Genomic DNA, 72,089 nt, shown 5'->3' on the forward strand with positions numbered 1-72,089 from the left:
AAAAGATACATTTGGTAAAAGCACAGTTGATAAGACTACCTGATAATCCAGCAGTCCATACTCCAAATCAAATAGTGTCTCTCTTTTGTCATGGTGTTTATCCAAGTTTTTCATCAGTTCATTAAATGCAAAAAATATAATTTATTTTTCTGATGGTCTTCGCAGTAGGCGTTTGGTGTTTCTGGAGCACAAATTCACAGCGGTTCCACAGAGAACACTAGAGAAGCAGCTGACAACTATATCAATGGCGATTAAAGCTATTCAACAACAAGCAATGAAATCCATACTCTTATGAGGGTACACATGCATAGCTGCACGTTTGCTGATAAGAGTTTTGTGCTTAATTAGCTTTGCAGTAGCCATGCGGAAAATTAGGTTCACTGACTCCTCTGTCACAACAATGACTCAACAAAATCGAATTTACTGAAACCAACATGGGACATTGGGCTAGAGTTCACATCACTCTCGCCATACAGGCAGGCAATCTTCTCTGTCTATCAGCAAGTAAATGCAACACCTTAGGTGAGAGTAAGAGAGAGAGCATCAACTTTAGAAAAAGGTCTGATTGAGAATTGGAAACGAAATGTGTTTTGCAAGGTGGATGAATGAAATCTTGTGAGACACAATTCAGTCAGCATTTTATGAACATGCAAAATGAAAACAGGCTACTTCCTTTGTTCATGCCTCAAGACATTTACACAGTGGAGAGGGTAAGGGCTGTGAAGAGAGTAAGAGAGTGCTGGAACTGATTCCAACCACTGCATCACATGTCGGTGAATGCTTTAGCGCAGACTGCATTTTGAGTGGATTCAGCTAATCACAGGAGTCCCGCCATTTCAAAGCTTTCCTGGCAGTGGTGTGGGGCTTTGTGTGAAGGGGACACAGTGTTTCTTTTCTCACGTGTTATTGCTGCTTCCCCCCTTTTTCCCCTCAGTAAGACAGAGCCATAATGAAAGAACAAGCGCTGTCTTTCATGGTCACAAAAGTGCGCTAAGATGCGTTACATCACTGGATTCGCCCGGACAAACAGGAAGAGTTCAGCACTGTGTGTGCCCATGTCCTGTGAAAGCTACCCATGCAGCCCCCGACCATTTACACAAATCTCCAAACTGGGATAGATATTTTGTCTGCAGTGCCACAGTTTTGCAAGATTGGGATCTTCATGCTGGGTCTGACCTTACAATAGAAGACAGAACAAAAAGAAGGGCCTCTTTCATGTCTTTTGCTTTCTTGACCTCAGAAAATCCCAGTCTGATTATTTACAGAAATCATGAGTCAGTGCAGAAATGAGTCACAGTTAAAGAAAAAAAAAAAAAAAACTTCTATTCTATTTCAAGAATGTTGACGTCTCAAACATTAGGACTGTTTTCCTTTAAAGGTCTTCCATGTTGCATTTTTATTTTCTATCAGTAAAAGACCTGCCTAGAAGCGATACATTTCAGTTCAATTCCGTTAAATGCTAAAGTAGAAAAGTATCTGTAAATGGCAGATGGGCACTGTACCAAAATGGACTTGATGAATGTCAAAAGTGAAGAACAAACATAAATATAAATGTCATATATATGACATCTTGCTGAAATACCAGTTTAATATTGCTATGACATGGGCCTATATCACGGTATGCCTAAAACTGGAAAAACATGATTTTAAAATATCACGAATACCCAAGGAGTGAGTTATATGCGCCAATGTGCATAGTCCAATAACTTCTGACATTTGACTAATTTAAGGCATCCATATTTCATTCACACAGAAATAAATTCATGAATTTTAAGATGAGGATTTCCAAATAGAGGCAAACCAATCTGAGGAAGTCAAATGTGGGCTCAGGGACATGTGGTTCCAAAGTTGCCAAAAAAAGTTTCATCACATAAATACGGCATGAATTATTCCCTATCGTGTTTCTACTCGTCTATCTAACTGGCAAACCCCTCAATTTCACATCTTTACAACTGTGTTCCCTTCACTAATAGTCAACACACCAAGTGGATATGGATATGCGTTTACAGTGCCCCAACAGGCCCAGTGGGACTGAAACAAAGGGTGTGGCGGTGACCAGTCAGGATACAGACCCGGGTGAGTCAGCCTCAGCCTCGACTCCAACTGCTAGCCTTGGCACCAGGAGTGCCCCGAGATCGCTAAGACTACTCGCAGAAACATCCAAACAAACAGGCTGCCCAGAGTGCAGGGCACACACAGACACGGAGATCTACATGTGACTGCCAACCAACACTTTCCATGACTACAGCAACGCTCTGGCATCCTGTCTCCCCACCACCACCCCAACCCCCCCCCCCCCCACCCAAACTGAAGGAACCCAGCAGCATCACAGCGACCATAATGAAAACCAGCACATCCTCAGTCTGCAGTGTGTCTGTGTGTATGTGTTGGTGTGTGTGTGCGTGTGTGTCTGTGTGTGCATGCGTGCGTGCACACACATGGGTTGGGAAAATGGGTGGATAATTACGCCGTAGGCACGTAAACTGCGGCAAAGGAGGTTGGGGTAAATATGAGGCTGCCTTGTAATCAGAGGAGGATGTCTCGTTTCATGTTTCCTCTTTGTCATCTGAAAATAGACAAGAAGAAGAGCAGACTAATCGGGTGTCAAGGAGATATCGTCCTTAATCATTTCATACTTTTCCTCAGAGGCCTGGGCTTGTGATGAATGTGAATTTTGCCTGTTTCAAGCATGAAATGTAAGCAAACCTAAGGATTACAGGACAACAATGGTAGTGTCTTGTTTGCAGAATGAGCGATCTCAATCTCACAATGACTGCAATCTTATACCACCATGAAATATCAATGCAAATAAAGTCATTTGAGTCTCTCGCAAATGAACAGACAAGAATAAAGACAATGATGGCAACGTGGATTAGTGTCGATCCAAAGAGTGACAAAACCTCAGTGAGTTCTTTCCACGGAATAAGAAAGAGTAGACTGGACCTTCCTACTCTCAGCTATCTTTCTTTCATGTCAAACACACAACCTGAGGTAAATTAACCACAGGGCACTTTATGTATCACATCCAACTGTTCCATGACCATTAAACGAACAATGGGCATATAAGCACTTGTGTGATTTCCAAGTATCCCTAGGCAAGGAGAGCCATCAAGGTTCCTGGCAAAGTGCAGATCCGGCCCCACTCTACATCCACGGGGACTGTGTGGAGAAGGTCCACTCCTTCAAGTTCTTAGAAGCCCTCCTGACAGATGACCTCTCATGGTCTGCCAACACCTCAGTGACAGTAAAAAAAAAGCACAGCAGCGACTACACTTCCTGAGAGTACTCAGGAAAAACAACCTGGAGTGTAAATTGATGGTGGCCTTCTACCGCACCACTATCGAAAGTGTACTGACGTACTGCATCTCGGCGTGGTACTCTGGTTGCTCTGCAGCAGACAAAAGAGCCCTCCAAAGGGTCATCAACACAGCACAAAAGATCACTGGCTGCTCCCTGCCCTCCCTGGAATCCATTGCACGGTCCCGCTACCTTAGCAGGGCCAATAACATCCTAAAAGACTCCTCTCACCCAGGCCACCACCTGTTTACTCTCTTACCTTCAGGCAGACGGTACAGATCCTTTAGAGCAAGGACCACACGTCTTAGGAACAGTTTTTTCCCTACGGCCATCAGAACACTAAATACAGTCATGCACTAAACCTCACTTTATTGGTTGACTGCAAGTCACACATACCATCTTTGTATTTCTGTATTTCTTATTCTGTATACTGGTGTTGTATATATTGTATGAGTATATATATTATTCTGTTATGCTGTGTGCTGTTGCTGCATATATTGTTATCATTATACAGTATATACATAGATACTTTAATATATTCCACGGCGCTTTGTTGCACTTAATATTTATATATATTTTATGCTATTCCTACCGTTTTTAGATATGCAATATTGTTGTGTTATATGTTGTTGTTGTGTTATATGTTGTCTCTCGTCACACCAACAGGAGAAGCACTCCAAATTTCGTTGTATGTAAATACAATGACAATAAAGGCTTTTCTTTCTTTCTAAAGTAGGACGTTCTGTACAGGTTAGAAGTCTTCCTAATTGGATGGTCCTAGCCTACGATAGAGCTTGTGTGTCTCACATGAGAGAGGCTTGTTATAGTGAGCATCATGGGAAGGGAGTGGTTTATGAAGATTTCCTGCGCTGATTAGGGAGATCCATCAGCCTCATTCTGCTGTTCCTTCATGCCTTTATTTGTTTTGATCTAACTCATGAGCCAATGTTCCCTCTCATCATCAGTGTGGCTCTGCACCCTGCTGTGGCCGTCTACCCATAATTCAATTCTCCTATGTTAATGTAATACGAGCTGCATATGGCTCCACAGGGTAAAGATTCTGACAGGACCTGTTGTGGTTAAAGGCAATAAAGCAATCGTGTTAATAAGTTGGGAGCTTGCATGCGATGCCTTTTTTTTTTGCCTGATTTATGTAATGTATTCCTTGCCACCTGCGCTACATGCTATCATTACAGAACAAAAGGACAACGGATTTGGATAGATCTCTTTTTTCAGTTTTCATCTTTGTAGAGATGGAAAGGAAAAGCTTCTCTCATCTGTTCCCCATCTTGACTGCCAGATGTCGCTTGCTTGTTTTCATTCTGCCTTGTGATATGCCTAATGCTGATTTGTAGTCCCACACTTCCTAATTTGTTTTGCTGTAGACTTTCATGGCTGTGTAATATACCATGTCGTTTTTGCCAGGAAGTGCCAGTGCTTTATTAGTTGATTATAACAAAGAGAGCGGGTCAAAAGGGGACTTTGGAGATCTGTCAGAGAAAAATGTAATTGTTCAAGGCATGTTTTACACACATGCTTTAGAGTCAGTCTATGCTATTTCTTTTGGTACTTTGAAAATGAAATGAATACATTATATAGAAATAAATCTACAGATTATAACTCTGCAATCCGCAATTCAGTTTTGGGAAAGTTGTTGATGTTTGTGCTCAACAACCAATCAAGTTACACCCCTCTCTTCCGTGCTCCTCAAGTACCGTGTGGCCGGGATTGTTTATGGCTCGGCCCAAGATGCTATGTTTGTTCCCCATTACAGAGCCAGGACTGTGTGCAAAGTTTTTCTGAATACAAACACTGAGCTAACAGCTAGAGAACCGTGAGAAAACATTTGATGAATTTGACCAAAAAAGAGTATAGGATTCGAATCTCAGCCTTCACTTTGAAATTCCCACAAAACAAGCAACTTTAATACTTTTTAGACAGTGACATTTTGGGTGAATTTGGATATCAGCCTACAGTTGAGGAGCTGAACAGATCATTTTAAATTTGCACAAATGTAATTAGGATGCATAAAACAGAGTATTACAGTTTAACTGTACAATTTACAAGTTGTTCAATCACATAAAGCCTTTTGCAAAATGAGGCATACCCCAGACAAAACGTTCACAAAAGTCACAGCTATATTACATTGCCACCTAGTGGATAGTTTATTTAATGCAACTAACTAGAAATTGGGCTCTAAATCAGAAATCAGACCTGATAAACATAATCATACATCTGGTGTTGAACATGTAGGAAGGTCCTACAGGTTTTGCATTGATCATTTATTTCACTACAGAGTATATATGTATCAATAAAGGGGGGAAATACAATAAATTAAAAAAAACAATAATACATATTTAAATATGCGTATTTGTATCTGAACATAGAATATTAATAATGTAATCAATGAGTCTGACATTCCAGAGTCACTTCAGATTAATAATACCATATTCAACCTTTTCTCATTCCACAGCTAACAAACAAAACCAAACATCTTAACAATATGTAGCAATAACATCATATTTTAGAAAAGATAGTACTATTATTAATACAGTTAGAGAGGGTTAACTAATACAACTTTGGGGATTACATTTTACTGAAAATAACTCAAGTCATGGTATGACACCTGTCAAGAGGATCATATGAGAGATCAAATTACTACTGATCCAGTCATTGCTACATTATACACGTCAGTGGCGGCTGGTGGTTTTTAAAGTGAGGGAGGAAGGACTGTGCGCCTGGTTGCCATTGGCCTGCTTATTCCGTTGGTGGCATAAGTATGTGAGATACAAGTTGTTTCAGGGTGTTTTTGTGGCCTACAGTACTACAAAATAGCAGGCAGGGATACAATTGATACAAAGCCACCAGTGTGGCACCATTGTACTTAAAAAGCTGGTGGGCAGCAGGAAAGGATGCAAAGCCAATTAGTCAAATCAGGCCAACTCTTGATTTAAAAAACTACATTCTAAATTTTGGGCCTACCATTACTAAAGCTATTGGTTATTATTTGACTATTTTTATTTTCAGCTGCAATTGTTTTGACACAAGACCAAAAGTGATGCCATTTAAAGTGCTCTGAATCATTCACTAACATCCTTTCCACAATATTAAACAACAAGTTACAAAGGCAACAAGTAAGAGAACATTATTTCAGAACTATTAACATGGGCTGTTTGCCTAACATTGTTTGTGGCAAAATTGGATGTTAATGGATGTTTCAGAATGTTGGTCAATGTGTAGGCTAATTAGAACAGATACGAAACACATCGCGTTCTGAAACATTCATTAACAATTTCCATTCAGAATGTCAGCTGAACGTGAACAGTCAGACTAACAATAGGCGTATGAACGATTTAAAAACAAAACAGTACAGCCGATTGTTTTTTTATGGTACCAGTGAGCTATAAGTATTTCGCATTCCAGTTAGCATTACGACAGCGGTTTTACCATTGGGTTTACTGACTTGGATTTTTGGAACAGGTGTCTCTTTTGTTATGATACTAACCTTCTCTCTGTAGCTCAAAGAATGAAACGGTTTGTTCAATAAAACATGAACAATATCTTCGTTCTCCATTGCACATCCTCTTTATTTGCAATCTTTCTACAACACTCTTTAAGGGTGAAGAGTTATCGATATCCTGCAGAATGGTTGAAGACGGCAACTTCTTTCGGTATTAATGTCTAATCCCCTCCCTCCACCGCCAAATCCATTGTTTATTGGTTAAGCGATGTTGGCGCAGACTCAGACGCTAGGGAGGTCTTTCCTCCCCTGGGCAATGTAAGTGAATGAGCCCCAAGAACCGCCAGTATCAGAGACAGATTACATTGATCTCAATGGGAGCCAAAGGGAGGACGTCCTCCGTGCAGTAATTTCTTGTTACGATAGGGGGTGCTAATGTTATTTTAACTCAGGGAAACAAATTATAATATGCATAGTATTAAATACTGATATCAAACTGCATTTTTAAAGGAATTTAGTCAGTTCAATTACAAAAATACATTTCTCAAAAAGTTTGGGGAGGTTCTTCCTCCGTTTCCTCAATGGAAGAACCTCCACTGATACACGTAGATGTTTTGCATGAAAACGCATCACATTGAACCCCTTAACAAGTGACAGCGAAACTTGCAGTCTTCTGCAAGTTTGTCCTCATAAACTGGTGGAAACGACAGCATGGTATTATAAATATGATAATGTGGTTTTGCTTACAGATACTCTGTACTTCGGTGATAGATGTTTTCACAAAGATGTCAGCTTAGTCTGGCTCTCCATGGTAACAAGGGAGAAAAAGAAAATGTCACAGCTGCGGGCTGCTCTCCCCTGACCCCAATCGACCCCAATTTAAAATGCATCAGTTAAATGACCTATTAGCCCACGAAACGCTGTAGTTGGATATTACCACAGGAGGAATTCATCTCTCCCTGACAATAGCCATAGCTAACAATTCCTGAAAACTACCAAGCCCCCCAAAGCACTGTCCACCTCTGCACAAGCTGATCATCAACAATAGCACAGCTGTAGGTGGTCACAATTGACTCGCTGTATAACAACCTTAAATATGTCATCTAGAGAGGCAAACAAACAGACTTGAAACTACAACAGAACATTATTTTTTTTTTTTACTTCCATAGGTAAATAAATCTGACTATGGAAGTTTGCGAAATTACACAATTTGAGCTACACATGCATGCAGATGGCATGGCTATAATACAACACTACTGTAGTCAGTTTTTATTTTTGGCTACTGCATAGGTTGGTGTAGAACTGCACACACTTGAATTCACTTCACCCCCCCCCCCCCCCCCCCCACCCTGGCTTGACTGCCACACACCCTCCTCCAGCCACTTAACATTTGCACTATACCTCACTTTCCTCCCCCCCCCCCTAAACCTGGCTTGACTGCCACACACCCTCCTCCAGCCACTGAACATTTGCACCATATGTCTTTTTAATACTGTATCACCTTTACTGCATTACCTGTATTGATTGTACTTTTCTACCTCATTCACTTGATTTCACTTTCACCAGTTTACTTTCACCTGCACTTTATATTCTTATCATAACTCACTCTTACCTCAATTGCTGCTATTCAATTCTGTTTATATTACAATTCTGTGTCATATTCTAACTCTTACATATCATATTTATTCACTTAGTCCACCCTACATTTGCACATACTCTGCACTTTTATTGCTATTTTGCACTTACTGGTTAGATGCTAAACTGCATTTCGTTGTCTCAGTACTTGTACTCTGTACAATGACAATAAAGTTGAATCTAATCTAATCTTCCACTGACACTGTGGGAAGAGCAACCATTGTCAACTGGTCATTCCAAAATCCATCCAAAACCCATCACACCAAACATTGGTGATATGACTTTCATTCAAATACTAAACAGTTTACACTTCAGATGTCTATTCAGCATGTCAGGAAATCATCATAATTCATAAGACAATGAAACACCTCCAGACAGGCAAGTTGAACCATTATATTGGGCAAACGACACAACTGACATATTTAGTCTATTTCTGAAGTCCAGCTCAAATGAGAGGACAGGAGAGATACATGATTTGTTACAGATGGTAGACATTCTACACGATAAAATGACTTATTGATCCTTGAAGTAAGCCACAACTTCAACAACTGAACATTTTGTCACCAGAAATGTGTTTAAATCTTGAGCAATAACAGCTGCAATTAGATCATTTTACAGATATTCATTCTCACATGTTTAGGTTAAACGTCTAGGATTCTAGGATCCAACCGATTACTAAAGATCAACAACCATTACCAGGGAGTCAATTTATCCTTGATTTGGCTTCTAAGTTAAAACTGGCTTACATTTCAAGTTCAGAAGAGGAACATTTTTAACTTCATCAATTCCCTACTCTGCCTATCCTCAGTACTGTACAAAAGTTGTAGTCACTTTAGTTGTTGTTTCACAAAACCTTTGTCGTTAATGTTAACGTTATTAGAATTAGTGTGTTAAAAAAAATCATATTTTATATTTTCAAACACTCTTTTTAAAAATAGTGAAGTATTCCAGTGAGACATTTATGTGCCGTTAAAAACAAGAAAGTAACAAAGTGACAGACCACATAGCATATTGAAAAACTGAAGGCCATCAGCTCAGAAATAGCAGAAGCGAATGCAATATAATGATAAAGAAAGAATCAAGACAGTCTAAATCCACTAAAGAAGTGGGGCAAGTTCTCCAAAATGCTTGAAACAACCTACCTGCCAAGAGCCTTACAGGGCTGTGTACCTCTAAGTGTACCTTTAGGCTGAATTGATGCTTTATTGAAGACAAGGGGATGTTGTACCAAATATTGATTTCATTTAGTTTTTTTGGTTTACTGCACTTTGTATGCTGTTATTTGGTAAAAAGTAAAAAAAAAAAAAAAAAAAAAAAATGTTTTTAAAGGCATCCAAAGTGTCTCAAACTTTTTCATGATACTGTAGGTTGCATCAACCTAAACTGTGCAACTGTGTATTCTTGTCAGTGCATAGGTGTCGATTTGGAATGTAGAAGACACATCCTCATGACAGCTGTCTAAATACTGTTTCACCAGCCATCAATCAGCCATCAATCAGCCATAGCAGCGACTCAAAATAGCAAATTCATATGGTTCTCCAGGGTCAGAAAATGCCATAATAAATGTGTTGTTGGTGTGAATGTACAAGTTGGCAACAGCATGTTATTGACACAAAGTGAAGCCACAGTGCCATGCTTTATTATAATTGACATGCTGCCATGGTATTCATTGACACTGAATTTTTTAGACTGTCTTCATTTCCAGCCAAATATTGGTGTTGGTCGTCACACTTGAGTTGCTGAAGAAAATTGAACACTTTATATGACAATATTTCCAGCCAGCCGTCTTGGCCTGAACCATCTCTGACGATGGCACAAGGAGTTTCACCCTACTTGTGGCTGGATGAGTAGAGAGGGGAATTATGCTAGGCTCTTCCTGCTCATTACTTTAAAAGGATCTACAATAGATTATTCTTCAGTTTTGATAAAGTTATGCTTAATAATTCTATCAACAACATAAAAGGATGTTGCAGTGCTATTCAGAATAACTCCAGTGAGAGAAACGTCCCTGGATGTAGGTGTGGCTGTCAAGCACTATTTAATTTCTCAGGTTGTGATCTGTCTCCAAAAGCTCAATATATTACATACTAATTATTATCGTTGTTAGTTTTTCTTTCAGTTAATTGTTGAATCAGGTGATCTAGTGATTGAGCATGGCTTTTAAGACACTACCACTGCCCCCTTGTGGTGAAAAATCTAAATCTAGTGCGGCTTTTGACACCCCTTCATTGTGAGTCAAAGGAACTGAATCTTTTTTCAGCACTCTGAGGATTTTTACTGTACGATATGTGATCAAGGTTAATATTTGGGTTATCAAGAGTAAAGAGAGACTGTAACTCCAACTCCAACACTCTCAGAGCTATACAATGGCAATAAAGGCTTTCGATTCACCCCCAAACCTTCTCTCTATTGCCTTTCTCTCACACACAAAACAAAAACAAAAAACACATACTTTAAAAAAAAATAGAGAAAAACATGTGCGTGTACTCCGGCCCACAAAATCACAGGCAGGCACACACTTGCACATGAGCTACATCTCACCAGCCTAGTTATCGCAAATACACAACTGTTCAGTATGACTGTGTCCCAGAGTTCCCACTAAATCATTCCAGCTGGTTTAAAAAAAAAAAAAAAAAAGACAACACTCATATTTCCATTGTTCCCTTCAAATGAGGTTCTGCTTAAAAATTCAGCCAACACCACTGATAAGATCTGTTCAGAAAGCATACAAGTTTTTATTGTCAGATTTGGTTAAAGCGTGCAGTATTGCGCAGACGATGCTAGGGTAGTTTGAGTGGAGTGCTTTGTGAGTCAAGCACTTTCATTTCAAAAGATACAGTATTTTATTTACATCATCTCCTGAAAATATTAGACTAAGTTACTTGAGGGAAAAGATGTCAGAGGCTTGGAGATACTAAAGTGTCTAAAATAATTCAAAATATTGCAACAGAGAATCGATCAACGTAGACAACTCCAGTACTTCAAAATCATTCCACGTGCCAAACTAACACCACTGTGCTAGTATTTCTGCTGATTCCCCCCTTTACTGGTGGCATCAAGAGAGAAGTTGATTAAATATCGCCACAAAATCTTTTATCACTGACTTGATTATTTGACTGTTTGCCCTTGCTGTGGGGATTATCTTAGCTTTTACTGCTGTGGATGGCAAGTAACTATCTTCTGAAATACTTTGAACCCATGCAAGCTGTTTGTTTATTATTAATGTTGTCTTTAGCTTGAATGTAAAAGTATAATGTGAGTACCATTTATCCTGCATTTGAAACATCTTGCATAGCCTGTTTTATTTCCACGTTTGCTAACTGAGTGTGGTCTAGTTCATGTTGGCGTTGCACTGATTCTTACGCCACTGCTCATTAGCAGCATTCTGACCTCACAACAACAAACCTCCCTCTTTCAACTCTCTGCACCCCCACCGCCTCGTCGTCAACCTCTTCAGCACACAAGCTCCGGCCGCCACACACGCTCGCCAGGCCACCAAAAGCTGACACATGACAAATCAAAGGCCTAATAAACAGTTCACACTGAACAATTTTCCCCAAAGGATAAAAATAAACAAATCTGCCGGCAACTGGGTGGCCCACCAGCTCTGTGTGAGGCCTCGCAGCACAACTGTTTCCTCTGAGAAAGCTTCCCCACCCCCACTCCCCCTGTCTCAGTGGGTGGCATTTGCTCCTTTCCAACACCACCCCCACAGCCCCACCACCGAAACTCCACTGCCACTGGGTCTGTTTCTCAGAGGCAACGCATCATGAGAGCACCCTACGGCGACCTTATTTCCTCAACTCCTCCTTTATCTCACTTTCTTTTTACCAAGTCTGGTTCCAAAAAGCACCAGAACGCCTCCGAAAAGCATTGAGACTTCCTTTTTTTTGTGAGCCAAAAGAGCCAGCGCTTTCAGACACATCAACTCACTGGCGGACTCCCGTCTTCCCTTACAGAAGAGGGGGCAAAAGTAGGCCTAATCCCTGAAAGCTGGGCCTCCCTGCAATAATGTCATAAGTACTGTAATGACACAATGAAGCAACATCCTGTCTCCGCTTGTTTGAATAATCGGCAAACTATTAAACACCAAAAGGCATATTTTAATCGGTGTACTAAGAAAATTCCACCAATTAAAAATATGCTACTTTCAGTCAGCTAGCAAGTGATTCATGTTTTCAAGTTATGACCACTGTCTTCAGAAGTATGAGAAGAACCCCATGAGCATAACTCTTGGCTTGTGGCAACAAAAAAAGATTATGTAAAGCAAGACAATGCAAAGGCCATCATTCTACTATTAGGCCATTTGTACAGGGAAGGGGAAGCCACTTTTCCAAACATGTCAACTTAAACACAAACTGATTAATGACATAACACATGGTGAAAATGATAATAAAAAGATAAAGTAACAAGAAAAGGTTCTATTTCCACTCCTGATCAAATTTTACCGGTTCTGTTTAATGAGAATATTTACACTAAACAATTCCAACACTGAATTACAACAAATAAGTAATGTTAAAGTGTTAAATCCCTGCATACTGTAAGTTAAATGCAGACCACAGTGGTCAGATATAGGAAGTGTGTGTGGGCATAAAAATGCTCATCAACTGATGCAGAAATTGGCATTCTTAAAATGGTAATTTAATGTGAGAAAGTGTTTTCTTCAAAATATTCTCACACGGAAACTCATACCATGTACATTAAATTGGTACCGCAGGAGTTTGCAATTTAGCAACAGCATTTAAAGGAAATATTCAAGAGAATCTCAATGGTTGTCATGCATTCCAAAGACGCAAGCATTCCTCACAACGAACATGAAATTAGTGGACAGTATTACACAGACACTTACCTATGTGGCTAGAGTGTAGTGTAGTGACTTGCAGCGGTGTCACACTTCAAAAGAGTTGTTGAGATTTGATATTGGGTGGGAAATAATATCCACATACAGTATATCCAAACAGTATATCCACAAACATCACATTTACCTCAAATATAGCCTTTCCTACTACTTTCCCCAAGTCTTTCTAAAGGCCTAAAGGAAATATGCAATGTTTCAACACTAAAGAATACAGCATTTATGAACTAAGGGACTGGAGAAAGTACATGACACTGAAGTCATCCATATGGTTTGTATGTGGGGCTCCGATAACATGGCTTATACAGCCCCCTTCAGCGAGGACCATTTTCCTATCGGTCCACTTCATGTGTTTGCTCGTAAATAGATGTCTCACCTGACTTTCCGATGTCACATCTTCTGCCGCACGTAGATCTATGGTTATGAAGTGCTCCTCCAACATCTGGGAGTGAAAAAAGCTAAGTTTATATATCAGTTGGTATATCAAAACATTACTCACACACCACCCAAGTCTAATCAGAAAAAGTTCCCACTATTTCATGCACAGGCAGCAAGAGGCTGCCCTTTGTTCCCTGAAAGGCAATCAGCCTGCACAAGACAAGTGAGCGTCAGTTGCCAAACAGTTTGTGGTATGTCTAGCAATATTGCCATTTCTTGTACCTCCGTGGAAGTATTTAAGCCATGATGAACGGGCATCAGTCTTGTATCTTTACATGCTCTCATCCAATACACAAACCAAGGCCGACTGGATCTCAATGGCGTCATCAGTGTAGTTAGTAGGCTATGTTGTAAGTTTGGTATGTTAGGTTCTCCCTCCGCATGGAGGTACAATGTGGAAGCTAAAAGGTGGCATATCTGAATATTGACATATAAAAATGCATTAGCCTACTTAATCACATCTAGTGACCAACACTTTTAAAGTACACGTCCAGTTTTACACCAACATATCAGACTTCCGGCGAGCACAGGCTAGGTAAGACGTATCCAAGGCCCTCTTTTGACAAATGTAATTTCTACCACACCCAAGGCTATACCACAGATAAAGGACGTTTCCACACTTTGGCTTAACCAAGGATGTTAGCAATATAGGGTATATACGGGCTTTGATATTAGCCTGCACTATAATGTTAGCTGTAACAGTTACAAATCCGACATTGGTCCCGCTTTTTAACTCGTAAATGTGCAGCTATTTTAAGAACAACGAAAATAAATATCAGAGGAGCCATAGCAAAGCTTAAACCTACAAAATCTTAGATTCCAAAACGTGACCAGAAGCAAGTTAGGCTACATTCGGATACAGCCAGAACGCAATTGCTACTATGCAGTTGGCATGATTAGCAACTGCAAACTTTAGCTTTGGTTACCTGTTGCTCTAAGGACAGAAGGTTTGCTTACATTTGCATGTAGGGCTGGGCGATATGACGATATATATCGTGAGGACGATAGAAACGTGTCTATCGTGACCTTTCTCCTCTATCGTTTCTATCGTGATAAACTTTTTTTCATAATACAGTCAGCTGGCAGCTTCAGTGGCTGCTAGCAACGTTTAGCTATCGCTGCTAGTTGAGATTCAACGGTGTGTCGCTGGTTTCCCTGGTAACGGACAGACGGTTAGCAGCTAGCCCTGGGTCTACTCTACCTTCTGATTGACGCTCTTTGCCCTGCCATCCACGGACAACTCAGTTTGACCCATCTCTCTGGACCATCGAGGTACTGGGTTCCAGTTTTATGGAGTTATTATCCTGACATTACACACACATACATAACAAGGAGCTCCTTCCCGAACGGAACGGCATTATACAAACATTCGTATCGCTCACACACACCGCCAGCACAGCCGCTTGCCGGAGCGGCACAGCACTCTGTGGATTGACAAATACGTCATCGTACGTATTCTGAGCTGTGACCATCGACTTTTGAACTCTGAACTCATACATCTATTCGGAACACAAAGAACTGTAAAATACATCGGGATTGTATTGCCATATTGTTATTGCATTAGTTAAGTTGTTTATTGATTGTATATTTATAGCAAGCGTGAACGAGAGAGTGATTGGGCATTAGGCCACTGATATTGAATGGGTATGAAAATAGTTATTAAAGCAAATATTTAGAGTAGGTTCATTGAATGTATCTATTTATAATAATTAATATTAGTACATGTCTTATTTAATACTGAATGGCTTTTATCTCTTCATTATATTTAATATTAGTCAATATTACAGGGGAGTGAGATCTTAGTTACACTCACTCTATACACATCATTTTAGTAGCGGATTAATGCTCCCGCTACATTTTTTCCATTATTATATCATTATCGTGATATATATCGCTATCGTGATATAAAATAATCCATATCGTAATATATGTTTTTTTCCATATCGCCCAGGCCTATTTGCATGTTATAACATTTTCTCGCCATAAAATTCAATTTTGTACACTGCATTTAAACAAGCTCACCTCTGAAATTACAATAAACGACTCCACCCTTAATGTAAACGACTTACAAATTAGAAACGTGAGTAGCTTAAAGGCCCATTGGTGGGAAGCAACTGACAGTGAAGTACATTTCCTCAAGTAGCCTACTGTAGGACTAGTATCTACAATAGTAGCTGCTTACACCTTCTTGTTCACTACTGAAAACATCAATGAACAGACACATTTATTAGAAGCCACTGCATTACCACTAGGTTTAAAGGCACCCAGTGCAACTTTATATAAACATTCAATGAAAAATAAACATTCAATTTCTAGTCTTTTTTACACGTAGTAAGTTTCAATAACTCCATACCATTACATATCGACATTCAAGGAGCAAAGATGAGACGTCGTTGTGTGGTGAGAACTGATAGAAAATCGTAAACAACAAAAATCGCCGGTGTGGAGAGGCCATTTTTCCATTGACTGGAATCCTGCTTTATTTATTGTAGGTTTCAAAAAATAAAGAAAATGGCGTTGATTGTTGTTGTTATCGATTTTCTATCAGTTCTCACACCACAAGGACGTCTCATCTTTGCTCCTTGAATGTCGATATGTAATGGTATGGAGGTATTGAAACTTACTGCGTGTAAAAAAGACTAGAAATTGAATGTTTACTGGGTAAACTGGGTGCCTTTTGTAGGGGTGCCAAAGTAGTCACTCTGGATGTGTATTTATCTATCCTTGTTTCTCGGCCATTAAACACATAGGGGAGAGTGAGGCAAGATGATCCATTTTTATAAAAACTTAAGTTGACCTATAGCCAAGGGAATATGAGACAGAGATAAAACTAATGTATACAACACAAGTTCCGGATGTGTGCCATCAGTGTCGTGTGCTGACAAAATATGGGCCGGTAAGTTGATTCAGCTGACAGGGTAAGTTAAGCCATGTGAAAATCTCTCTCTCTCTCTCTCTCTCACACACATATTTAAGGAAGATGCTATTCAAAATGGCAAAACGAGTGATGCTTCTACGTCCTCCACAAGGAGGTTCACACAATCTTGGGCTACTTGCACAAGACTGTGGAGCCCCTATCTGTTTTTCTTCTGTAATTACCTTGCATGACCACTAATATGCTACATCAAAAATATGAAATATAATGTCAGATTAATTAGGATAAACAGTCATTTAAACACCAAATATTTGACTTAACTTCATGTAAACCAGGGGTTCATCTAACCCCCAAGGCTCTGGCTCGATTTGCTCCACATCTACCATTTTGAGAAAAGTGCTTACTCTAGCAACCCAGAGCTTCACTTCTGCTAATGTACTCACATGTTTTTACACACTGCCAATTCATCAACATATCTGATATAACTTTTTAAACTGAAAAAATACTTTTGACATGAGACTGATTATACCTGATATGCCAATACATAAATAAATGTGTACAAAAATATGCTTATCACTTGATTTTTTTCTTCCTCAGCAAGATGAAAATCGAGAATACAAACTAAATTTAAGGGTCACATGACAAAAAAATTGTATAGATGCCCAGATACAGTTGGTGGTTTAACTTACCCACAGATTCATCTTAACCCAATCTCCACAAGAAAAGATGCAGTTACTCCCTGGAAGAACCCCCCTTTAATGATTCATTCTTTGCAGTTCAGTTGTTCAATTTATCAGTTAAATTCACCAATACAATGTTATCACAGTTGTCATAATTTACTGTATGGTTGCATAGACTCCCACTAGTCACCCTTTTTTGTGCTGGTTTTTTTTTCATGAGGTCAAAATTTACTGTTGGCTGAAATACAAGGTCTTTCTTCCATGTTACATAACAATTGACCCTCTGAGACGGTAGTTTTTGATATTTTAACCTGCTATTATATGGCAATAACCTCCACCCCACTTCACTTTGGCAAGCTGCAAACATCAAATCTGGAGAACAATCCACTAGAACTGCCAATAATTGAATCCACACGATGTTTGCCGCAGAACACCGTTGGCCACTGTAATCTAGTCTGTCATTCCTACAAAAAACACACACACACACCTCCTGTGACCTGTTATGTCACTGACGATTGGGAATCTTTCATCTGAGCCGAAGATGGGCAGCCCATGCCTGCTGCATTTTATGATGCACAATATTGTGTCTTCTTCTCCCCAGGTGAATCTTCAGGAATTTTTCAAAAGGAGAGGGGGTCAGCAGGCTAGGGGACACATGCGAGGTATTCAATCTGGAAATGTGTTTCATGTGAGCAGAGGTTTGTGTCTGTTGGCCCCGAGTCTGTTTCACTCTGCTCCCTGGATTCCAGCTGTCCACATGAGTATTTTCTCAGTGTGCAGAAAATTGGCAGTGGCCACTGCTTGGTTCCCATCACCTCCACAGACTAAATAAACAGCTGAACCACCCAGCGAGGCCTGAATTGGTGGGGAGCGCAGCACAACTCTTGGTGTTCTTTTTCACTTGACCTAATTTGTTTTTTTTTATTTGTTTATTTGTTTGTTTATATAATTCCCTGGTCTTGTCTTTTACTTCTTGGCTGTTATCTGTGGCTGGGGCAAGATTAATTAGAATCCTTCCACACTAGATATTTACCCCCCCCCCCAAAGCATGCCTTACTGTGTATGGTTATTATATAGGTAGTCACAACCAAAGTGTATAAGCAAAGTTTGATATTTTTTCCCCATAATTCTATTTACTCATATTTCCCAAAATGGAACTTTTACTATGCTGCTGAGGGATGCTGGAAGTTTCTGTTTGTACACAGGCAACTGTCCTGTTCTTTATGAACTCAGGGAATGTGATAAAATGTGTATATTGATTTGGCGTCATTCAAGATTTGCCATAAAGTACCCTTAAGGGTCAGCAATGGCAATTTACACTTTTTGTGACAGCATTTAGTAAGTCTCCCATGTTGTGTTGGATGTAATCCATACAGTATACTCTGAAGAAATACTCTGGACTTTGAAACTGCTCCAGGCTCTGTAGTAGTTGGAGAAAAGCTCAAAGCTGTGAGCTAAGTTTCACATAGTCAGGACAAAAAAACACCCAAGAAACCTAGAATGATCTGCTTTTTCACCATGTAATTGTGGTGATAGCTTAACATTGTTGTTCATGACAAGTACCTTAGAAACCTCCAGCAGTATGTCTCATAGTCAAAGCAATACCTGTTGGCTTTAAAAAAAAATTAAAAGTTTCCTTACATTCCCCTTGCCTTCAGGCATCTTTTTGACAGCTTCAAAAGTGTGGTTTGCTGCTGCCCTAGATTCGTTCTCAGATTTGACTGAACAACCTGAATTGCTCCCCCCGTGTGATGTGCCATGGCCACCAGGGTGCACTCACATATCACAGGCAGACATCTCCCTTGCTCTTTCCCCTCTGCTTGTCCTTGAGGTCTCAAGGTACGTTCAACACGTTGACTCAACAGTGCTCTCTCATTGGGTGGCTGAAGTTTTGATGTGTTGCTTAGACCTATCTGTCCATTTAACGGGTCAGATGTTTGTTGGATTTGACTGAATACACTTTATTACAGTCTGTGTCGAATAACACAATGTGTTATTTTATACAGTGTAGAGTTTAATTGTGGCTCATACAATGCTCCGTCTTCATCAAAGTGTTAAAATTTGAAATGGAAAAAAGTATGTATATTTTTTTTGAATAATGGAAAGTAGAGACACACCACTCCACACCACGCCTGCAGATGGGGGGACTGTGGTTTTATGGGTAACACAAGAGTGGCACGGATAATGAAAACAAACACAGAGCGCATTATCTTTGACCAGAAATCCAGACGTACTAGGACGGACAAAAACATAACAATACTACTGAAGAAAGGCAGACTAGCAGTACTGGTACTGAATCAAAAGTTATGTGTGTTCTGCTAACTTGGTCATTTATCATCATACACAGGATTATTTATCACACAATGTTGGTCTGATTTTCAAAAGCCTCTGTGAGTGGTGTGCAGATTTGAGTGATTTATTGGAAAGCGTGGCAACACCCGTGCAGATTTCCCCTTCTGCACGCTATTTAAGAGTCTGGGTTTCCCCATCTGGGCACGTTTCTTTATCCTTTTACTTCAGAAGTCTTGTAGAAGCCTTCAGCACTGGTGAGACTGAGGTATAATAGTTAGAATAATCATAATGTTGCTTCCAAAGAATACTATGTTCAGTAACTTTCTCAATATGTATTAAAAAAAACGAATTCTAGATATAGTTGCAGGGGGAGAGTGTTTGCTTCATATAAGATTCAGCACTGTTGTCATCTTTCACGCTTAAGAGAGAGACAAAAATGTACCTTGCCCTATTGGAAAGGGCAGTGGCTCAATGAATCTTAAATATGGTTAATAAGAAATCCATGTGTGTCTCGGAAGACAGGGCTTGGCCCAGAGTCTACATGTTGAGCATGAGGCCGGTGTGGTCCACTGGGCCCTCAGTGAGTCAGTGCAGGGGCAGACACACACACACACACACACACACACACACACACACACACACACACACACACACACACACACACACACACACACACACACACACACTCACACACACACACACACACATTCACACACGTGCATACATGCATGCACGAACACTCACAGAAACACACACTGACACACCCGCACACACACACACACACACACACAAAGAGTGTGAGGGAATAAGAGACTGCCTCATTCCACTGCAGTGCAGCAGTGATGGATGTAGGTGTTGAGAGCCATGTTGTTTTGGATATTGGGCCTCCTCCTGCCACAGGCGAACCCCTTTGGGCCTAACATGCCAGATTAAATACATCTCTCCGTGTGACTTCAAGAACTCCACTCTGCCCATTCACTTGGGGTGGGCACAGATGCATTAGCATTTTTGCAATTGCTCAATGAAGGACTAATGCAGTTACATTTACAGATCTAAGCTTTGCTTGAAATGTATTTTTAGCGTGAAGTGGCTGTAAGAACAGACGGATCACATTTTTTCCCCCACACAAGATTATTTTACTCTGGCTGTTTAAAACAACTACCCTCAATGAGCTAATCATTGTGTCTCACCAACTCACCAAGTTCTCCTGAATAGATCCCCCTGGTGGTCATAACTGTTATTGCATACTGCACTATTGTGTGTATTTTGTCATAATGGAGTAAATTAATTTAAAACAGAATTAACCGTCTGGTCCACCCACCTATTTGGCGCTCTATTGTGCACTATTGTAACTTTCACACTCACCTATTTGAACAATTTTAAAATAAAGACAAAATAAATAGGGGGGCTTTTGTAATGTGCGTATATATGGAGTAAAAAAACCTCTACTGGGTGTTCATGAAGAGAAAAAGAAAGCCCAGAACACACAAGGACACATATGGCACAGCTCTCCCCAGTGCAACACAACATGTTTTGCTGGCCACATAAAATGGCTGTGCCAGTCTCTCCTCTGCCTTCATTAGGTTTTATTACCTCTCGCATGTGTTTAATTATAATCCAAGGCGTGCTTTTAACCCAAGCTGCCATACAGTGTGCACCACCTTATGATTATTCCCCCTCCAATTTAGAACTCTGTCTATTTTGTACCCTGGAGTGTGGTGTGCAATTTGTAGAGAGCAGCCTAGTGAGATTAGCTTCCCGAATGGAGCCCCTTTGCAGGCACACAAAATGCAACCCCAAATGTGGCTGGCATTCAGATTGTTATTGTTTCAACCAAACAAACCACTTCTAAACACTGGGTTTGCATTACGAGCTCATATTTAGGCCCTTCTGTAAACATCGCAGCCCAGAATGAATCAATTAAAAAGGCATTATGTTGGTTCCTGTTTATTTAAAACATGTTTACACTGCAGGGGCCTGTCTGAAAATTCATATTGTTCCTTCAGTCAGACGGCAGCAATACATTCCAAACACATTTGTTGGTCTGAAGAGAGTTTTGTAAATATTGATCCATTCTCTGTATGATAAAGTGAAGTCAAAGGGTTGACTTGGACAGTTGGCCGTCTCAAATATCCATATAGATGTAAGATGACACATGCAAGGAACTGTAGGCACGCTGTGCGTCACACTTTAAAGAACACCACAGAAAGAGTTGCAGCCCCGTGCTGGAGAAGTTTTAAAATACCGTTATTCTCGCTTTCACCAGAAACCACCATGCATGCAGGCATGGGCCCTCACGTCTGGCAAACGCAGGTCATTCTGGATGTAGCAAGGAACGACAAAAATGCAAAGACCAAAAAAGTCACTGTAATGTAATAATGGAAGACTCACTGTAGAGATGGATTTGGGATTTTTTTTTTTTCATCTCTCAGCTTTTGACAGTTTTTTCCCCCCAAGGCTTTGTGAGTGTGAACTAAAAATCAGAGCCAGACAAAATAGTAAACCACACACAGTCCTGACTAACACACACAGAGACACACACACATACACACGTCAGACTAATCAGCCCTATTGAATTCAAACAACAATGGGCGCTCATCCTCTGGCCACCCAAGTAGCCCAGCAGATCATGTGTTTGCTCTTTTGTTCTCTCTCTCCAGCCTCCTCCTCCTCCTCCTCCTCCTCCTCCTCCTCCTCCTCCTCCTCCTCCTCCTGCTCCCTGGGCCAGTCCTTTAAAGGGGCCTGTGTAGCCCTAAGCTTATGCCACCTAGATGCAGCTATCTGTTGTTAAAGATGTCAGCTGTTATCTCACTAACCCATATTGCAGGCTATATACGGGGAATGGGGGGGATGAGTCCTTTCAGCTAGTACCAGCTGTTGGCTCATGCCCTGACCTCCCCCCACCGAAACCACACACATACTTATACACACACACACACACACACACACATGCATACACACTTTCTCTGTCTCTCCGGGGTCCATGTTGCTCTCTCATCTCTTTGTCAGTTTCCGCACTAATCTGCGCTGATAAAGTTTGCAGAAATGAGTGGGGAGAAGAGACACAGAGGTTCCTCCCTCTACAGCCCTCCCCCAACACACACACACACACACACACACACAAATTGCTTGTGTCCTGCCCCCCATGATGCCACTCACGATGCTTGGCTCCTGTGCCTCGACCAGCAGGACATGAATGAAGTGGCTTTATCACGGCTCCCATCAGCACACTCTGCATGCCAACACGCCACGGCACATCAATGAGGTCCACAGGAAGGGCCCGTTAGCCTACGTCAGACCCCAACATCTAAATACTTCCAGTGGAAATTGTTAATCATCCTCTGGACCTCCAGTGAAGCCTAACACACACACACACACGTACACGCACACACGCACACACACTCGCTCACCCACACACACACCAACCTCCCCCTGCCAGATGCCAATGGCATGTAATTAGTGACAGGGAACTCTGTGTCTAAAATACTTTTATCCAAAAGCAATGCAACATTTTTTCATGAAGTTTAATAATAAGTGTGGTTTCAGGGCTAGACTGCATTGACTGCAAACACTGACGGGGTGACCTCTAAAGTCGTAACTCTCAAAACAACAGGGTCGCAAAATAAACCATTAGACCTTAAATTCTTAGATACTGGAATCACTCCACAGCATGAGGTTTGGTATTCTCCATACGAGCTGTGGTGCGTGGCTACACAGGAATGTGATCAAAGCTGTAGCCACTGTCATTATTCTTGAAGCTAGAACTCACAGCTAGTCCTACACACGTAACTTGATCCTCTAAACAGGGATCAGTCAAGCTGCGTACGGCACCATCCAGGAGGCCACACTTGCACCCACCCTCTCTCTCTCTCTCTCTCTCTCTCTCTCTCTCTCTCTCTACCTCTCTCTGTCTACCAATCGCTCTGGGGGCCATGACAGTAACTTCAAAAGCCAGGGAGAGGTATCAGATTCAGACAGGTCCAGGGTAGCTGACAGATGAGCTGCTGTTGTGGGAAGCGAAGGAATTTACAGCACACAGCACACGCCTTTCATCTCCATAGGTGGCCATGTTGTGCTGGGGGTGGGGGGGAGGGGCAGCCGCCCGCTCCTGTGAGTCATAACAATCAAACAGGAAGTGAGAAGGCTCGGCCCCTCAGGTAAATCTGAAGAGCCTCGTCTCCAAGACTTCAGTCCTCTGCAATAGCTCACTCCTCCTAGCCTCTAAGGGGTTGTTAAGTCATCCATGCAGAGCAACGAGACCAGATAGGTAGATTCACTCGCCACATTCTTTCCACACACACACACACACACACACACACACACACACCCCACCCACCCCCCGGACATGTTTCAAGTATCTCACCTACGACACCACAGCTATTCTATCTCATGAATCTCAAGCAACTGCAGCTCAGGATGTCTCGGGTTCAGGAACACAAGATTTCACCGAGATGAACATTCCTCTGCTGTTTACTGGGAAATGCGTTCCAAGCAACACCTAGCAGAGCATAATGCAACCCAAAAAAAAGACAAAAGACAGGATTTTTTTTTTCTGTTTTTTTCTTTAATGTATTTTGTTAGTTAAATTCCTATAAAGGGTGAAGGACAATTATGGTCACACAAGAGTTCTGTTGTTGTTTGTTGAACATAGTTTTTTTCTGAAGTCACAGTGTTTTAGACATCAACAAAAAAAAGAGAAACAAATCATCGACTTTTCATGAAGAAGGAAAGGCCAGGAAACTACACGAAGGTGGACAGCGTCAGTCACACCTCTCCTTCATATTCCAAGTGTGCTGTTCTCTCCGAACCAAATACAACATGGGCGGAGCACCCCACTTCCACCCACTGTGGACTCCTTCCTCTGGCCTCAAAACAAAATCAAAACAAAAACAAAAACAAAAACAAAACCTCAGCAACAAATAGATATAATTATATATATATATTTTTTATAGATAGATTTATATTTATAATATATTTACTCTTTAAAAATAGAACTTCAGTCTAAATGACTAACATCTGTACAAACTACAAAAATAAAAATTTAATTTAAATAATTTATATGGCATGACATACATTTCAAATAAAACTACAACCCTATGCAGGACCCCCCCCCCCCCCACCCCACCCTCTGCCCTTTTCACTCCTATAATTTACACACTCCTGTAGTTTAGCTGTGAATGTAGGATGATTTCTTGACTCTGTTTAGTTTCTTCTTGCGATTCAGTAGCTACTTAAAGTTTCTTGTCTTAGAAAAACATAAGCTGCCACTTAAATCTAATACATGTCCCTGCTTTTTTTTATGTAACTGGCAGTGATGTGACCAATACTGAAATGTGTGATCGTTGCCTCAACCCCCCCCACCCCCCCCCCCCCCCTGCTCAATAAACACTGCACTGAGTGAAGATGAACATGCGACAGTAAAGCCTTCACAGACGCACTGTCTTGAGCCACGTGATGTGGCCGCTGTTATGTGGAGCACCAGAGAGGCCCGAGGCCCTTTCCACGGCAACCCCTCTGCCTGCCTCTGCCTCCCTGCCCTCTGGCCTCGTGGAAACACGCTACCTAGTCAATGATGATTGCACGGGGCCTCGGCAGTGTACGCTGAACCCCACAGCAGCCAACCAGAGTAAACAACACAATAAAAAAAACCTCCCTTTGCATGTATATTCCCTTTCAGAAGGAAATTGGGTGGAAAAAGGAAAATCTGTCACATATTGCCCCCTCCCGAGTCTACGCATGGGATGGGTTATGGAATGACAGAATTCCAGCGCACCCAACCGCTTAACATAATCCAAAAAAAAAAATAAAAAACCCTAAAAGGTTTATCTCGCAACTCCTTCAAGTAGTAAAACACGTTAACTGCAAAGAAATGACACAGAGATGAGGTGACAGTGTAGCGATTGGAGAGGATGATGGAGGTGCTGTCAGTAGTGGACCTCCACAAGAGCATCCACCATGCTGCATGCCACCCATCAGAACCAGGCCCACAGCACATTTAAAGATGGAGAATGTGAGCCCAGGTAACAGACAAAACAAATGTGCTACATGTACGCGCACTCTTGGTGAACCATGTGTGCATCATCAGCTAAGGACCATGACGAAAGGTGATTCAGCTAGTGTTAACTGAGTCCCTTTCACTCGTTTGTTACCATCTAGACATAACTTGTGAACAACAACATAAAAACAATAACAAAACAAACAAAGAAAAACACCCTTAAATTATAAGGGGCCACAAGCAACCTCAGAGTGAAGGCATGGTTGGTTGACATGAGGGGAACATATGGCGCACCCAGATACTGACATTTAAAATGTAAAACATGAACATTTGAATGCACAGTTAAACAGAGAAGAACGTCACGAAGGCACAATGGTTGCTATTGTTAAAAAAAGTGTTTGCAGATACAAACTTGTGGGGAAAAAAAACATCAAAACAAAACAAAGGAATCCCACATGATTACTTGCTATGCAAAATATGGGGCAGTATGACAAAAGGACATGGAAATGAGAACAGAGTCCAGGTATTTCTGTTTGTTTGCATTTGTGCAGTGCAATCAAAGACAAGGCATCACCTTTGAAAAAAACAGAATAGCCTACTATTGGCTGCAGTGTAAGATCTTGTTTTTTTTTTCAATTTACAATTTGGGGGAAGAGGGTACTGCATATTTTCAAGGCAAACCATTTCAAATTTGAAGTGTAGCAGCAAAATAAGAACAGAAACACTGACCTTTCATTTTCAATAACCTAATATTTACCATTTCACTCTTTTTACACATTTTGTATCTATACACTGGAGGAGACAACCCCCCAAATCCTCTTATACATCTGTCTTTTATACAAGAGAATACACACGTTATACAGTACTCTTTTAAATAAGTTTTCCCTCTTTTTAGTATTAAAATATATATTTATAAATTTATATATATATATTTTTTTTTAAACAAGACCTTTTTAATATCTTTTTTTAAAATAAATCCTCTTGTCTGTGTGTGAGGTCTATTTACAGTTCAAAGTGGAAAGGCTGGAGATGGGGACTTCCCAGAGACAGCCAGAGACAGATTCCAGACAAAAAAATTAGGGGTGGGGGTTGGGTAGTGTCTAGCAATCTTTGGCTGCTTGGATCCGAGGACCACCTGGAACACAGAAGGGTGGAAGACAATGCCATAAGATTGGGGATGATTGTGTTTCAGGTTAATCTGAGAGTGAGTAACTTTCATGCAGAAAACGTTTTTTCCTCGGAAGAAGCTTAATTACCTCGAGCCTGGTTAGCTTCATTCTGGTTCTTTTCTACAGATTCCAGGTCTTGGAGTTCCAAAGACTCTGTCTTGTAAGATTGTGTGGCTTTCCCAAATGACTGAGAAGTCCTTTTTGTCTCCTCAAAAGAGTCCAACTCAGTGTCTTCAAAGCCCTCGTGCATGTAACCCTGGTACGACCCCGGCAAACTGGGGTGCACTGCCACCGTCACAGAGGCTGTGGCGGTAACCATGGTAACAGCATTGCTGGGCCGCTGCAGTATTCCCGTGCTGTGGGCCGGAACATTAGTCCTGTTTTGATGCGGCCCTCTGCACTGCTGGGACCCGAGGCCCGAGTGATTAGTCCTCCCAGGGCAGTGGGACCTGCTGCTGGGTAAATGTTGCCTCCTGGGTCCCTGGTACTCGTGCTTGCTGTCCCATCTGCTGATCTGAGAGCTGACCGAGTTCACTGCGTTCTGGGCGGACTCGCTCATCTGATCCTTCAGAGTGCCTGGATTTTCACCGTAAGGCTTCACTACCTACAAAAGAGGAAATTAGCAAAATTCATATGGTTAGGGAACTGCCCAACTAACTGATGCACTGACGCAAGTAAGAGAAGTGAAGATCCAGCTTTGACAGAAAGAGAAACAGGGTGGCTTACTGTGAGTTTGGGGAAGCTGGGGTTCTTGCTTGCCTCAAGCAGGATGCGCGAGGTTGGCGCAACGGTCGGCGGGGTGATGTATGCGCTCCTGTCACAGTACTTGTACTCCTCCTCGCCGATCCCAGACGTGGTGGTCGTCTCCGAGTAGTACTCCGAGTCGGACGACTCCGAGAAAGCCTGCTGACGCGTGCCCCTGGGATTGTGCCCGGCGTAGTAGCTGTGGTGACTCATGGAAGGAGGGAGGGGCTCCGGGGAAGGGGTGGCCATGCGGCTGGCGTTGTTGGCAGGGGTGACTTCAGCGGGCGGTCCCATGAGAGAGAGCAGCACAGGCAGCAGCACGAGGCCGTTCAGGACGCCCAGCAGCGTCAGGATGGCCAACACAGCAAAGAAGTATCTGGAGAGAGAGAGAAAAATAAGGTTGAGGTTAATGGGAGACATTATTAAGGTGGAGTGATAGCTAAAACAAACACAGTCACACTTGGGCAGGGGCCGTGCAGGCAGGGTGAGGAATGTAGGGTAGATGTAAAAGTGGTTATGGTGATTCTTTCTCCCCCCTCTCTTTCAGTCACACTTTCTTCTTTTTCTTCATGTTACTCCTGACTACGTCCTCTCTCCTGGCGACCTGACAACACCGGAGTGAAATTCCTAGAGATTCCATCTTGGAACTGAATGCACTCTAGGTCTCTTTCTCCCTCTGTCTCTCCTGCTTTCTCTCCCTCTGGAAGCCCTCATCTATCACCACAGCTCTGCCACTTCCTGAAGAAATGCGTTTACATTAGCGAGCACATCCTACGCGTCAGAAACACTCTGGCCCTCCCCTGCTCTCTCCATCTCTCTCTCTCTCTCTCTCTCTCTCCTTCCTACCCCTCCCTGTGGCCCCAGGGTTGCTGCTGCTGCTGCTGTTGCTGCTGCTAATGTAATTTTCTCCTCAACAACTTCATATCCCATCTCAATCAGATCCCATTTCAGCATGGCCAGGGCACACCGTCTCTCTGTGTTTACGCTAGGCAGGACAGGGAAGGCTTTTTTTTTTTCAATACTTTTCAAGTTTTGTCTTCCTTACATTTGTTTTGTTTTTCTTTTGTAGGCATCAGTTCCGTTACACCCCAGTCTTGTACCACAGTAACTATGAAAGGCATGTCTACCCACTCGCAGCCACAGCCCATCACTACACTGTAGCTTTCAATTCAAGCCTGTCCTTAAGGGGCAAAAGATCAGTGTTGACTAGAGCAGCCCTCTCCGACACAAGTGGCTGACATCGCTAACGCGGAGGCCTTGGCCTTGTGTAATGAAAGGGGCCTGAAAAATGAGCTTCTTAGCGGGCCAGAAAACCAGCAGGAAACACCACCCTCCTCCGCCAAAGCCAAGAACATGGAGGTCTGGGTGGCTGGCTGGCACCGGGACATGGCGCATCTGGCGGCACAGTGGGCTGGGAGCGGCCCTGGAACAAGTCTGCTTGGATGTCAGCGAGCGAGCGGGTGAGCAAGCGAGGGAAGGAGGGATGGACTGATGGAGGGATGGAGGGATGGACTGATGGAGGGATGGAGGTGGGGTTGAGGCTGGCTGTTTGGAGCACCAGAGACGGAGCAGAGTGTGATGCTACTACCACCAGCTGCACTGCTTTGAGGGGGTGAAGTGAAAGAGAGAGCGAGAGAGAGAGAGAGAGTGAGCTCGTCTCCCTGGCTCCTCGGTTCCTGTGCAGGGAGTTGTGGGGGACGGGGAGGTTTTGCCCTGCGTGTCTTGTTAGCTGGGAGGTTTGGGTAATGGGCAACAGAGCCGCGAGGGCTGTCTGTGTCTCCGCGTCTCGGCTTGGAGCTCTGAGAGAGAGAGCTCAGTCTTACCACAAGAAAGAAAGTGCATCAGAAAATTAGAGAGTGCTAAAGTTAAACGCTAACACACACTCAGACACATACATGCACGCAAGAAAAAGGAGACAGCTCAGCTCTTTTCAAACAGAGAGAAAAGGAATGAAATATGGAGAAAAAACAACCGGAGGGATCCATCCACCCCTACTCCCCTCAAACTAACCCACTTCAATGAAGTCGCACCTCAGATGATTTATACGTTTTTTTTTAATAGCGATAGTTCAAGCCTGTCTGCTCACAGCTGTACAGAAAAGACTGCTGTCCATTGACCTGTCTTCATGCATGGGGCCATGTGTTTACTTTGGCTGTCGGGGCACTGTCAGGCGAAATGAATTGTAAAACACTGTTAAAAAGATTACAGGTCTGTGAGTAACAGTCCCCACCGAACGTCCATTTTGGAATCTATTTTGGTTTGCGTCTATCTCCCGTTTCCCCAGGGCCCTAGTGGTTTTACTGTGTCAAACGGTACAATCAGTTTAACTAGACTGTAATTACCTGACTCGGACCTTGTGCACATCTCAGGGTGAAGCCTGGGTTTTAACAGGGCCTCTGCTAACCTCTGTAGGTGGCCTGGGAGGGCCCCAGTCTCGACTGAGCCAGAGAGGAAGAGTTCCGGATTGTAGGAAGGAGTCAAGTTAAACTATAGAACCAGTCAAATTTGGAGCCCTAAGCCTGCTCTCACTAAGCCCCTTTCTCCTCCCCTACAGTTCGTTCCCTCCACTCCTCCTCCCCGTTTCCCTCCCTCCATCGCTCTTTCTCTCACTCTCTGCTCACTCTCATGACTGCCTCATTAACAAAGCCAAAGCAGACTGCTCGAGTGTGCACTATTTTCTTTTCCAGTTTGCTTTGAAAATCACACAAGAAACTGTGTATCTTTGCAAAAAAAAAAGAGAAAAAAAGAAAGAACGAAAGAAAGAAAGAAGAGAAAAGCCACAAGCTAAGCCCATGTGCCCCCTTGGCCAAAAAGAACCAAATGTAAAAACACTGTCTTTGTTATTTACGTGGTTTGTGTTCAATGTTTAAAGCTCGGAGGCCGTAAAGCAGGAGAGAAAAAGCAGATGAAGCCCAAGACCATCTCTGGCCGTCCTTCTCTCCACCTCTGGCTGGTTACAAACAAAACACTCTATCTAACCATCCTCTGTACATGAAAAAAAAAGATGGAGGAAAAAGTCACTTGTTTATTTTACTAAGTCAACATTCAGAAAGTGGAGTGTGATTTATTTAAGGAGGGTTGAAAAAAAAAAGAAAGAGAAAAAAGAAAGAAAGAAAGAAAGAGAAGGGGGGGGGGGGGGGAAAGCAAAACCATCCATGGGCCCCGGTCGGGTTAGACCTCCAGAGTAGACCTAGTGTTAGGAATTCTGTTGTTTATATAAACTGTAATCTTTTCCATTCGGAGTCAGGGGTTGGAAGGGGTGGCTCCTCCTGAGTGGGGCCGCCGAGCTTGTTCTGCTGTTTATTCAGCGCTCCACCGCCAGGAGATGTTTACAGCAATGTATTTATGCTTCTCCCCAGCTAGAGGGCCCACGTTCCCTTGGTCCCCCCCCCCCCCCCCCCCCCCCCTGCCCCCCACTCACCCCCTTCATCTAAACAAGACCTCCCAGTGTGAATGCCCTTGTGCTAGCCCGCTACCTCTACCAAATGTTTCTTTCCCCCAACCCTCTCTGCCATGACACTATCCTAAAAGCACTTAAAAGCACAAACACAAACACACAAAGCTACACACACTCTCTCTCTCTCTCTCTCTCTCTCTCTCTTTCTCTCTCTCTCGATCTTTCTCTCTTTCTTTGTCTCCATTTTTTTGTGGGAAAAGTATCCTTTCACCATCTGACTTGATTCAAACACTTGGAGAATGTTTGAATGGCCACAATGCCAAGAAGCCACCCTGAGCGTATTTATGCTCTCTGACGTGCTACTCTGCTCGGCTACGCTCTCTAAGTAAGCGATTTTTATGTCACGGGTCTGTTTGAGGCGGCTCTCAAGGTTGTGGTTGGGTTCCAGCTGAGCCCAGATTCAGCTGAAAAACACTGCTATTTGCCTTTTTGTGAGGGGAACCGTCGAGCGAGGCAACGCATGGCAGCCAAAGCCCTTGGTTGGGGGGGGGGGGTTAGCAATTTCTCGTTGGAGAGCGAGTGACCAGTTCAACCGAAAATCTGGGCAGGGCCTCAACGCCTTTATGTGGTTTAGAGTTAAGGAAAAAAGGCTGTCAACTGGATAATTGGACAGTTGACAAATTCCTCAAGAGACAGATTGTGTGTAAGCTGCACACGCAAACACACACACACACACACAGACACACACACACACACACACACACACACAAGAGTCACCACCCAGTGGGTAGAGTATTTACATGTTTATGAGCAGCTGCTGCACACCCTTGATGTTTTCTCCATTTGTTGTGTGCTGAGGGTGTTCAGTGGGTGGGGTGGGGACGGGCAGACAGAGTCAAGAGTGACAACACCAGGTGAGGACAGAGGTGGGAGGCAAACATTCCCACCTGTACCCCCATCTACTACTACCCCCTCTCTAAACACACACACACACACACACACACACACACACACACACAAACACACTTCCCTCCCCTAGCCCAAGGGCCAATCTGACAACTGTCTCAATAGCTCAGCACAGTGTAAACATAGTACTCTCCCACCCACCCACACCCACACACACCCACACACACACACACACACACACACACACACACACACACACACACACAAAGCACTAACACACGAGGGGGTCGGGGTTGTAGGGAAGTGGAGCCAGAAATGGAAACAGCCTCGGACGCCTCACCTCATGATGAAGTCAAACTCGGAGCCGGCCAGCATGAGCACCCCCAGCAGAGTGGAGATGGCGCCGTCCATGACGGGAGCGAACATGTGCTCCAGGGCCACAGCCGCGCGGGTGTTCCTGTCTCCAATGGCGGTGAGGAACCCCTGAGGAAGAATGCACACAGAGACACTCAGTCTGTGGCCCGTGTCAGCAGCACCACCCCCCCTACACAAGACCATCACCTTTTCTTTTCTGTCAAGACCCACCAAAAACAGACAGCCAGGGGGCAGTTTCTCTATGTGACATAAGAGGAGCCGCAATAATGCTGGGAATGTGTTCTTACCAGTGCGATGTGAACGGTGAATTCCACTCCGATGCCAACGGAAGCGATGAGGATGACCACGGGGATGGCGCTAAGCTTGATGCCAATCAGACCCATGATGCCAAAGAGCTCCACAGTCATCATGGCCAAGATAAAAACCTGTGAGGGAGGGGGGAAAGAGTGGGTTAGTCGGGTTCTGAGGTAACATTTCATCACGATTACAAAGATAGGGTTTGTCATAACAACACTCCCCCCCCCCCCCCCCCCCCCCCCTTTCTTCTTTATTTGGTCCACTTAGGAGTAATGGCTTATGACCAATCCGCTAATGATAACAGTGAAGTCTCTGGAGTCGTGCCACTATTTTCCACACGCGTGTGGTTTGTAACCCTAAAAAAAAAATCCTGCACCCCCCCCCCACCAGTCATCTGCCTTACTATATCAGGTTACACTCCGGACCACCTCCCGGCCCCAGTCCCCCACCCCCTCCCCGTCTCTGCTTTCAGCGGTGGGGAAGTGACTGACACCGTCAGACAATAGAGAGCAGGAGGACTGTGCCGCTGGCCCCCTCTCTCCCTCGTCGCCCCTCTGACGTTACTCCACCTCTTCAAAATTATTTCCTCCTTTACATTTTTTTTCTCCATCCCATCTTTTTTCCTTCAAGACCAAACAAGAAACTTCCCAGAAAAAAAAGAAAAAAAAAACTCTTAGCCTTTTAGGCCTTTTTCGAGCCTTTGATGTTGGCAGGGGTCCCAATTTGGTCACACTTAAATTGGAGATGGTAAAACCTGTTTTTATTACGGCCACATATAGGCAGTGAAACAGTAGAGGACAAGAGCTGAGAGACAGGCCCGAGACAGTGTGACTACACATGTGTGTGTGTGTGTGTGTGTGTGTGCGTGTATGTGTGTGTATGCCTGTGTGTGTGTGTGTGTGTGTGTTGGGGAGGGTGAGAAAGGTTGTTTGAAAAGCAGGGTCAGTCATCGCTCTACATTGATTCTTTAGCATCTGCCATGCTAGCGCTGAAGCTTGCCGCGTTGCCAGTAGAACGTAACGGTCACAACGAGTCCCCTCTCTTGTCCTCAGACCCTCCCCGTGCAGGGACGTCTTCCCCACCAGCCTGTGTGAAATGTTTCCCAGCCGCTGAACTGACAGGGAGTCCCCCCAAACCCCCTGCCCCTGTGTGCCCCACCACAACCAACACCACCACCACCACCACCACCCCCCAAGGCTGATGGATGGGTTTAGCAGGCCAAGGTCGCGACTAGGCAGATCCGTCCTGTCCCCAAATTATTTGGACAAAGGCAGTTTGAGGTAAAAGCCTTCAGGAGAGCGTTGCCGCTCTTTTGCATTTCCTATTTGGAAAAAAAACCTTGCAGCCCCCATTAGAATGACAAAGGGGGTGGGGGGAATTCAGTGTGTGTGTGTGTGTGTGTGTGTGTGTGTGTGTATGTATGGTGTGTGTGTGTGTGTGTGTGTGTGTGTGTGAGAGAGAAAGCAGCACCCTCTGGCCAACCCACTGAGGCCCTCCCCACAGAAGGGCCCTCCATGGCATGATTATTGAGCTGTGCTGTGGGGATAAAGGGAGAAGGGAAGAGTGGAGAGTGAAAGAGAGAGAGAGGGGGGGGAGGGAAGGAGGGAAGGACAAAAAAAAATAAGATGAATGAAGGAGTGACTTACAATCATGCCTGCGGTCCAGGGGTTGAGCAGGAGGATGGCGCACACCAGGAAGGTGCAGGCCAGCACGACGCTGACGGCCAGCAGGAACCAGTGGCGCAGCCCGATGTACTGCTCCCAGAACAGGAACGGGTAGCCGTTGGGGTAGTTGCGGATGCCCTTCCGGTTGAACTCCTCGCAGATGGCGCGCACGCTCTCGATGGCCTCCACGAAGTCGGACGCCTGCCTCAGGCCGTTCAGGTAGAACGGGAACTGGGCAAACTCCAGCGGCTCGGCAGCAGGGACTAGAACAGAACAGAGCAGGCGTCAATGCCAAACAGTTCCACCGATCTCAACGTCATTTTAAAAACTTCTACTGGGCCTCCACACTCGAAGCTGGGGGGGAAGAGGCACTCACTGCGCAGGTTCTCGCCCGTGGTGTCGTATTTGTCGTGGATCCACTCGCGAGGGTGGGGATAGAAGTTGGCCTGTGAGGCAGCGTAGCCCAGGGGGTCATTGCTGACCCACACGGTGAGGTAGATGTAGAAGACCTCCGACGGGATCAGGCCATCCTCATCTACCAGCTGACGAGACGTCAACTACAAAAAAAAAAAAAGGCGAGTAAGAAAAAGGTTTATGAGGAGACGGACGAAGAACCAAACTAACTCCGAAACGACAACACAATGCGGCAAGACCAGCTGAAAGATTGGATGCTGATGGAAGCTCTACCTGGCTGTAGTTGAAAGGGTCCTTCTTGGAGCCGGTCTGGATGAGGAGCTTGTAGGCCAGAGCTCCGTCCTCGGTTCCATTGCGGTAGCTGTCGTAAGTGATCCTGCCAGCCTGCCAGTCTGCATCGAATGTGGCCTGCAGGCCTGTAAGCGAGCGAGAGAGAGAGAATGAGTGGTTGAGTGAGGGGTCTGGCCTTCAGAGCAACATAAGCGGCCAGAGAGCACGTTTCCAAGCCTGCAGAGCGGGTCCAATGCCAATAAGGACAGAATATGATTGGTGTAGGCTGTGCTACTTTTTTAGGGGACTTGAACACCCGGGAAACTGAGATGATTTTTTTGGGAAAAACTAAATAAAATTAATTTTGCTTGGACGAAATACACACACACACACACACACACATGCACACTCTGAACCACACATGGATACACAAACGGTCTATCGCTACCCCCTCCTCTCTGCGTCTTTGTGCCTGGTACTCAATATGTGTGTGTGGGCTGAATAAACTAACCAGCAAAGCCTTTCGTGTTCCCTAAATTACAAAGTCTGACAACAGCTGAAAAACAGTTTCCACAGCCTTTCTATAATTACAGAGATCTCCTCACAAGAAAAGGAAATAGCATGGGGGGGGACAGGGAGTGGAGCGCCAGCCAAGGCCTTTCAAGTCCCTCCAATTTCCACATGCTATTGAGGAGGCTAGTTCCCTTTCTAGCACTCCAGTTTGCCGCCTGAGCTTCACCCGAGGAGGGAGGGAAGTAAGGAGGGAGTAGCCCGACTGGAGGGGTAGTGGGAGAGGTCAGAGGCTGAGGCAGATAAACTCTAACCTCCCACTAGCCATTCCACCAGGGGTGTTGCTGGAGGAGACAGAGAGAGAGAGAGACAGCGAGAGGAGGATAGAGAGAGATGAGTGGCGGCTGTGAACTTTCCCTGAACTGGTTCCCTCACCTGCAGCCTCTGCCTGCCCCATCCTGCACTCAACCCCCAGGAGTGACACCCAGGGTCTGACCCTGCAGGGACGTTTCGCCTAACCAACAAAAAGCCTTGGATAAGCCAGAAAGGATAGCAACACATTCGGCACGAAAGGGGCGAGTTTAATCTGTTTACCTCGCAGCCAGTCCGTGAAGAAATGGAGCCACATGCGGGGTAGTTTCTGGTCGCTGTCCCGCACCACGTACTTCACCGAGTTGAAGCCGTTGTGGATCTGAAGGAGCTCCCGTTGGGAGCGGGCATAGTCAAATCCGTCCATGGTGACCAGGTACATGTTGTAGAAAGAGAAGTACTTGAACTGGGCCGCAATAAAGTCGTACTCCTTGGTGTCGCGTGGCACAATGTCAGTCAGGTAAAGTCCGTCGTGTACCATGGTGGTGCCGTAAAGGCTGAGGCCAAGCAGGGCCACGAACATCACCACCACCACCGTCTTGGTCTCAGGCTTGAGCAGCAGAGGGGCGTACTTCTCCCGAGCGAAGGTGGACAGGTTCCAGCGGAAAAAGGGAAGTGGCACGCAGTCACGGCCCTCCTTGGGGTCCTCCACCTGGGCCAGCAGGTCCCTGGTGGAGCTGGAGGGGGTGAAGAGCTGGGAGCCGTAGGGGTCAGCAGCCTGGGCCGGGACGACTGGCGAAGGGGCGACGATGACCGAGGCGGGGCCAGTAGAGATCTGGGAGGTGGGGGGCAGGATGGTGACGATGTGCTGGCCGGCAGCGTCACACTGGGTGAAGGCCTGCACGGTGGTGGTGATGTGGGTGCTGGTGGTGATGGTGGAGCCTGTGTAGGTAGGGGTAGGAGGGGAGTGCGGGTGGCTGTCAGCGGCGCCGGAGAACTCCTGCGGCTGGATCTGAATCACTCGTGAGGAGCAGGGGCTGTCAAATTAAGAAAGGACACACACAATCAGTAACTGTAAAATATATATATATATATATATAATAAAAAAGATATACATCCAAAACAGCCACAGCATGAAAAGGCGATCTGAGCTTTAAAGGTTTCACTTTGAGATGCAGGTGAATGTGGGCGTTGGGGGCTACCTGTAGAAACAGCACAGGATGTCCAGACGTTTGTCCTCACGGCGGTGCAGGTCCAGGCTGAGGATAGCAGGGAAGATGAGCAGAACCATACCAAAGTTGAACACCACCACAATGGCAGCCTAGAAAGAGAGAAAGAGAGAGAGAGAGAGAGAGAGAGAGAGAGAGAGCAGGAGGGAGAAAGAGAGCGAGATGTTAAGGCGAGGATCCAAGTCTTTTTCGCTCATGTCTCACACCCAGCCCCACAGCTGCCATCTGAACTTGACAAAAAAGTTCTCTACATTCAAGCTCCCTTGCTGTTTTAGTGCCTCGGATTGAATCCCAGAAAGTAAAAAATGCCCCCTAAATCAACTGGTAACCCCCCTTCTACTCCCTCCCTCCCCATCTCCCTCTCCCTCTCCCTCTCTCTTTCTCTCACTCTCTCCCTCTTTCTATCTCTCTCTCTCTCTCTCTTGCTCTCGCCCCTCCAGAAAACCATGACCGAGCCAGGGAAAGGGGACTCCCAAGGCCGCTGCTGCAAGTCTGAGCAGGACCTTGTACCCCTCCCCCGCTCCTTCCCCTCCGAGCCCTCGAGCTGACATTATATTCCGTATCATTACACCGCGGACCACCCAGGGTTAGCCGGGGGAGATCACAGGGCCGCAGTGTGACGGCGAGGGTGATATACTGATATATTCGCTCGTCTCATTACTGCTCCACTCCTCTCCCCCACATCCTCACCACCTCCCCACCTGAGAGAAACCCCAACCCCTCCGTACCGCACCACACCACACCACAACACAACACAACATCCCTAACCCCCCATACACACACACACACACACACACACACACACACACACACACGTACATCAGGAAAAAAAAACTCTAAGATGGACAGAAGGGGGAGGCAGTAAAAAAAGAAAGAAAAGAACAAAGGCTTCTCTACTATTCACATCGTTTATTAAAAGTGCTCTTTCATTCCTTCTTTTTCTTCCACTAACCCCCCCTAGTGAGCAAGCAGTCCTGCCACGCTGTGAAAATCAGCAGCAGTGGTTTTGAGGATTGAAGTGGAACTGTAAATACACACGCACACACACACAGGGCCCATACCTGCAGGGAGAACGCTCTCAGGGCTGGGATGGGCACCAGGGCAGCCATGAAGAAGGCGATCATGTTGTTGATGGAGGTCAGGGCCACGCTGGTGCCAGTCCTGCGCAGGCAGTCTCCGGTCCGCTCCTGTGGGAGAGGAGAGGGGAGGGGAGGAGAGGAGAGGAGAGGAGAGTGTTAGCAGAGAGCAGCAGCGGCAGCACAGCTAACAGTGCTGAGTGGAACTGGATGGCGCTCTGGGAAACTGTAGCAGGAGCTTGCCTTGAAGGGGATGTTGGAGGCAGCCTCCGTGAAGGAGTGAGCCAGCAGGAACATGTCATCCACTCCAATCCCCAAGGCCAGAAACGGAAGCACCTGACAGGGAGAACATCACACACACACACACACACAGGGAGAGACACACACATTCAGTGTTAAAAGTAGAGTACCAGAGATCACGGACTTGCCTGCATATTTACATTTATGATTATGAATGTGTGTGTGTGTGTGTGTGTGTGTGTGTGTGTGTGTGTCTGTGTGTGTGGGTCAGTATTTGAGATTTTGTTTCTTACGAGGGTGGAGTGTTTACCTGTGTTGTGGCTGCATTGAAGGACAGACCCAGCAGAGAGCACAGTCCCAGCCCGGCCGCCACTGACAGCGCCACCAGCAGCACCCCGGCCAGCCCCACGGCCCCCTGGGACTTGGCACAGTCCCAGCGCAGCATGGTCACGCAGGCGTAGGCCAACTATAAACACACACACACACACACACACACAGAGGTGAGCACAAACCCTCCCACTAAATAATTGTATCAGCACAAGGTCACAGGTCACCCCCAACATATGTGACGTAATCGGGCCCTCCTGCAGCAGCAGGCGGTTTCTCGCACTACTTACCATGAGCAGGTAGCCGCCGGCCACGCGGATCACACTGACGTCGGAGAAGGACTTCATGATGTCGTTGAGGGTGGTGGTGGAGAAGGCATTCACGCTGGACGAGGAGTTCTTAGGAACGCTCTGATGGGCCACCTACACAGGGTCACGCAAGCACCACTTCAGTCAGCCAACTTCAAAAAAGTTATTATATATCATATATTTACAGCAAAAATATTGACCCATGTCCCAGTAGTGGATTCACTGTTGTGACACAATATTATGCCACGGACAGGACCTTCTTTGCATGTCCACAGGAGTGTATTTTCAGTGAAAACTCAGTGGGCCCAATGGTACCTCACAGTGATGTAGAAAAAACAACAACACAATTTTTTTTTACATGCAATACATATAGAGCTGCAGAGCAGCAGGTCAAAGCACACCTCTATTCACCTCGTATATTTACTTTTTAACCCCATAACAAACAAACAAGGGGACTCCGGTTGGCACCTATGAGGCTTGACAAGCCAGAAATAATGAACACAGATGCCAGGGGTTGGAGGCCAGCGGGATCAAATGAGATCACATGGTCTCTCAGGCTACTCCGTCAGCGCCGTGAGCACACCATAACTTCAGCCCTGCACTTTGTTTTTACAGTGACCCTCCCCCCCTTTCCCCTCTCTTCTTTCCTCTCTCTCTCTCATTCTCTCTTTTATTTCTCTCTCTTCACCCTCTTCTCTGAGCGAGCGCTGGGCATTGCTGAAGGCACTCCATGCTGCCCCTCCTCCAGTCGGCGCGCTGGGTGTCCGCTATCACAAAAACAGCTTGTTCCTATAACTGGGAGTCTGTCAGTGGCCTCCTAGGAGGACTCCGTTTACTAGGCAGCTGAGGATTGATGGAATTCAGGCAGACGTTGCGATCCCCTGGCCTAAGCAAAACAAGGCACCACCAGCACCATCGCTCCCCCCCCCCCCCACCCCCACCCGCTCCAACACACACACACTCCCCCCTAAGCCAGTGTTTCCCTTCTCACCGTGCCCCTCCCTCATAGCAGGTAAGCTCAGGATAACACTAAAGACCTCTGGCTAACATGCCTTTAACGCTCACTCCATAGAAAAGAAAAAAAAATAACATGCACAGTGGCTTGGATTTGGGTCAGGAGACAGAAGCTGCGAGACAGAGAGAGAGGGAGAGAGAGAACAGGAAATTACCTCAACAAACTTCCTCTGCCAGGACTCCAGGATAGCTGTGGCCTTGTCTTCATTCCAATTGATGTCGTGGATCTCGTAGTCGTCCTTAAAGTGCTCGTAAAGCTGCTTGGGGCTCATGAGGAGGAACATGGTCTGGAGGGCTTCAGCACTGGAGGAACACCAAAGAGAACCGGGTAAATAAAGAGAAATCCACGAGGTGTGCTACTCTGAATCACAATGCAATGACTCTCCATAAGATGCCCACTGATGGTGGTTGAGCACAAGCAAGTCTAATCGTTTAGATGTGGTATTCATTTTGTTTGGATTAAAACAAGCACTCGAAGCACAACACGTATCGGATTTCACCCTCTGAGAGGACCCTTTCTTTTTGCGACTACGTCATGTTGGTATTTGTGTACGGGCTGTTCTTGGTTCCAACTCAGGTCTCTTTTTACACGTTTTTCCCTGTGTCTGTGTAAGAGTCGACCCATGGTTTTTCATTCCACACAACAGATCCATCAGTGCTTTATGTGGCTGTCCATCATGTTTAATTGGTCTATCCTACGCTGGGGTCAGGGAAGGAAACCAATCCTGCCTCATGCAAGGCATTCCACGGATGTGTGAGGTTATTAGGGGTCCGAAGGATTCCTTGCTCACTCGCCCAGGCCTCCACTAGAGAGGCCCACCCACAAACCCCCCAACCCCTCTTGCCAAGCCCCCCCCCCCCCCCCCCCCCCTGCCCGACCATGCTCTCTCACCTCTGCAAGGCATTCTGGGTATCCTTTGCCCTGCCACCCAGGATGAGTTCCTCCTGCCAGTGCATGAACTTTTTCGAGAAACCATGGCAACCGCCCTGCAGTTCAGAGGCAATGTCGGGACTCTGGAGAGCACAGCACCACATTTCATTAGATCACCACCTACTTGTCTCTCACTCCACTGAGCACAGTCATTTAAAAAAAAAAAAACATTATTCCATTTTATATTTAGAATATATATATATATGTATAAAAATCAATATGAGATGTCCTACCTCACGCTTCTCCTTGTTGGGGGCGCTGTTCGGGCAGTCGGGGTCATTGGGGTTGAGGCAGGGCCTGTTCATGTAGGCGTGGCCCACCTGGGCCTTGTCAAGCATCTCCTTGAAGCCCTCCAGAGAGGTGAACTGGCTCAGCTCCTCCATCAGCTTCAGAGGGTCCAGGTTCATCCACTGGATGTCAGGCATCCCCCTGCAGCAGATCAAACCAAGACCAAACACGTTTAGCACACAGGGGGTGTACACCAATCACCAACCAATCATCAGTATACCAATTTAATTTTTGTATTCTCCTCTTGTCCAGTGCCACCTTTTTTCCTCATCCCTCTGTCATCACCCTTTTCGTACTCCCACCCCCCACCTCTTCCTCCTCCGGTTCCTGTTTCCCACGTCAAGCAGCTTGTTTTGGGCTCGAGCCTCAGGCCGGCTCTCCCTGGTGGCAGGCTGCAGATGCTACATAAAGTAGCGTTTATTATCCTGTTACACGGAGGAACATAATGCGCCGGCGGGCCGTGGGCTCCTGTCTCTTAACTCTGTGCATCGAGTCATAACAATTACCCCTGGCTCTCAAACATCTTGATAAGGCCCTGGCGGGGCTGGGCTGGGCTGGGCTGGGGCTGGGGCTGGGCTGGGACTGGGGGCCAGGACCCAAGGCTGGGCAGACAGGAGGGAAAGCCCAGCGCTCTCCCCATCTCTCCCCTCTCTCCTGCTGCTCAAGGCTGTGGCGTTCACAGGCTCCCGACTCAAAGAGACACTCTAATCCCGTGGCTTTTTTTTTTTTCTTTCTGCGATGGTGCTAGAGCTAGTCCCGCCCACCCAGTGGAGCTAAATTTACAATATTCCTCCAAAGAGAAGGTAATTATGTGGCCTGTGGGATTGCAGCCTGGTGTCGGCTGACAGCCTTAGCCAGCCAAGACGACTTGGAGCACTGTACTTACGACACAAGTTCAAGGCCAGAGCTTTGTACGCAGGAAGTACCTTAAGCTCTGAGGGATTGCCAGTGTGTCGGAGAGCCTGCCACACTACACACCATTAGTACGACCAAAAACCCTGGGAGGGAGAATGTGACCTCTGCCACAAACAAAGAGGCTGATTTGAATGACTTTGTTTACTTGTAATGGCGTGCTTTTTTTTCAATGCTTTTGCACATATGGCTAATATATCTAAGTAGTTATCAATTCATGTTCTGCTTGTGGACAGGAATGATTGGAGGCTAGACGAGACGGTGTTATTGAAAAAGCCCCATCTTTCTATGTCACAAGCAGAAATTTAGAGGGAACACAACTTCACTGTGTTGACAGATTCACAACATTAAACTGAACTCTTCACTCAACTTCAAAAAGAATAATTTCCCTTGTCTGGCATCTCTTTATTTTTCTGGACCCCATTCCCACATGAAATAATCCACATGCAAAATGACATTAACCTCAGGTTGATATACGAGCTGAAGAATGTGGGGGGCCATTTTCTATGGCCAGTACTTGAGGGTGGAGAAAGAAAAAAGAAAGAAAACTGTAAAAAAAGTGTCCTCACTCTGGGCACAATCTCCCTCCAATAATTCATGAAGAGTGGCTTCAAATAAAGCTGGTCCTCTCCCATTCCCACATACCAAGCGCCTTTGCTCCTGCTTGCAAAGAGAGGCTCCTTTATCTCCTATTTTTTGCTTGAGTGAACCGGCCTAGGCCCTTTTGTTTTTCCATAGATTGCTGCTCTTTGTTCTCTCAAGTTTTTTTTCTCCTCTCTCTCCCTCTCCTCTCTTCCCCCCCCCCCCCCCCCCCCCCCCCCCCCCCTCTCTCTCACACACACACACACACACTCTCACTGTCACTTTCTCTCGCACAGCATTAAAAAAAATTGGTTGAACTGAAGCGGAAGCCAGAAAGGACATTAGCCTCACTGGCAACCCTTTCCTCCCTTGTAACGTGCTAGAAAAGAGAAAATAAGCTTTAAGTTTTAGCTCTCAAAAATGTAAGAGCAATGTAAGAGTAAGTTCTTGCATCTTCCTTCATTGCTTTTTAAGTAAGCACAATGTCATTTTCAAATGGAGAGGGCTAAGATTTCCTGTTTTAGAACAAATTAAAAAGTTTGATATCTTCCATATATATATATATATATATACACATAGCATACAATAATATAATTCTCTTGGGAAAAACATCTCTATCTTAAAAGATCCGTATTCTGGGATATATGTGTTAAGAGAGATGTTTTGGAGAAAACGCACTGTTAATTTCGGCTCTCCCCACTTTCTCTGTCTCTTTGGGCCCACTACTTGAATAATGCCCATTTTATTTGTTGGACTTACAGCCCGGAGCCCAGGCGATTACCATGAGAATGCGCAGTGTTACCCAGTGCTGACAAAGCCGGGGCCCCCTCCGGGGCCCCCTCACCGATGGACACTCACTCGTAAACTGAAAGAATGCTTACCATTGTCTGACCCAAAGACTCCCCAACCCACCCCACACTCTCGCCCACCCCTTCACCCAACCCACCCACCCAGTAGCAACCATCTCCTCCCTCCCTCCCTCCCTCCCTCCCTCTCCCACTCTCTCTCTCTCTCCCTCCCTCTCCTTCTCCCACTCTCTCTCTCTCTCTGCCCCTTTTCCATTAGGGCTTCCTCTGGCTGGGGCCCTGGGAGGAGGGGCATGGCAGAGGGGGTGTTAGCGGAGGCTCAGTGGAGTCCAGTAAAGCCCCTCACCGCTCTGATGACAGGACAAGCACAGGCGACGACTGAACCAGGCCTCTGCTTATCAACGGACTAAATGGAGCCTTTGCTCCGAGCTTAATGTTGGGAGTTTATTGCTGCCAACACTGTAGTTGGGCTGACATGACGACCCCCTTGTTACGGGAGTGTGCGAGAATCAGCGGGTCAAGTGAGCTTACGGAGCTTGGCTCAAATCCCACAGATCCCGCATGGGGTGGAAAAAAAACACCTGATAGAAAACAGCTATCAGATACACTGCAGTGATCAACACTGCCTTTACTGGCATCATCTCAATGCTAGCTAGCTAGATAGTGCTGGTGGTGGTGGTGAGGGGGATAGGAAGCAGCACTCAAAAATGCCTTCATGTGATTGGCTGGTTAACTTACGGTAAGTAGGCTGAACCTCCTTGCATCTTGGAGCCTTCCCAGAAACAGTCCAGAGGGCTTATAATCATACACGGGAAAAGCTTGTCAATCATCTGAAGAGAAAGAAACAATTGGGCATTTGTCAAACTGGCGCACTGGAGCAAATGGAGAACATCGAAACTTATCCAAGGCAAGGGTCATGGGGAACATGCAGTCTGTATTAAGCCATGCTCTGTGAACTCTCACGGGACATGGAAATACAAAAACAATAGGCTTACCCTTTCGATCATGACATTTTCTATGATTGGAACTCCAGACTTGAAGCAGATTTTGTTTAGATCCCATGACCTAAGGAGAAATCAAATGTTTACAGTCATCAATTACAGCAAATCTCTGCAGGTTTGAGGTGATTGCCGAGTGTAAACAGTCAGAAAGATTCCCCCATGATTCAAAAGACGAGACTTACTTTCCGTACAGGGACACCTGGACCTTGCTGGCAGACAGCGCTGCCTCCATGTGAAGTAGCAGGGACTCCTGGGTAAGAATATTGGTTCCTTCCTGTTTAGGCGTTTGAATGAGCATCTGTGAGGTGAACACCGACTCTTCTCCTTGCTTCTCCTTCGTGTAGCGCAGTTCGCGGCTCACTCGGCTTCCCGCTGCAAACACAGGGGAAGAGGAGGAGCAAAGTGTTAAAAACAGACCAGATGAACCCTTCAATTCTCTAAACGCCATTCATCCATTACATTCGATGATGATTCAGAAACCTTGGTACAACTTCAAAATAAAAGAGGCTCCAGGTCAACAGTAGTTATGCCAGATGAAGACGTAACTGCACCTTAGTGGAATCACACAACCTACACTATTTATTATGAATGAACCTGCAAAAACATACTGGATAAAGCTGTATTGGTCAAAACCAGCCTTGGGCAAAACCAGAGCACAGCGTACTCAGCGTACTCAGCGTACTCAGCATGAGCCAATCCACAGGACCAGAAGAAAAATAAACCAGAACAAGAACACTCCAGGGTGGTAGGAGCACATACACACGCACATACACACACCTCCATTCACAAACATTTATGCCCCTGCGTTCGCTGCTTTTGTGGGAGCTGTTCATGTCTGGCCAAGCAGAGTGAGTCAAAAACTACTTATTGATGCCTCCTGGAAAACAGATGTGTGTCTGTAAAACTCTCTCTCTCTCGCTCTCTCTCTCTCTCTCATTCTCTCCTTCACACTGGCCCTGGTGGCCATGGCGCAGTGGTGACACGAGCCTCGGGGTGGGCTGCCAGTCAGAGGCCTCCCTCCCAGCCGGCCCGAGCAGATCACAGTGTCTGGATCCCAGTCATGTGAGCAGCCTAACCCCAAACCATTCATTCAACTCCACCCCCCCACCCCCCTCCCAAGTCCATGTGCATAGGAAAATCCCAGCCAGGCGGATGGACTGGTTAGTGTCCGCAGCTTTAAAAACAGGCCTCCACCATCCCAGAACTAAGCCGTCAGGGAAAGAGTGAAAGAGAGAGAGAGAGAGAGAGAGAGAGAGAGAGAGAGAGAGAGAGAGAGGAGAACAAAAGCTGCTGCTGCTGCTGCTGGTGGCGCTGGTTGTGGTGGTAGTAGCGGTGGGGCTGGCTGGGGGAAGAGAGGAGGAGGAGGAGAGGCAGAAAAACGCTGTTCATGTGGTATGCAGAGCCCTTGGATGAAAAGCATCAAAGAGCGCAGAGGAAACTCTGGAGTCCAGCCCCCTAATTAACGGAGGCTGTGGTGAAAAGAGTGTGCAGGGTATCTGCAGGCATGCCAAGGGGCACATGAAACGCACCGGCACAGATCAGAGCAGCCCCGTCTAGCCCTCTGTGTCCCAATACATGATGACAACCCCGCAGTGGCTAGCTGGGCCCACATCTCTCTGTCGTTCTATCTCTCTCTCTCTCTCTCTCTCTCTCTCTCTCTCCCCCGCTCGCTCTCCCTCTCTTTTCTATCTGTCTCACTCTTCCCAAAGCCCAAAGCCTTGCCTGACTTAATTGAGAGAGCGAGAGAGGGGGAGAGAGAAAGAGAGGGTCAGAGATTTTTGAGAGAGCACTAGAGAGTGAACAGAGGGAGACACAGCAAGGGAGAGGGAAAACAAGCGAGGACTGTAAACTGGGAGAAGAGAACTCTCTCAACACAATTTCTCTTGCACCGCACAGCCAAATAACTTCAAGCCCCCTTTCCTTGTACTGAGCAATGGCTAAAGCATGGCTTAGCATAACCATAAACTGTTCTGCCAGATCATACACGCAAAGTTTCGGGGGTTTCATGAAAAGTAAGCAATGACACAGATATTAAGGGGGAAATGTGGTTCTCCCTGAAGCATAGTTACATGAAAAAGCTTGTAACCCACGATGTTTCACGACACATTATCGCTGCATTGCTCGTTGTATGGCAACCAGCTCAAGCTAGGGTATGTAAATACATTCCATCAGAGATCTGCGCACAAGATTTAAGCCAAGGAAAAAAAAATCACACACACAAACACACACACACACACACACACACACACACACCAACTCCATTCACAAACGCAAACACGCCTTTTGTTTAACTTTTCAAACATTGCGTTCATATTTAATGCATTCAGGCATCTGCAGGGATCGAGCTTGAATCCTTGGGCCGGTAATTACAGGGGCTCCTGAAGTAAATTATAGCTATTTGTGTCTCGTTCCTCCCATCTGGACCACCCAGCTAGAGGGCCGACTGGGCTGTGGCGCTCCGTCACCCCTCCTCACAGCCACCCTCCAGATGGGAGCTCGGCTCGCCTCCCCTCGCCTCTCAGCTCGCTCTGCCGCCGCACGCTTAAAGAGACAGGCGCGCAAATACTTCACAGTGTCATACAAGAGCCAGAGTGAAAAAAACAAATCAGGCTGCCCATTTGTTTCAGCTGTGCTCCAATTTGACTTGCGGTAACAGGCTGAAACTTTGGGCTCAGGGCTACAAGCTCAGTTCCAGAGCCAGGAGGAGGTGGGTCAGTTTCAGTAAATGATTTACAATGATCTCAAACACATAGCCCTTGTTAGATTGTTACATATTGACTAACAGTAAGCAACAGCACAATTTCAACGTGTTTACTAAAGTTTGAGTTTCGGAAAGTGTTAAATAAGTGAAGAATATGAATTAACAATTATTGTTTAATGGCGTACTTCATGACACAAAGTCATATATATGTATACGTTATCGTTATATAAATATATTTATACGTATATATATATATATATATATATATATATGTTGTATATATGTAAAATGGAGCTAGAGCAGAAACGTCATTCTGAAATTGGTAGTGGATCCTGGTCCCCTTTCCTTTTGTTTAGTTTTCACAGCTCTGAAGGTGACATCACCAGCTCAGGTCAGCCCTCCATGAGGTGGGTCCTCCTTCACATGGTGGGAGAAATGACTGTGACACACACCAGTCAAGACTGCACACCCAATGTGGTAAATAAGAACACACATCATGGCTCCCCACAAAGCTCCAGTCTCCTACATGGCTGTTACGTGAATTGGCTAAAGCTATGGCTATTACCTTACTCTCCACAGAGAGGGGGTGAGGCTGTGAAAGGCTGCTAGCCAGAGCTAGCCAGGAGGTGGGAGACAATGGAGGTTTCAGGGGGATAGTGCTTCCCACTCCTACTTTGGGGCTAAAGTCTGTGGGCTAAAGGCTGGGGCTGGTGTGAGGGCTTCCCCCTCACAGTGGGCAGCATGGAAAGTGACATGTAATTAACCACGGAGATGCAGCCCCCCCTGCGCCCCCGGTGTCAGCCCACTGCTGGACCCTGTCAGCTCCAATCTCACTCGTGTCCACTCCAATCTACCCCATGACTGCTCACCACTCGCCACAGCTCCCTCTTGCCCACTAGAAGGGTCAACGAGCGGGAGGTAAATGCCCGTCATTACTGCGAACATCAGGTGGGAGCAACACGACCCCTGTGATATCGGAGAAAGTCTATTTCTTTTTGGTGTCTCATTAAAGTTTCCACTACACATCCCTGTATGGTGTAGAAATATCAACGAGGTGAAAGGAACGGACCTGTTGCTATTTATTATATAAAACTGACTATGCTGCTCAAAGCCATTTAATCCAAGGACACACACATACACACGCCCACACACATCAAAGCCACACACATCACACACACACACACACACACACATAGACACACACAGGCTCATTCAAGGGATATTCCTAAGGGAACTGGCTAACTCGGTTCAGGGTAGACCACCACACACTGATAATGGCAATCATCTGTAACGCAGCAACTGTATTTTCCCACAGCCCACCAGGGCCAATGAATCAAATCGGTTTTACCCCAATAAAGGAGTCTCCACTGACCAAGGTGGTCCAGACACTCAAGCAGTCAGGCCTTCAGCCAGGCCCACACAATGTACGCTTGAAACAGTCACAAATAAAGCTTTAGCCAACGTTCACAAGCTAGATCTGAATCCCAGCGCTCTATCCATTAAGCAGGGCCACCTTCAAAGTGTTGTGGTCCAGATTAGCTGGATTAGGAGGCCTTTGAAAGGACCCATGCTGACTTGGAGGAAGTCCCACAAGGAAGAGTGCTGAAAGAGACATTTTTACCTGTTTTTGCCACCCAGGCGCGACACACAAAACACAGATACACAATGCTCTGCTGGCACACAAAAAAGACGCGCGCTGGAGACATGCACACACACACCAACAAACAGATCCAGCATTAGTACATACACTTGCTGGCACACATAAACACAAACCTTGCTGTATCTATCCACCCCTCATCCCTTTTTTTTTCTGCTTCAAGTACATAACTCACAAAACAACAACTTTCTCTGTGTTTGGAACCCGTCATTCCCCATCATGTCTCCCTTGTGCCCGTTAAACATTTTCAAGGAGACATTATAAAAACAAGAGGGGATAGATTTGACTGCCATGCCACACCACACATATTTTCACAAATACATCTCCAGCTTCACTACATCTCTCAATACCCCATCCCGGTCCAGCCCAGACTATTTGAGGAGACAGGCAGAAAGGCTGCTCCATCTATACCGCTCATACGGAGAGAGAGAGAGGACCGAGGGGCTCAGTGCAAGCTTCTTTTGTCTCTCCTTCACTTGAATGTCTTTTTTTAATGTTTCCTAACAAACAGGGGGGGGTACAGAGAAAGTTTCCCAACAAAAGCAAACGGCCCAAAACTTTCTCAGTAAGTTGGGGGGTGGCTGGTTTCGAACCTTAACTATAAAAACAAAGATCTTAGTAGTGCCCATACCCATGACAGTGAAGTGAGTCTATTTGGATCAGTGTACCTTTGGAAGAAAATTAGGAAGAATTTATATCTGTAAACAAAATGAACGGAGGGAGGGAAATCATTGCTGAGGGTAAAAATACTAAGCTTCAGTTACGACCTATTCAAACCTGATACTTCTGTCAGTGCTGACATAAATTTCCACTGGTGTTGGCATTTAGGCTCTTGCTATTTCCATATGTATAGCCTTCCCTGTACTAATTATGCTAATCATCCCTAGTGTTGGCTGCTGTGAAAAATGCTCACATTAGGCACTCCACTGGCTGCTAATGCAGCTTAATGTGTGGTTGAAACATACATTCATCCCATGGTGAAAGGCAAAATTTTTCCACATTGCTGGTTGCATTCAGGCTAGAAATGAATTTATTGAGCCCAGGGACCATTTCTCCCCCCACCCCAAAGCACCAAGAAAATGTTTTTCTTCCTTGGTTTAATGAAGGGGGCAAATGGTGCAGAGAGGGAAAAAACTGGAGAAGCCTTTGCCGAAAAGGTGACTGGTGTCACTTTATTTAGCATGGATCAAAGAGAACCATCACTCTTGGCAGGAAATAAAAACTGTCAAAATGAAGGGAAAATTCGAGTTTCAAGAAAACCTGGGAATGGTCGCTGCACAAATGTCTGGCTAGCAGCATTACAAATAAAATAGAACAAAATCGGACTCCAAATACCGAATCGGACAGAGAAAAATTAAATCTCAGTGGACATAGTAAATGCTCATAGCTTTTATAACAGACATTACCAAAGTTACTAAAATGTAATAGAAATTACTTAAATGATACAAATACAAAGCTACTGAGTATTTCAACAATCTCAAAGCTGCAGCACTTGGCACAATGCAGTGATGTATGTGTTCAAGTTGGGAGTTGTGGCCCCCTTGCAAGTACTGAGCATACAAGCTTAACCTTCTGAGAGAGAAGAGGCCTGTTGGGCTGAATATCCAGCACATGAGGCAGTTTTTGAGGAATGGAGGCTGGAGGCCTGTGCTCGACTGTGGCTGGGGGTGTGGGGTACAGGGGGGGGGGTTGAAATAAACATTTTCAACTGACCCAGGTTGACTCTGGCCTTGTTTGTTCTTTCTACTGGTGAGGTCTGAGTCTCGGCAGTTAGAGTTTATTTATGTAGCTGGGGTACTGCGGCTTGCCATTCACCTCAAATAATGCTCCATAGAGCTTGCTTTCTCTTGAAGCAGGCACTGGACTGGACGACTGTGTATTTTCTAATGAATTATTGCATTTACCTAGCAGTTTTTGTTTAGATAACTGCTCCAAACACAGAAAAGTCCACATGTCCTCCCCTCAAAAGCTAGGGTTTGTGCAAATTCTCTGGAAGGTACCTACTGTTCTGCATGTGGAAAAGGCCATTCATACCATGTGTACATGTTCTTTCCCCCTACTTCTCTTCAGCTGCATAGTCGCTTTATAAACCTCAGAGAGGTCTGCTACCCAGATATCCCGGCTCACTTTTTGTAATGTTTGCACAGCTTGACTGTGTGTACATGTCTGTCAAGCTCCCCAAAATCGTGTCAAGACGGATGACAAAAATTAACTTATGAGTACATACAAGTACATAAACATTTCTTTCTGTTTAGAACGTTTAAAACTCAAAATGTGCTATGAGCTTTTTTTGTGGGTCCTTCGCAATAATGACCACATAATTCAAAATAAACCACTGAGGAGGCCTCCATTACTCAAACAAGTGATCATATAACCAAGTTCCTTAAAGTCATCCATACTGCAAATATAGGCAGTTAGTTTACATAGCAATTCTTTAGCTGAGCATGGGTGTCATATTAAACCAAGATGTCTCCACTAACCTAAGGCTAAACCAAGGCCTTGAACCAAACTCCCATCATTATATCTGCTTCTGATTATTTCCTTACAGTGTAACACACAAGATGCTACTCTGCTGACCAACTTTAGAAAATGAAAGTGCAGAGGGATTTCAAAACTCTTGAGTCTCATCAGCCAAGAGTAGAGGTTTATGTTGACCTTTCCTTCAACCAGAAAATAGTGGCAATTTCTCAAGCCAATAATCTCTGCCAATAGTTAACCAGTAACTGATAGTGAACTGATAAGTTAAGACAGAGATTCTTCCCCTTAGTAATCCCTGTTTTTAGTTAGCCCTTGTCAGTTGTGGAGAACCATGCTGAAAAAGGTCCACAATGGTTACTTATATACAATCATTTAAAAATGCAAATCAGATGGACTCAACAGAGCACACACTTTCTACACCCAGAGTGTCAGCTCGCCCGACACTTCAGTTGTGTGATTTGGGTCACATTCTCAAGAAACTGCCATTCACTTCAGACCCCTTCATTCTCCTTGTGAAAATGTACATTAGGAACATGGCACTCTACAGACATGGCGTAAGTAAGGCACTGTTAGCGTTTACAGTTTCAGACAAGCACTGTCAGGTCGGGCCCTTCCGTCTGTACTGTTGGAGCAGGGGCAACCGTTTTCACACGTCACTTTAGAGAAAGAGGAAGCAATTAAAGTCGCCATGGTGGTCCAGTTCAACACTTCAGATGTCCATACTAGGTGGCCTGGGGTGACATCTGGGTGGGGCTGGGGGATGGGGCAAGGGGGTTGAAGCAGTTACAGCCCCGGGGTAACTGATGGGGGCATATGCTCCCAAACAAACAGCTGGGGAAGTGTCAGGCCACGATACCTTCTTTCTGCACTTCTCTCCCCTCTCAGGGCACTTAAAGGGGAATGGGCCCACTCCAGATGGGCCCACCAAGATGTGCTTGGACACACAAAAGCTACAGCCAATGTGAGGAATGCTTGGAGGAACACCAGAGGCCCACACTGTTTAAACTGACAACAGGAAATGCACCAAGACCTGATGGTTTGGCTGATGGAGCACAACTAGAACGGTTTAATGTTATCCACAATTCTGGGCAAACCAGAATTGCCCAGATGCAGTGCACATTTTTATGGTCTGGATGGCTGTTTATACAAGCACACAAACACAGAGAATCTTTGTTACAGCGGAACACCCAATGGCAGACCTAAACTGATCAAAATATATTCTGGATTGGTCTTTTCCCTTTTTTGAGAACCTTCTCCCTTTATGTGATCGTGTATGTGACTTTGTGTGTGTGTGTGTGTGTGTGTGTGTGTGTGTGTGTGAGTGTGTGTGTGCGTCTGTGTGTCTGTGTGTGAGAACTAACCTCTCCTTGTTACCAAACCACTTACTCTCCATTCAGCCCTGAGCTGCTTTGTCAATGGGCTATTGGGGGAAACAACGCAGGCAGAAACTTTAGAAACATGGGCACAACCTCTTAAAGGCACAGCATTCCCTTTTTTTTAGCAATTTGGCAATTCACTTCAAAAACTCCACAGTACATGTCTGCTTTACATTAACACACAGATTCATCTGACAACACCCTTCTCTCAGTAAGCCTAACCGTAAGCGCAAAGACTGCAAGGACAAGATGGCAAACAAAATCACAAAACAAAGTTAAAATAAAAAATGCAATATGGAGTAACCTGACCATAACCACAGTGGCTTGTGAGCTAACTAACTAAACTAAAAAAAACAAGTATTCAAAGTAAATAGTCAACACAACACACAAACTCAAATACTGAGACCAAAGGCGACCAAGATCCAGTGCAACTCACACTACCCAAACCTTGCATGAAAATGAATCAACCAACACAACACAATGCTCTGGAATTAAGAGAGAAAAAAAATGCACGCCCTGTTTACACAACAACTGCTGTGACTCTTTTTAGTATGTGTGGAGCAGGTGGGTAAACTTCAGCTGCATTCATTTATTATTATTTTTTTCGGAGGGGAGAGAAGGAAAAGAGGGTGCCTTTATTGTTGAATGGAATCCAAGAATAGTTAGGGACCACACAGGGAGCCGAAGGGGGGAGGGTCAGTGGCTCAAAGATGGCTAACGATTCACACAGCCCATCTGCTCTGGGGCTCAGGAGAGCGGCGAAAGCCGAGGGGGCTTAGGAGGAATTTGGCAGTGTGAAAACCAAATAAAGCTGCCCGAATGTGCGCAGATAAGCAAGGCACATAAAAAAGGGGCATCTAATAAATAAATAAATAAATAGAATAACACAAAAGGGCCCACCACTAACAACACATACTGATAGGGGGAAAGGAGCAAGAGAAGGGCCTGCTTGTGCCTAGGAAAATAATGCTAGCAATGCGTGACAGAAGATATGGAATGCCTCAACTGAAGGTCTATGTCTTCCCAAAAGCAAAGAGATACACCTTAAAGAAAATCCAAGAGCCCAAGTACAGCACAACAATGTGCTGCCACTCGTTCAGTTCTGCCAATTTGGAGCAAAATGTGTCAACACAAAGAGAGATGGAAGAAGCACTATGGAAAGCTTTTGAACTGGTTTTGATCACAAGCAAAACTGTCAAAGATTATTTTCCTGACTAATGACTCAGTCCGCCTCAGCACACAGAAGTCAGCTCTGGGTAATGTACACACACACACACACACACACACACACACTCTGAACCCAAGAACAAACCAAAAGCTGAATGCTTGAACTCACCTTCCACCCATAGCTGCTCGATGTCCGTTTCGATGGCAGCGACCCGCAAACCCACAGAAAAGGCACCGAACACAAGCAGTCCAATGAAAAGGACTTTTCCACAATGTCGCTGGATGTGACAGCCCAGAGTAAAGAGGAGGGCCTGGAATCTCGCCCGAATCCAAAGCGGCGCTTTCTGACCCACAGCCTTCCCCTGAGGAGATGCGTCAAGGAGAGAGGGAAGAGAGACACGTTTGTTAATAAATACACTGGCGTTGCTGGAAATCATTCTTGCCATGCCTGGACTGAGCTGCAACTACATGGCATGGTGGCAGACGTAACCTACAGCAAACTCAAGTTTTCAGAGCAAAGTTGACGTGTTCATTTAAGACGGCTCACCTACTGTGTCTAGTTGTGTACGATAACACTGAGCATAAAATGTCTACCCATGAGTTTTGTTCATCCAAATATGGCTTGTGTTGTTTCATCTCAAAGGACAATAGACAGCCTTGTTACACTGAAGCAACATGACATCTCATATATGTACCAGGCCAGCAAACTGCATGTGGGCCATCCCTGCCATGACCCCAATTCACCAAAGTTAAGCTCTATCTGGCAAACAGTTTTATGTAGTTTTAAGACAGAATGATGTAGAAAACCAGTTCTGAGAGAGAGTATGGTGTCGTCTTAATAGATTAAAAGCAGCAATTGAAGGCTATTATCTGAGTATTAGGCTGTATTGGGGTTTCCCAAAAGGCCAACAGTGACATATGACTACACTGGTCAGAAATCCCTGAAGTGTACGTACTGCATAGCCTTATGGCAATTCACACATCATCACCAACTAATTTAGACCAAACACATCACATACTAGTTGTTGGAAGCCTTGCATACACTGTAGAACCAGCAGAATAAATGCAAAACTCCGGTAAGGTTTAAAAATGTGGGCCTAATACTTTCAACCAATTATTTTACCTTGATAACACATACTCCACACAAGACAGTTATTCAATAGATGATTTGGCCTGATTGTATTTAACCGTCTAGAAACAGTTACACACAATGAAAAGTGTGTAAATCAACATTTTACCAGAAATCATATCAGCACAACAACAAAAATAACTAATCTGAAGTTCCTATGTTATAGGCAAAACATTAATATGTAATAGACCTGACTGTGAACTATTAGTTTACAATGACAGTAAGTTAAAAAACAAAAATAAAGAAGACTCTTGCTACTGTTTTAAAACATATGAATGAATCAACATATAAAGTTATCGAATATACTCCTCCTAGACAATACGCCTGCTCCAGCAACTGGACATGTTTTGATTTCACTCATCTGAGTTTTGACACATAACCAAGCGGTTCATGTGATTCAGTGATGCTTTGTCAGATAAAACGTAGTCATTGAATTCCTCTGACAGACCCACCGCATTTTCATATAAACACAGTAACAATGTAACGCGATTTGTTTCTAGAGGTAACATTGTAGAGTAGTGTATAACAAACCGTAGTTGTAAATAGCCTACTGCTGCTAGAATGTTGTGAAATAATGCACGCATTTAACCTGCAATCCAAAACGAAAATGAATGGAGGCACGTATTTTCATTCATGAAATTATCAGCACTCATCGACTTCAAGCCTGCTCATCCCAGTAACTCTAAATGGTAAGCCTTAATAACGTACATAACGTGTAGGACTATACATGGGCTAGTGCACATGTAGCTTACGTTACGTTAAGATCCTAGTTGTTTGTCCTATGCCGCTTTAGCAGCAAATAGCCGTGCTGAAAACGCGACTTAAAACTTTCGCCGCGAGTAAGGAACTTAGACAACAAAGCGATGGTGACTGAAATAGTAACATAGAAGCCCCAAATGAAAAGATGTGTCACCTTAGAAATCTGTTTTAACGCGAATGCGGCGTGGCAGTAACTAGGTCTTCGGAGAACGTCTGAGCTCACAGCCGGCGGGGAACGCGTATAACTGGGGGGTAAATCTCCAAAAACACCGGCCCCGGGGACTCTGGGATCCGAGGCCATAGTCCAAATGAGAAAACGGAGCACAGAAAAAAGTGAAAGAAAAACGTTTGGAGTTCAAAAGACGCGATAGTAATCCAATATAAAAAATAAGCGCATCCACAGGGCAAAAGTTAGAATATTCACTAGTCTTTCCTTGAGTCAAAGTCTTGCAACTCCATCCCAACATTATGTGCCCGAATCCGTATAAATCCTCCGGTCTTCATCCGTGCCGATAGCTTATAAAACAACGTTTTAAACCAGAGGAAAGTCGCGAGCAGATTTCTTAGTCTGCTTCTGATCCTGTAGCAGTAACATTTGGAGAAGGTAGCCCCTTTACAAATCCTGAAAAGGGTGGTTTGATGGAAAAGTGCTCTGGTTCTCATTGGCCGAGGAAGAGGCAAATTACTTTGCAAACATCTCCTATTATTAGCTGCTAAGCAACAGCTCACCAAAGTGGAGAGAGAGGGAGACCACCCAGGCAGCCCTTCAAATCATCGGAGGGAGGGGGAGTGCAAGGGGGCGTCAGAGAGAGGAACTCTTTCAATAAACTCAGCACACTGCAACCCTGCTCTGCACGTTTCCAATTGCATGAACTCGCATTTTAAGATGGTATCACAGAACATATCTGTTGATGCCAACCATAGGCACAATTTGTGCGATATTTTGCGTATGATATGCAGTGTGCAAGTAATATTTGTTTTGAATTCCCTGTCACTTTTGACTTGAAACGGGAACAGAATAAATGGAAAATCCATGTGCGCCCGTGCGCTCAGGGTTGTAGGCTAATGTAGGCTACCATATTCTATTACCCTATAAGACTACTTCCACACAACTGCACAGTTCTCTAAAACTCTATTCATTCACAAACCATGTTTGTGAAAGTTATTAGCTAGCATTTAGATATTCGTGATTGTCTAACGGAATTTTCTGAACAACTATAGAGTAAGCTACATTTGGTTTAACTATTCAACGCAGCGATTAAATAACGTCCTCACCTTTATACGCCTGATCTAATATTTCAGACCAGAATTAAACTCTCAAGGTGAAATTCTGAAACCAACCAATAGGGTGCTGCTTGCGTCAAATAGTGGTGATAGCTCCCCTATGTAACAGTTTGATAACCAGAAGATCTCCTTTCACCGTTTATGATCCACCCATGTGGTCTCTCTGTCTGGTAGCCTATGTCTTTTCTATTTAAAAGATTAAACCAATAACTTTAAAATACAGGCACTGAATAATAAATAGGCTACTTCGCAAACTTCAAAGAAATGTCTCCTTGTTAAAATCCAGAATAACTTCTATTTTCACAGCAGATGTACACATACTCTGTATAAAACTGTATTATGTTCATTATAAAGGAAGGGTCATCTTTATTGAAATAGATGATGCTACATCACTTGAAATATTTTGGATTCATTGCCTCATTTTTTATGTTACTTAAAAGATCCACATTTTGAAAAGGTCACTGTTTGATAAATGTCATTTTCAGGACATATTCTATATAGCAGAATTAGTAGACCTTCCTAAGACACACACAAACACAGTCATACACACGGGTACAGCCTGTATTCATTCACAATTGTGCCCTTGACCCAAGGGTCCAGTTGAGTGCCCACAGCAAATTTGCACAGGACTGAGCCAGTCTCTCATGTGCCCACATTAATATTGGCTGATGGGGCATCTTGCAGCTGGCTGACTTCAGATCAGACCCGGCCCTGATCTGGCGCAGATCCAGTTTCTCAAATTTGTTTAATTCGATGAGGGAAAAGGCAGCTGGAAATGGGAGCTGATGTGGAATGTGAGGAATTACTCTGTGCGGTAGGGGGCCCCTTTAAGCCTAACAAACTGAGGGAGGTCCGGGCCAAGGTCTAGAGGCCTTGGATAAATAAACCAGGGAGATGACCATGCGCTGTCCAGAAATCTGCCATCACACGGCCCCCAAACATAAACGGCCCCGGCCCATCCTGGTGCATGTGTGTGCGCGCAATTGCAAAACTACGGAACCGCTCTCTCGCTCACCCATCACGCAACAGCTGAACGGCTTAGCAGGCAACTGGGTGTTTATTTATCATAAACCTGCAGTCTTGCATTTATTTGTGAAATGGTTGGTAGAGCCGGGCATGTATAGGCTCTCTATTGTTGCAAATGTACACAACATGGAAAAGCAAAAGAAAAAGGCCAAGTGGGCTTAAAAAAATAATGATCATAAAAGTTTTCATGTAATCCTACGTTGAAACTAATGTTTGACACCAATGTTTCTCTTGTTTTTCATGTACACTATCTAAATCTTACTGTGTGGTCTATTTAGACAAAGAGGGACTTTTAGCAAGCAACTGAAGTTTTTGAGCAATGTGATACAATTCTCTGGTCACATACGACTGCGTATCCCTTGACACTGTGGCGTTGTAAGCCCTCAATTCACACTGGAACATCGAACAAGGATATGCAAGGGCACATCCACAGTGATGTCTTTGAGTCAGTAATAAGCATGCTTTTCACCAACATCAAAAGAAACAATTAAAAATATGCAAACATTGATTATTGTGCGCATATGGTGCAGACTACACAAATTGAAGCCAACTTAAATTGGAACAAGTCTCAGAATAAGAGATGTAACTGTTATCCTTTGTGGGGAACATTAAGTGTGTTGTACCAAGATGCACAAAGGCCTTCATTTTTACCCATTTGTCATAGAAATGTACCATAACCCAAAGGAAGCCGATGCTCTTTTATTGAATGGGCTCTGGCTGACCATGCTGCTGTACAAAAAGGCCTGGGGAGACTCCACCTTGAAGCCAACATTCAGGACTTGTTTGGTGAATGTTTACAAAGCTTAAAATATTCTTAGCCCCCAAAGTGCTTTGTAAAAGAATGATGTGTACATACAGGCATTGTGAGGCTCCGTCAGTCCCAAAAGAGAGGGGTCTGCCACCCACAGCCACAGATAAGTTTAATTATGATAATGTATTTCTCGCCCCCTTTGTCATCATAATGAATGGTTCCCCTAAAAAAGTTTTCTTTTTCTTTCCAGGCGTCTTTGTTTGTGATTCTTTAACTGAGGTATTGTTCAACCCAAACTGGCAGGTGGCATTAAAAAAAAAAAACAGACCTTTGTTTTCCCGCCACACCACCAGCAACTTACATATTTATTGACTTATTTGTTTGTTTCTTTATTGATGGCTCTGTGATCCATTTGTAAGTGTGTTGTCCTGGCGGTAAATAAGTTGGAGCATGTGTTGGGTCTCTAAATGGGGACTATGCAGGTATTGCATATACAGATAATATGTACAATTCTAGAAAAGCTACATCTTTTGCACAGCCATAACTTTACAAACAGAGAAAAATCATGGCAAAGGCCAGTTAACACAGACTGAAAAAACATAAAACACAAAATACAAAAAAAAGACACAAAATAAGAGTCACCTTAGCAGGGAGAACATAATTTCATAAGCATCATGAGCTCCTGTATGAATCTAATCAGCAGTAACTGGGACACTCACTTTTACCCACACATACCAATAGAATCAGCGCTGCTGGAGCCTCATCCTGTTAAGACATCAAGTTACATGATTTTAATATGAAAATATATAAAAATCAAAGAATAGGAGAATTAAAGATGTGATGAGATTTCCTAGATGTGGTGCAAGAAGCTTTTTAAACGCGACAAGTTAAAGTGACAAGAGGATGTATAACAAACTACCAAACTGAGAGAGATGTTAAAGCGACATAAATTACATATCAATTACAACTTATATGTCATTACTAAAGGAGTATGCTGATGATCATCCAAAGCTATGTAAGAGCAAAAAGCACACTAGGTGACTGGTGTTGTTTAGGAATTGTTTCACAAGCCATTAGACTGCTCAGGACACACAGCCTCAATGCAGCCTTTGTTCTGAGGTGGTAAGAAAGTACTAATTCTGTGATGTGTGTGTTGAAAGTGGGCGTGAAGGCATGGGAGGGATGCAGTGTCTTAAACGTGGGTGAAAAAGAGAGGAAATTCATTTGTGCCTCAAGAACACAGAAGACAAATTGAGGAAGTGTTCTGGTAATGTGTAGGGGTCACCAGCAACCATGCAGGTTTTTTTTTCTGTGGGGGGGGGGGGGGGGGGGGGGGGGGTGGCCACTTGGGTGGCCTAGCCAGTCTTTCGCCATCCACCGCGATTAGCCCTGCGGACAACCCCCCAACCAGCACACACTCGCCACCCTCCTCCCAACCCCCGCCAAACACACACACACACACACACACACACACACACTGAAGGCAGTGCCCAATCCTTGTGCTCTGATCATTGATTCTTCTCCCTCTCTGCCTATCGTTTGGTCAGTCAGGATGAAACCCCACCCCCACTTTCTTGTCTTGATAGCTGGGAGGCTGGTGGCAGAAATGTGTGGATGAGCTCCAGGGCTGTATTTATATCCACGTCTCGGCTGATTTATGACACCCAAGGCCTTCACAAGTACCACTGCACTTACACTACTTACTGTAACTGCCACTCACCAGCATTTAACCACCAGGTCATAAACATTAGCATCTTCATTTGGAAGAGGGAGCACTCAAGAGCTCCATTTAGAGGAGAGCCGTGCAGACTGAGCACTAGGCATGCAAGCAGGGCTGGTGGAACTAGTCACAGGCAGGGTTTCAAAACAAAACCCACATCAGAAGTCAGCGGCAGTGGGATGCATTACTGTCATTCCCACAGGCTTTCTTTTTCTCTTTGAAAAAAAAGGGGGGAAAAAAACACCCGAAAATGTAATGGAGGAATTAGACGTATTTGGTTTGATGCCAGCATCGATGATGTTAGGAAGGTGTTCAGACAACTTGGGATGTTGGAGAGCCGTTAATGCTGCGTGCCAGAGTAGTCTGTCTCGCACTAACAAACAGGCCATGCTTCCCCCCTCCACCCGCCCCCCCCCCCTGGAAGCAACCCAGAGACAGGCGAGCAAGACCTGATATATGATCTGTCGGCTGACATCTGATCTCCAGCTCTGGAAAACACAAGCATCTGTCACATTTGGCTGAGAAGGGTGGGGACCGACACAGAACACAGTCCAGGAGAGAGCGTGCACACACACACACACACACACACACACACACACACACACACACACACACACACACACACACACACACACTCACACTCACACACTCGCTCACACGACCAGAAGGACTGGGCCTACGGTGAGGCGTCTTTGTCTAAATATACAGACCTTGGGGAGAGCACTCCCACCTGGGCCTGACCTGGCACTTTGTGTGGAGCCACCGTTGTCGGGTGGGGTCGTTGAGTGGCGTCCAATCAGATAGCGGCGAGTTAACGTGTGAATTAAATTAAGTCCACCTCGAGTTTAAGGGGGGAACCCAGGGCAGAACTCGAAAAGAGAGAAGAGACGATACGAGAAGTTTCACAGTTCACATTCCTCCCCAAAAAGAGCTCCCTCTAATTTGCTGCTCTGACTAATATAAAAGTTGTCAAAACATGAGTCTGTTCACAGAGGAAACTTGGGGAAAAAAATCTTTCCTACTCTAAAGATTGAGCTGAAGGCGTTTTTTTTTTTCGAGAGCACTGTGTGGCTTTAATAATTTCTTACTCTGGTCTGGATGGAAATGGTCCCATCCAGTGGGAGGTTAGATCAACCTGGAATAAACACATATTCCTAGAGGGGAAATAGAGAAAAAGAAAAGAACTAAGGAGGGGAAAGGGTTTCATTAGTGATTATAGTGAGTGATTAACAACGGACTCAAACACACCAAAATTACAATACTTGGTTGAAGAGACAAGGATCATCTGACAATTACACCAATTAACCTAAACGACTCCAGTTGGCCACAGACACAACAAGACGCAGAGCATGTAAATCATACTTTGAGGCCAATGCATCTTCCTCGAGGCCTCGTCATCCTTAATGACCAAAGATCTTCAGACCTGTAATTTAAGAGATGCGTTGCCGATGGAATGCCATAAATCTCTTGATGGCATAAAGAACGAAAGAGAGTGGTTGTGTGTGTGTGTGTGAGGGAAAGAAAGAGACAGAACTAGTGAGATAGAGAGAGGGAGAGAGAGAGAGGGAGAGAGAGAGAGGGAGAGAGATAGAGAGAGAGAGGCCGAGCAAATAAGAAGGTCTGTATTCTGGCATTTTGTAAAAGGAAGAGCGTGAGCGGGAATGAGAGAGGGAGGGAGGGAGGGCTGTTACTCGTTGGGATCTCGCTGGGTGGTCTATCCCTCCATTTTCTCTCCCCCCCCCCCCTTCCCCTCCTTGTGTACAAATAAACTCAACCCCATTGTGGTTATCTGTTCGTTTTAGCATCGGGACACGCACAGACTCACTCACTCACTCACGGTGGTCATGAGAAGGGGGTCCTGGAGGTCCCGCCAAACAAATAGCTCATCCACAGAGCCGTCTTCACAGCCAAGCGTCTCGGCTGAATCTATACGGCCGGACATGCAGAGTAGCATGAATGAGCCGCTCTCTCCCACCACACTGTTTCTGATCTCTTTAAAACAAAGAAGGCCACCACAAGACAGAACTGAAGAAACACGTGGAGAAAGACATTCTTAAAAAAAAGAAAAAAGAAAGAAAGGATGACACTGAGTGTGTTTTGAGATAAATAGCTGGCATTTATTTTGGACACTGTGTGTGGATGTGATTATAAAGATCAATGGTGTAGGAGGCCAGATCTTCCCCCTCTGCTATCTTCTCTCTCTGGTCTTCTGTGAGAAAGTGTCGTGGCCAAGTTTTCTAGATCTCCATAAGTTGATCACTCCCAACAATTACCTCATTGGTTCTTTCGGCTGCAAGGAAGAGCAAAAGAAAGTTTAATAATACAAGATGACTGACAAGCTGAGCCAGCATATGACCCTTCAGTCTCTACGAGAGCAGTAGTAACGTAAATGTGTTTCTCCCATCACCACAGGCTATGATCCTTTCTTTTCACACTTCAAGTATAAACAGATGATGTAACTGGCAAGTACCGACAGCATTTTGTGCTCATCCCCATCACATTTCAATATTACGAAAGTTTTATACAAATCCATGAAAATGTCACCAGACTAGAAACATCTTATAATAGACGGACACAAACACATCAGTCACAGGAGCACACAGGAGCACACACAAACACACACACACAGAGAAACACAGACACATACACACACAGACACAGACACAGACACACACAGACAGACACACACACACACACACACACACAGAGGGTCTGCAAGGCAACTCCAAACCAAATCATGGAGAGGTGATTAATGTTCCATATAAAGACATATTTTAGTGTGACGGAATCTGTACGAAAAAACTCATTTCTCAGTTTGGGGAAAGATAAATAGAGCATGGAACGCTAGGAGAGTTACATTTCTAAGCCCAGAAGCTCTTTTTTTTTTTTTTTAGGTGGCCGTGGTGAACGTGTGCGTGTATGTGTGCGTGTGGGGCAGTTAAGGCACAGAACATGGAGTGAATCCAGGGGAACGGCTGGCCGCCTGTGAGCAACGGTGGGGAAAGGGAACACCTGCAGGAGAGCCACACCTGATCGCCATGCAGACTGTTTCTCGCTTCCCTCTCGCCAGGGTGGTCCTCGGCAGACACTGCTGCCCGTCCACACCAGCTGGGCCAGGGGAATAAACTGTAATGCTTTTAGCAGCAGCACAACCGGCCCGGCCCAGCACAGCCCAGCGCCGCTGCCCCTATTGGGAACAGGGAGGGTGTACACAGAGGAGCAACTGCACCAGATGGGACGGAGTAGGATGGGACTGGAAGGTCGAGATGGATGGAGCCACCTTTATGGTCCTCTGCCATGTTCCACCTGTCATATTGCCGTCAGTCTTCAGCTCAGTGATTAGAGAAGGTTACTGGCCTACAGAGAGGACATGTTATCCTCAAGAGTGTCCCTCCTGCTGACAGAATCCGGGGGAAAGGCAGGGCTTGGGCTTGAGACTCTGTGTCTTCTTAAAGCGCCTCTTTTATCTGCACTAATACTGTCATCATATTGAAATGTCATTCAAATCTTATTTATAGTGCTATCCTCGGTTAAGAAGCAGGGCTTTTTTTTTTTTTTTTTAACACTGGTGCCAAAACCATCTTAAACAGAACACAGAGCTTTCAAGTTGCTTCAAAGGACTGCAAGTGCTTGTTATTTCAGGAGGGTAGGAACATCAGAACTACAGGGCAACTTGGCACTTTGATGAGTTTTTTTTCCCCCTATTAAATTAAGATGATGACTTGGCTTCAGAAGCCTCAAAGGAGCGGCTGTCATCCGCTGGGCTGCTGGGGTAGGACGTTTATTGCAGTTATTATAAGCAATGCTTTTTAAATAATATGTTACAATAACCTCTGTGATGGGTTCTTTTCTTAATTCTGGGGGATATCTTTGAATGGTGGTCCCTAGCTGTGCAGTTTATGACTGAATCGTGTGTGTGTGTGTGTGTGTGTGTGTGTGTGTGTGTGTGTGTGTGTGTGTGTGTGTGTGTGTGTGTGTGTGTGTGTGTGTGTGTGTGCGTGTTATACCCCATTCCCCCTCACACTAAAAGCCAATTATGGTGTTGTGTGGGAATGGTAGTGAAGTCAAATCTATTCCCCGGGGACATTTACAGTAATCTACTGCCACGGCTCCACTGTGAATCGAAAAAGCAAGATTCACGTTTTCGAGAAGGGCAAGAGGAAGGGGGAGGTCTCCTCCTTCATTGGCTGCATTAATGTTCCATTATTTCTCTCAGGATTGTTTAGTGTCTATGTGAAGCCATTTAATCATCAGCAAGTGGTTGTGATTACTTTGAACGCAAGAATGCCTTAGAGAAATTCCTGGTTCGTATGGGTGCCTAGTTGCTATACTAGCTAACTAGCTAGCTTGCTAAGGAAACTTTTAAATAGTCTTAAATGGTTTAACTGGTAGAGTTCCTTTTGCAATGATAGCTCGTTATCTAGCTGATGTTACAGTCTCCTCAATTATACAATTATAATAACAAAAGGCAGAAACACTCTGCCTCTGCAGCTTTGCCCCCCCAAATATAATAGTTTAACTTAACAGATAATTAGTTCATATTAACACACCCTAGCAAATGGCAACTGTTAACATGGTACCCCAAGCTGGAGATAGCTAGGATAGTTCATAGCTAGGTGAACTGGCGTGAGACCTCGCATGTTTTACACATCTTGCAGACGTTCACGCTCTGTAGCATCCTGTTAAATATAAGCAGGTGGGAATACTGAATATGTGACTGTACCATTATAGACTGAGTGGGAATAAATATTTGTGATCCATCTATGTTGTTTTTCCAGATGCATTAACGGGTTTCGTATGTGAAAGGGGCTTTGATGGGGTGTGGCTGAGGGGGTATACAGCAGTCTAACTTGTAATTTGGGATATCTGGCAGTAGGTCTGTATGCCCAAGTCTTTGGAGGTTATGCTGGGCTAATCAGGTCCAGTCGCACTTTGATACCCCATACAGTGGTGAGAGAATGGTGGCAGGGGCAGAAGGGGAGGGCTGGGTGGGGTCTAGAGGCTGGAAATTGTTGCAGTTTGGAGGCGGGGGTGCGTGGAGTAGCAACACCCTGTTGTTCAGTCAATTAGGCCCAGGCAGTCTCTGGACATCTTAAGTCTGCCTCAGGCGGTGTCATTGATGGAGAGGTTAGAGACCAGGGCTCAGACCACCCGGAATACAACAGCCTCCAGCCAGCCAGCCAGCCAGCCACACACACACACACACACACACACACACACACACTCACACACACACACCCACACACACACAGGTTCACATTCACTCTTACACACCAATGCAAAGCCCACAGTCTGATTTAAGACTGAGCGGATTAGGAATATTAAAAATAAAGCTCAATTGTACACACAAGCTTTGGTTTTAATGCGCTATTAAAGCAGATTACAAGCCACGGCTCGCTCTCTCCCTCTTGCTCAAACACACACACACACACACACACACACATAAACACACACACACACATAAACACAAGTTGACTGAAAGGAACACACACACACATAAACACAAGTTGACTGAAAGGAACACACACACACACACATAAACACAAGTGGACTGAAAGAAACACACACACACACACACACAAACACACATAAACACTCATATCTGTGTGTGTAAATGTGTGAAGCGGTTGATCAGTGTTCAGTGCTCACCCTCTGGCTCTATGCGCTGGCTGCTCCCCACCAAACAGTACTTAATGTCAGCACTGCGCCCAATCACCGCATTACTGCAGATCACGCTGCCCTGGATGTTACACCTACCAGACGGAAAAAAAAGGATTAATACACTGCCATTATTCAGGGGGAACAGGACACACACTTTCACCCAATTCAACACACACACACACACAAAACATGGAAAAGATTCAAGGCTAGAATGTTGCCTACACACACACACACACACGCTATGGAAACCAGGCGGTTCAAGAAGAACCAGATATGGAGTCTCCCACACCCGACATGCGGAGTAGAACACAATCCCTGGGTCAGGATGTGTGGGAAGACAGAGAAGACACATTTGTGTGTGTGCTGACACACACAGACACACACACATCCCTATCCCGCATGTTTACAGCATTCAAAGAATAATATTTTCCTGGGATCGCTTTGGCACCATAAAACTTTATTTGCACAGTTTAATGTTTACTTGACTTGCTTGGGCCAATTTCACTCTGTCTTTTTTCCCCCACTACTGCAGAAACATATTCACCATGAACATTCAGCTTTCATGTCTTCTGCTAATTACACAGCTGAGGGTCTTGTCCTTCTTTCACCCGGCCCGCAACCCCCCCCCCCCCCACCCCCACCCCCATACGAGGAAACATAATACCTCAGAGTTTTCTTTTTTTTCCCGGCAGGCTTGTTTTATTTTCCTGAAGACAGCATTAGCATATATATTAAAAACAACACCAGCCTCCCCACACATGTGTGCCAGCGCGTGACTAAGAAAACAATGCCATCGAAAAATGCAGTGGCATCACCGCGCATGTAAGGGTATGTGTGTGTGCGTGCGTGCATATGTTTGAGTGAGTTAGTTTCGCGTTGTGAATTCGACGAACAAGTGTGAATCTTGCCGTCAATGGAGGGTCCACAGTGGCCCATATCTCCATAGCCATTATTGTTTTATTCCCACTTAGTGAACTTTGGGGGAAGTAGTGGCCTCCACTGTGCTAAATGTGATAAAGTCAAAACTATATCTTTTTTTAAAGCAACAGAAAAATACGCTGGACTCTGCCATGCTTTCAGGGATCTGTCTGGAACGCTATCTTCACACATCACTACAATAGGAAATAAAGGCTTCTGGGTGGCGACGGCACACATGGCTTGGCACAATCCCATTCTCCTGCCAAGCGTTTACCCACTGCAGTTGGGGAGATAAACCTGCCGCTACATGGCCGCGTGAAGGAGCTTTGGGAGGGTGTCTGACTGTACGAGGAAGTCTGACAGGAAAAGAGATGGGCTGAGATAAAATTACTAAGATAGATAGAGAGAAAGAGGGAGAGAGAGCGAGAGAGAGATGAACAGTGCCAAATATTTCCTTGTTGTGTCCTGTGTGTACCCTTAATACCTTGGCAATATAACTATTTGTTTATGTGTTAGCAATAAGCAATAAGAGTGCGAAGATTGAGTGTGATAGAAGGAAAGGAAGACACAAGGAGAGAAGAAAAAAGAGAGACAGAAGGAGTGATGCAGAGGGAGAGAGGTGCATCAGGTCTGCTATCTCTGAATGAGTGTGATGTGTTAGGTCCCGCTGACACCAACACAGGCAGGTCTGTGAACTCTGAATGTGTGTGATGTGTTAGGTCCTGCCGATACGGACACAGGCAGGTCTGTGAACTCTGAATGTGTGTGATGTGTAAGGTCCTGCCACCACCACGGACACAGGCAGGTCTGTATTGGCAGTGGCACATGGCCATCTATTCAGGTGTGCCAGTGGAGGGGAGCCCGAGCGAACACACGCAATTGACGAGAGAGAGAGAGATAGAGAGAGAGAAAGAGAAAGAGAGATAAAGGGATAGAGAAAGAAAGAGAGAGATGGCGGGTGCAGGGTGACGGGAGATTACAAGGATTGGCGTTTTTAAACAGAGAGACCACCAAAGAAGCTGTGCTGAAACACCACTAATTACTACCACGATGCTCCTCCTCACAGTGACCCCACACTCCTAGAGCACACACACACACACACACACACACACATCCCAACCCCCGTACTCTACCCATCCTCATCCCCCCTTCCACACACACACACACACACACACACACACACACACACACACACACACACACATCCCAACCCCCGTACTCTACCCATCCTCATCCCCCCTTCCACACACACACACACACACACACACACACACACACACACACACACACACACACACACACACACACACACACACACACACACACCACACACACACACACACACACAAAAAGAATCCACCACTTTGTAAACAAGCACTCCTACATGCAAACAAAGGGTGGACAAAAATGCAAGTGCCTTCTTTAACATGCCAGGGACTGCTAATCCCTTCTTACATTTTTTATGTTCTGAAAGAATTGCCGTTTCTTTCTTTCTTTCTTTCTTTTCTGTCCTTTCTTTCTCTCCGTCTTTCTTTACTCCTTTTCTTTCTCTCCTTTCCTTTTATGCGTGCACTAACTTGGCGATGAGGGTACCCATGCTGGCTCTGGACTTTGGTTCTGGGGGGGGAGACTGTGCTCAGACCAAAAGCCCTTCCCTGGGATTTAAAATAACAGACTCCTTTTTTTCTCTTTTCTTTTTCTATACAACAATTCATGTTATCCTCAGACTTTCACAAAAGCGAGCAAGGACGTCATTTACTCAAAATCAGCTTTAATCTAACTTCTTTCCGTTTGAGGAAAAAAAAAAACAAGAAGAGAACAAAAAAAAGAGCCAAAAAAAAAAAAACGATAACGAGAAAAGAAATTAGCAAGTGTATGAAAGACAAGGGTGCTGGCAAGAGTTAGACGATGATCCAAAAGAGGAGAAACAAATGTTGCATTAAATGTTGCATACTTGTTACATGACACGCTTGACGTGTTCACTGCTGTTGTTCATCTGACAACATGAAAATTGATGCGAAAAGAAAAGGTTATTTCTTAGAATGGAATGGGGGGGGGGGGGGGGGGGGGGTTGTAGGCTTTGTATCTATATTCATCACCTATCTGTGTGGGTTGAAATGTGACCTTGTTCAGGGTCACTGAATAGCCATGCACATTTCACAACATACGTTTCTGTTTTTTGTCAGCACAACAAGAGCAGGACTAGTCTCCCACTCTCTCTCTCCCCCAGGACCCACCATCCCCATGTCTCACCCAGAAGCAATGCAGGGGAAAACACTATAAAAAAAGATTTGTTTTGTTCAGTATAAGCGCTGCGAGAGAGAAAGTCCCCTCACCTGTTGCCCCCTAACGCTGAGCAGTTAATCCAGCAGATGGCATTAACCTCCGAGCCGGAAACTTTCTCCACGCAGAAAAAGGTGCCGAGCCCAAACCGCTTAGGCAGTTGCCCCGCTTAGATAACATGACTTACAGCAAGTGTTCTGGCGTAAGTTTAGAGCCTTGAAGTGACTGGACATTTTATCAGCATTTGTGATTTGTCCTCTATGAAAAAGTCAAGTTGGAAAATTGACATTTCTTTCGTTTTGCCTTAACCATGTAACATTTCTCAGCTTGTTCGAGGAACTCATTTCAATTTCTTAAATTGTGTTTCGACTTCTTCAATTAAATGAAGATGCTCCAATTGGCATTTAAATATAATGTTTTCATTGTGTCTTGCACTAGCAGAGTATGGTGTCAGTATTGTGAACTAGGGGTATCGACTCACTGCTCCTTTGTAGGAAGGCACCTGCAGGAAGCCTGAACATTAGTTAGTGGATAAAGAAGTCGGGCGATCGACTTAGACGAGTATAACACCAGACAGGGAAAGACATACTGTAGAGAGGGAGCATCATCTTACCCCTCCTCGATGGTTACACCATTCATTATGATGGAGTTGGTTATCTTAACCTTCTCCTTCACTGTGGTAGATGCGCCGATCGTTGAGCGTTTAATGGACGTCTTGTCGGATATCTGACAGGAGGATCCAATTATACTGTCAGCTCCAACCTTTCCGGAGACAAAACAGACGTAATTACAGATTGAAGGGATTACGGTGACTTACCCAGCCACTTGATCCTTAAGAGCTCCAAACACAGCTACATTTTTATTTCAAAGACAAAGTCCAGTTCATCACTGAAAGCTTGCTCTTCACAATGTGAGCCTCACCTCACTGAGACAAAATATAAACAAAAAACACAAAGCTAAAGAACGGACAGGGAGAGAGACATGGACAGGCAGAAGTACAGAAAACTAGAGAAAGAGAGAGAGAGAGAGAGAGAGAGATTGAGAAACAGACAGAGAGAACCTGAGAGTTAAGGAGAGAGACTGAGCGGGTCAGAGAGAGAGAGAGAGAGAGAGACAGACAGACAGACAGACAGACAGACAGACAGACAGACAGACAGACAGACAGACAGACAGACAGACAGACAGACAGACAGCCAGACAGACAGCCAGACAGACAGACGGACGGAGATACAGACAGACAAACAGACAGACGGAGATACAGACAGAGAGTGAGAGAGAGACAGAGAGAGAGAGCCCATGCATTTGCAGGATGCAAACCATGTTACTGCTACAACATTAATTACCAACACAAGTGTGTTTATGCAGACACATGCGAGTGAGATTACAGCCCCAGGAAGGGGCTGGCTTACCAGACAGCGTTCCGCCACCACAGCTGACGGGTGGACAGGAGGGTCATCAAACAGCTTCGGAGCCTGTTCCAAACAGCACACGGGACATGCTTGTTAACACTCAAAGTATTTATTTGTTGTTAAAGTTCCTGAAAGGAACTAACCTCCGCTTAAAAGTGTGACACTTTTGATCAACCTAAACCCACCTCAGTTGGGTGGACTGGCAAAGGAGAGGACAGAGATCCACCTTGTGTGGATCCCGCACTTACAGGAAGATCATATTCCAGGACTCTGAAGTACCATCTCAAGCATGACATCTTCATGTATATTAATGCAACAGTGTACGATGTGGTCTCAAACCTCAACCATTTATAGAGAAAAATGTGTAATTAGCAATAAGCTCCTTAAGGTGACTCCTTACGATGTTTGTGTGATGTGGGTTGATGTGACGCTTTTTGTAGAATCAATGAATCATTGGACACAGACACACTGACTAATTTCAAGAAAATCTTTAACATTTTGTAAACTTCGACGTTCGTAAATGCATTCATTTCTTACTTCATGTTCTTTTGAGTGCTTGCTGGCCGATTGGGAAAACGCACTTATTACCCTTCCAAAAGACTATTTATACGTATACGCCTCAGTTTTCCCTTTCGTAAATCTTAGATGGCCAGAAGTGCTTCTGCTGTTAGCTCACCATGCGGTTGGCCTCGATGTAGGCGGCGAGGGTGTTGACGCGGTAGCACATGCCATCCTCCATGAGGTGCACGTAGCAGCGCAGCTTGCCCCCGTGGTAGGCCTCGCTCATGTCGCCGCGGTGATCGTTCCAGCAGGAGCGCTCGCGGGTAAGCTGGAGCAGGATGTCGTCCTTAGAGGGCACAAGGATGTCTGGGGGGGGGGGGGGGGGATGGGTGGGGGGAATGTAGACGTGATTAATGAGGGTGTGAATAGAAAATGTGTGACTACTTAGTACGCTATACACTACATAGATTGTAGTGATAGCTTGTATTGGTAACATATAACCTAGGGTTAGCAGACTAAGATATGCTCTGTGGCATTATGTGGTATAATGTAGTAAAGCACAACTACTTACCAAGGTTTGCAATCCGATCTTTCTTCTTCTGGTCCTGATCGACATCATCTTTAGGCCTCTGTGAGTTCATGGACTTGGAGAACTGTTTCCGAACCAGGTAAGGCACTAACTCTCCCCGGATGGAGGAGATGGACCTGAGTACATCAAAAACAAATAAGGACACTCAAGACGCCACAGAAGCAGGGATAGATAACGTCTTCTGCTCAAGTCAAGCCTGATGTGTAGGATGGAACTAAATCCAAACATTTTTGGAACAGTCCAATGAGTTTCCTCCATCAGTTATTTAGGGGTCATGTAATATGTGTGTAGGGTGTCTCTACAGTTCAAGGACTATGGCCATATAAACAAACAAAAAAAACTCAAGTTGAAGGCTCTCCATGAGGTAAGAGCGGGGACCAAGTC

The 72,089-nt window shown here is 44.9% G+C and overlaps 2 protein-coding genes across 2 annotated transcripts in view; both read right to left on the minus strand.

Moving 5' to 3' along the window:
• Nucleotides 1-26,627: 26,627 nt before the first annotated feature.
• On the minus strand, nucleotides 26,628-55,864 carry ptch2 (patched 2; the record flags this gene model as incomplete). The annotated part of the gene is made up of 22 exons (XM_080836099.1): nucleotides 26,628-26,662; nucleotides 26,784-27,300; nucleotides 27,423-27,816; nucleotides 32,084-32,226; nucleotides 32,406-32,543; nucleotides 34,062-34,342; nucleotides 34,456-34,636; nucleotides 34,767-34,909; nucleotides 35,868-36,619; nucleotides 36,785-36,903; nucleotides 37,873-37,998; nucleotides 38,131-38,223; nucleotides 38,438-38,593; nucleotides 38,745-38,876; nucleotides 39,932-40,079; nucleotides 40,669-40,790; nucleotides 40,941-41,136; nucleotides 44,034-44,125; nucleotides 44,291-44,360; nucleotides 44,479-44,668; nucleotides 53,845-54,037; nucleotides 55,718-55,864. 22 exons carry the CDS (start codon nucleotides 55,862-55,864, stop codon nucleotides 26,628-26,630), a joined length of 4,368 nt encoding a protein of 1,455 aa, XP_080692225.1.
• A 6,573-nt stretch (nucleotides 55,865-62,437) lies between these two features.
• Nucleotides 62,438-72,089, minus strand: part of eif2b3 (eukaryotic translation initiation factor 2B, subunit 3 gamma) — a 27,458-nt gene continuing 17,806 nt past the window's right edge. Inside the window, exons 7-12 of the mRNA XM_080836923.1 lie at nucleotides 71,688-71,821; nucleotides 71,292-71,482; nucleotides 70,616-70,678; nucleotides 69,820-69,968; nucleotides 65,994-66,097; nucleotides 62,438-62,634 (exon numbers count right to left, since the gene is read on the minus strand). Of these exons, the coding sequence (XP_080693049.1) occupies nucleotides 62,582-62,634; nucleotides 65,994-66,097; nucleotides 69,820-69,968; nucleotides 70,616-70,678; nucleotides 71,292-71,482; nucleotides 71,688-71,821 (694 nt within the window). The 3' untranslated portion in view covers nucleotides 62,438-62,581. The remainder of the gene's footprint in view (nucleotides 62,635-65,993; nucleotides 66,098-69,819; nucleotides 69,969-70,615; nucleotides 70,679-71,291; nucleotides 71,483-71,687; nucleotides 71,822-72,089) is intronic.

Source organism: Sprattus sprattus (genome assembly GCF_963457725.1).
Source record: "Sprattus sprattus genome assembly, chromosome: 4".
Lineage (NCBI taxonomy): Eukaryota > Metazoa > Chordata > Actinopteri > Clupeiformes > Clupeidae > Sprattus > Sprattus sprattus.